Raw genomic sequence first — 72,089 nt, 5'->3', positions numbered from 1 at the left:
GAAATGTCTGTTTGTAATAAAAAAGCGTCTCTTAGAAAAAAAAGGCTGCCTCTGCAAAGACTCAAAGACTCGGGCGGGAGGGAGAGACAAGAAAACAAAACACGTCAAACCCCGATGCCAAGAATGCTGCCTCTCATAACATCCCATTCTAACCAGATTCCAACAGACACTGTCAATCTCAATCTGTCACTCAGAAAAGCCTGCATTTATGTGCCTTTTACTGGCTGTTATTTACCATTATTTTGGCGAGGGAGCATGGGAAAACACAGCATATGAGGTGATGCCATGGTGGGCTTATATCCCCATGAGTATTTCTGTAGCCTATATAAATAAACGCTGGTGAAATACAGCGTGAGAAGACAACAGGCTGATTTAAACAGCCAATTTGGTAGACAATGTTGTGCTGCTTTAAAAATAGACTTACATGTAAAACCATTTAAATGGCTTGGCTTGTTCTGAGCTTGTTCATTTAGCCTGTTCGGCTTTTCACAGCATAATGGAACGAAAATTGCCTCTGCCTGCTCAGGGACAAGGATTTTTGGAAGGCAGGAGCAGAGTGGGACGGTGTTGACATAAACAAACAAACAAGATGCTATTTTTGGCCGGATTTTGCAATATCAATATTGTGCTGATTTGAGAGAATACTATATATAACTGTGGTGTCTGAAAAATGTGAGCACACACATGAAAAGCTTGAGCCTGAGTATCTTTTCTGCAAGCATGGCACAAAAACGGCAGAGTGTGATGTAACAACTGTTTATAATATGCAGATTCAGGACTCTGAAATTGTGGCTCAGATGGTGTTGTTTCTTATGTTTTCATGCATACATTTGAGTCCATTGTTCATCTGTCCACTCTGGTCAGGAGTGAGATACTGTATCATCACAACTCCTGACAAGATTAGCATGAGATTTTGTGTGTCCATGAATTTGGTGACTCCATGACTTTTTGTCCAAAGTTACACCAGTGACAATAGCTGTGCACATTTTGCAGTATCACATTACAAAAGGGAGGTTTAAAGCACCTCTTGTGAGACACTTTGAACAAGTCTGTCCGATAAATGTGTGCTATGGGATGTCATGTAAACAATCTCATGGACATTTACTGCACATATTCATGCTTCCTGAAGGATGCACCTTTCCATTTTAGATATTCTGTGAGCCTTTTCTTTAAAGTCTACTGGAAACCCATATACAGCCAATATCAAAAGCAGCAATGCTGTTTCCAATGAATGTTTGCTTTAAATGTCATCTACACGTTTAGCAGATGAGATTAAGCTTGGTTGCTCAGAGTTGCATGCTGGGCAATTTGACTAATTAGCACAATGAGGTACTAATTGCCAAAAAACTGGAAATGGCTCTAATTTAGTTTGTAGTCAACTTACAAAGATGATCTAATGTTTGTGACATCCAGCGATTATAGGTCTGCAAAACATTGTTTAGTTTATTTCAAGGTTGACTCAAAAATCAAAAATCAAATGAAGCTAGCTGCCTTGAAATGATAACTTTTCTAAACTTTTCTACAGTGTAATAGTAACAACATACTACTAAAAATGGTCTCAAATGAGGCTTTTTTCATCTACTTGCCATTAAATGGTGTCATTATTTATTAATATGCTACTAAGGGCATGACAGTGGGGCTAGAAATGTTCTCTTATATTTTATAAGCACCATGCAGTTCATTAAATTAAAGTTACTCTGGGAAGTCTGTGGTGATTTTTTTATTTTCTTGTGTATTTTTCCTTGTAATGAGCTAATTATGCTAATTACGCCAATTGCCCAGCATGCAACTTTTAGCAACCAAGTTTAATTTCATCAATCTCAATCATAGAAGTTCACAGGAAACAACGTTACTGAGCCCAAGAAATTTCCAGTGGACTGTTAGTGTAACTTACAGGAGAAATATTACCTTTTTGTCCTTAGCACACTGGGAAAGCTCTGCTATCAAACTGGTCAATATGCTATTTGTAAAAAAATAACAGATGTGTCTTACAGTTTTGTCAAAAACACTCAGCCCTCAGGGGCAGCAATGGAGATTTGGACTCTTACTCTTGTTTGTATGCGTACCCTGCTCCCCTCATACACCAAATTAGTCTGAGTGAGTCACTCTCTATATGTGTTGTCAGACATAATGTTGGAGCACTCAACATCATTTTAGTGATTATGTACGACATACCTGGAGCAGGGTGGTGCTGGAATACTTATAACCTCTGACGGTTATCAAACAAGACAAAAACAACAACACAGATGAATAAATCTCCCCCATGACAGGACTAATGGTTTGGCAGCTGAATTAATCAATCCTCATCTGTGGGAAATGGCAGATTTATAATATTCACAAAGGGCTGTGCTTTGTGTCTGTCTGTCTACTGAACCGAAGATAATGTGTAAAAAAAATTGCAATTGATTTGGTTTTGTACACAGCATGCAGACTTCCTAATTATTTTTCTATTTAATAATGATGTAGATCTACCAACAGACAATGTGAAAAAGAACAAAACTAAGTAAGTAAGTAAGCATGCTGTATGTAAGTTACCATCTGTCTGTCTGCAAATATAGTCTTATAAGCCATTTGTCTAAGAGTTGGTTGCATCAACAAACATTAATTTAAGCTGAAATTAGTTCTAATCAGAGTTAAGCAAAACAAGGTTTAAAATGTGTAAATCCAGATTTGAAATTAGGGATCACTAACTTTTGGCTGCTCTGTATTCCAAAACTGAAAACAAAATAAAAAAAGTTGTTTTCTAGCTAGCTAAAAAAGTTGACAAAGACTACATTGTTTGCTAGCTAGTTAAAAGATGGGCAAAATGTTACATAATTTTCTCACAAGCTAAAAATTTAACAAAATGTTACATTGTTTGTAAGTGAGCTAAAAAGTAAAAAAAAAAAAAAAAAGGTACTTTGTTTGCTACCTAGTCAAAAGTTAGGTAGCCTAGTTAGCCTACTCATGATGGCTCTGCAGAGAATCTCTAATTTCTCCTCCTTGCTTATAGTCTAATCAGTAATTTGCACTCTTAGTAAATACATACAAATCATGCTTTTCTTTCAATATGTTTCAGCAAAGAAATATTCTCTTTAGTAACAGTCCAGCATATTGTGAGAACCCAAACCAAACTTTCAACAACTTCCTGGCTGCTATTTCTTCTCTTTGAGGACCTTGTTACAAGCTGCTTCATAGAAAAAGTCATTTACTTACAGGGCAACCACTTGAATCTCCAACCTTCCCACCCGTCCGTTCTACTCCTCTGTCGCAGAAAATATATAATACACTCCGGCGTTATGCATGGGCCAACACAAAGTCTGACATTTTAATTGAATTTACAGAGAAAGGGGGCCTGACAGCCAAATTCTCTGAGAATGGTATAGTAACTCCAAGTTTTATTTCCAATATCCAGCTCCAGGCTGAGTCATTCGGTCATAATCGCAGTGGCTGGAGGATGTCATCACTTTCAGAGGAAATTTATTGCTCCATACATTTCCCCCTTTAGTCATCAATATCTTTTACAAAGAGATCAGGCAATATGAGACATACTAAATAAGGTTTTAATTGAACAAACTTATTCACTCCTATCAACCTCATGTTTGATTTCATTCAGTTGTAAAAATATGTGCTGTTATAGGTGTGGTCACTCTGTGGACCACACAATCACTTTGCAGTGAAGAGATTAAAATGTGCCACTACATCAACATGCAGGCCCCTGTATTTAAATAAAAATCACGGTGATAACTCTGCAATACTTAACAAATTGGTTTTCACCAGAGCAATTAATTATTAACCAGTCATTTTATATTAAGGAAAACACAGCAGAAAAGAGGGACCATTAAGAACTGTAATATGTTCTGATCTGCTTTTTCACAGCACATCATCATCATAATCACACAGTATATTGTCACATACATTAATAATGGCAGGCATGCATTTAAAAGCCCAGTGTGACAGATTTATGGGACCTTATTGGTAGAATATATTGTAAATATATGTAGGATTATTTGTTCCAAAATTATAATTGTAAAGACTTTTTACAGATGAAGATTTGTAGACATAGCTAAATGAATTCATAGCTTATAGACAAAACTCTGTGCAAGTACAGCTCACATAAATTTAATATTAACGTAAAAATGAGTTCAGTGCTTGGACTAGCTTATGCAGGAGACCAGTGAAGCATGGTCCTGATTCTGTATCTTGTTTTGTAGTAATTTTGGTCTCTGTAGGTGTGTGTGTGTGTGTGTGTGTGTGTGTGTGTGTGTGTGTGTGTGTGTGTGTGTGTGTGTGTCTGTGAGAGAGAGCATGTGTGTGTTTCTGAACTCAGTCTTGGCTGGTGATTAGATTCCCTTGCCTCCTTCAGCACTCAGCTGTGAATATTCCTCCTGCAGTCCCTCATTGTGCATTCTGACTCATCTAGAGATTTCCTCAGATGTCTGCCCACAATGAAGGTGACTCCGACAAGAACCTTTCAGCACAAATAAGGCTGGTTTACACTGCCTGTTAGAGAGCTCTCACTTTTCTTCTGATGATGCCAAAAAATCTGCAGGTATGTCTTAAGTGGTCAAGACTCATGGCCTTTACTGAAGGTCCTCAAACTGTACTCAAATTTCACATGGATTTTATGTCTTCTTGTTTTTGTTTCTTCTTCTTAAGAGGAGAGTTTACAGTATTGTTTTGGTAATTAAATGCTGGCAGGAGAACAATGAAGAATGCAAGTGAGTCTATGATAATTCATTTCCTTTAGGTAAGTAAATTAATCAAAAGACAGAGTGTTAAAATCTGTAAACTTAAAAGGTGACCTTTAAAGTCAAAGAAAGAAGAGCAGCACAATATCCCAGGGAAGATCCATCAGGTTATACAGCTCTGATAGCAACATACAGTTGGGTGTCATCTGCATGAGACCAGAAATTTATGCAAAACATGTAAATGTAATTATCAATAATTTAGATGAACACTGAGCAATACTATATTAAAAAATATAGAGAGATAGCTGATATTTTTAATCGGTAACTATTACCCCAACTGAAACCATGACAGATCTAGATTGCTGACACTTAATTTCAAGCTGATGAAATAAACGAACATGATTAATGATATGGTATACTGCTTTAATCAAAGATAACTAAAACTGAGGTTTCCTCTCATGTGGATTTCTATGTCTCTGTGACAGCCCAAAACTGCTTATGTAAAAGAAAGTGCAGAGAAAAAGGGGGAAAGAATTGCAAATGAGCGATGCAGCAGAGTTTCTCCTCTTAAATAAATAAATTAAAAGATCAGTAGTAACCTGGTTAACCTACAGGGTGTTTGCACTGCAAAATGTAAAATACGGAAAATCAAAATGTGGGTTTGAAAGCCCAAGAAAGAAGAGCAGCAGAAAATCGAAGCAAAGAAGTACAACCCCTGTGAGGGAAAGCCAGCAGGTCACACAGCTCTGACGGTAACATACAGTACAGCTGAGTATCATCTGCATACGAGCATGAATTTATGCCAGATCACAACAGAGCTAGGTGCCACCCTTAAGTTCAAGTTGATTGAATATGATTGATGCTATGAAAAACTGTCCTTGGACCATGAAGAACTAAAACTGAGTTTTCAGAGAAGTGGTGAGAAATAGATTGTCAGCCACTGGTGATATTTCAGGCAGTTACAGAGAGTCTCGGAGCCTAATCTGACTGAAAATGCTCAAAAAGGTTAATAGAAGCAAAGTAATCTAGTAGTTGATTGGCTACAAGTCATTCAAGGATTTTCTTAGAGTTAATGGTAGATGAGCATTTGGTCTGATGATACTCATAACGTCTAGGTCTGGAGTTGAATCTTTAAAAGAAGGGCTTGTATCAATGCTTAATGTAATAACATCACATTATGTAATAACTTGACAAAATCTAATAATTTTCACTTAGTTTACTTCAGTTAATAACATCCACGTTTTGGAATAAATTATTATGATTACTAATGATGATGATGATTACAAAATGCAAAATTGTTCCTTATGTAATAACCATCCAAAATGGATGTCAAAATGCACCGTGTCATAGCATTTTCATCACAAAAAAGTGCAACTCATTCGTTTTTAATATCGGCCGCAATATGGAATAATTTATGACAAAATGTGAGGAAATGTATCACATTATGCGCCAAATATCTTTTCTTACAAAATTCAGGAGATTATCACAAAATGTGGGTGTTATTGCATAATGTGGTGAAAGTTCTTGCATTTGTTGAGTTCTTACATAGAGGGTTAGTACATTTTGTTACAGGGTTTGATAACAATTTTAGAGGCACATTGCACCTCAAATTGAAGAATATTTACTAAACTCAGGAAGAAGACTGGATGTTACCATTGTTTTGGCAAAAACCACAGTAACACCTGTGTCATCTTCCAAAATCTAGGTGTGATTCTTCAGATTCTCTCCTGCCAGGACAGCATTGCAGCAACTGTCAGGATTTATTTCTCTATGGCAACCTGGATCACCCTGGTCAGACAAGTCAGACTGCTGTCTCTCATGACTCCCACTGTAGGAATGATGCTCCAAATTCTGCCAGAGCTGCAGTCTCTGTATTTTTTTTTCCAGTGCAAGCTGAAAACATGTCTGTATGTCACTTCTGATCAAAGAAAAGAAAAGAAAAGAAAAGTCAGCAAGACTGTGTGCAAGTGCGTGATAAATATTGGGAGGACATCGATAAATACAGCTCTGCTATCACGGCATATGTTCCAGCCACTTCCACAGAGCAGATGACATCGCCCCAGAGAAATCATATCTAAAAGTTTGAACTGATGATTAGAATTTTCCACGGGGAGCTGCATGAAATATCAATTGTGCCCTTTGACTGGCATTTGGACACGTTGCTCTACTGATTACCCAGGGTAGCCAGGACTGTATTCTCTGCTAATAGGGCAAAACTGACATGCTGTTCATTAGTGAGTGCTAGTAATCAAAGGTACACAGGCTCTCATTAAACAGTTGCCAATCACATATTCAGGATCAAGTCAGAGTCAGCCACAGGAGGCTTGGCTGAGCACTAAGGGATGTTGAAATTAGGCCTGGTATTCTGACAGGCCATCTTCTTTCATACCATACCAGCTAAACGATGCAAATGTACAGCATGTGAGTCTGAGTTAGATTTTTACTGAGATTCTTACAGGGAACATCCACCACTTTTTATGAGGACTCACAATCAGTGTTAATGGGAAATGTTGTCAATTGAGTCAATAAATTCCCCAGGGCGCACTGTATTGACAAAGAAAGCTGCATTCTCCTGTTGGTGAAGCCATACCAGCAGTGCTTACATGTACCAGGATGCACTGTGCATGAGCTTTTGATGGCATGTTGCCATGTATCATCACCCTAACCTGTAGTTATTGCTTTGCTGGCCAAAACATAGCATTAGGTGACAAAAATACTTATTTAGCACACCCCCAGAGGCAGGAACTAGAAATCAAGCTGAAATAGCGTGTAGTCCATAAAAAGTAACTTTGGTATTTTTCAACCTGGCCCTGTCTACGCAACTAATGGAGCCAACAATTTTTGAAATCGGTCCAGTATTGAGCGAGAGTGCTGCAACTGGCAGAAGTGAAACTAAGCTACAAGATAATCTTAACGGGCAACCGTTCACTGTCAAAGTGCATCACAGCTGTTTTATTGCTTTTGCCAAACTAACCAAAATCCATTTGTAAATGTGTGATTTTAACATAATCACTGTCATCTTCAGTCAAACAGACAGAAACAAAATAAATATGCCCAAAACCATTTGGCTCATTATTTCACTGTTTCAAGAGCCAGACGACGTTAGATGTGAAAATGTTGGGAGCAGAGCAAGAGAGAGGTCAGACATTGACAAAACAGCTGCAGCACTCTCTTTCAATACTGGACCAAAAATACTGGGCCGAAAATTGTCGGCCCATTGGTGACTTAGGCACAAAAGCATGGGAAAATAAGGTCCAGGTTAAAAAATACCAAAGTCACCCTTTAACACCAATTACATCCCTGTGACATCACTGGCTGCAGGAAGAACAACAGATTTGCAGCAGGAGAATTTGTCTTTCTTGGTCAATATAGCACAGACTGAGGATTTTATTGCTACAGCTGCTTACATTTACTACCAATACTGATTGAACATCAACATAAAATTTTCCCTTTAATCCCTAAAAAAGCAGGTTTTGTTTCCACTGAAAAAAGTTGCAGTTAATATCACTTATCTCTTCTGGATGACAGAGACTGCACCAAATTAAAAAATGGCAGACATTTAAAAATGATAACAACAAAGGCACAATCTACCCAGCTGCAAAACTGTTCCTGCAATATATTTCCATTAAGATAATTAAATTTACAGTTTAATTAACTGCAGCTATTATAATGCACACAGGAGCATTTGATGGTGAGGTTCTTTTTCAAACGGCGATGGCTCAGTTTGTTGTCCAGCATTCGCTGGTGGGCAGGTTGTGTGCTTGTTAAACACACTTCGGGGGTTATCCTTGGTCACACAAGCAGCGTGACTGGTCGGTGGCTGAAACAGTCGTGGTCAGCCACACCACAACAAGCGCAGGCAGGTGGTGGAATCAAAGAAGCAGAGAGAGATGCTTAATAGGACACCCAAAGGCTGGCAGTGGTGCGGCAGAGATGGAGAGGGTCCTGATCAAAGAGGAGGATGAGCTGAGAGCACTCATCAGTGGGATATAGTCACAAAGGGCAGCCATAGTATGTGTCACTGTGTCTGGTACATGGTTTTATATTCATGTAAAAAGCAGTCGTGACAAGTTAAAAGTATAGTAAATTCATGGTCTATCATAATGTTAAAAACTGTGGTTAAAATATAAATATATTCATAAGCATTATTCATTCAGAGTTGATTAAAGGAGCAATATGTGAGTCTAACAATAAGTACTGCCATACAAATAGCAAGTTAAAGCAATAGACGATATATTAAATAAGTTGAAATCCTACATAATATACAGTCAACATATGGTTGAAATGAGATGTTTGCCCCGCCCCCCTCCTCCACAGACTTCGAGGAAGCTCAGGCAGGCTGCAGGAACACTGCAGGAGCACAACACAAGTTCAACATTGTAATTCGACCATAAAAAGTGCGAACAGGTTCTTCGCTGTAAGTAGATCAGCTGTTTATGAATGTCAGTTGTCTGTCAATGTAAAGCTAAGCCTTAAAAAATAAAGTCCCTCTGACATGAAAAAACACAGTTGGAGTTCGGTGGATGCCTGCCTTACCACCTGCCACCTGTTCACAAACATTCAGCATTAATTTCAACTCTAATTAACATGACAAACAATAACACAAGTTATGCACCAGCATAGAATTTATTTAAATTTTATAATGTGTATGCCTTCTTGTTTATTTAAGCTGTAATAAAGTTAACCTGTTAACCGCTCACCTGCTTTTTGCTTGACGATAATGTGACAGAAAGTGTTACCTCAGATAAATGCTGTGAATGTTGTGGTAACTTGAATACGGTCTGTACTCTACTTTCCCGCAGATGTCCTCATTTTGTGAAAACTGTTAGAGTAAAGTTCTTGCTTAAGAGACACCATTTTTTTGTCACTCTCGTGATTATTTCTCCCCTTGATTCAGGGTTGTAATACAGGCAAAATACCATTCAGACTGATAGGTACTGAACAGTACTCAGGTAGAGAATACAGGCTCAGACTCACATAAGGGAAAACCTTGAACTCTGCTGAGAGCTTCATAAGTTCACCTTCAGGCCAACCCTGCCCTATTTTTCCTCTCTTTCTATCGTTAAAGGGATCTCCCTCATGCCAACACTTCATTGTGTGTTCATCTTCCTGAGCAGCGGCTATAATGGCTGTAATTTCAAGTGACTGGTTACTTTACCCTTATCAGTCATAACACTATGAACCTGTCAAGTGAGTTACACACTAGAAATTTTTATTCCATTTGTGACTGAACAAATAAAAAACCCTTAATTCTCTTATCTTGAAAACTATTCATTAAAACAACTGACAGTGAAAAATTACTATGCACAGATGAGCCGACCGAACCATGTTCACTTTGCTCTGACAAGTGACTTTGTGTTAAAGCATTAATCTCAGTCTGTGTAGATCTATATGCCTGAATTAACTCTACCAAATTTTCCTGCTTTTTATGTCTATACTTCCACTTTTATGCACCAGAATTCATTCATCTGTACAGTTATGAAAAAGACATCACTTACTTGAGGAGATAATTCCTCCATATGGGACAAATTTAGAAATAAAAAATTAAATGCAATATGAATAGTAAAATGGCTTAAGCAATTAACAATTACTTTTAAATACACTAGTGAGTATTTACCCTAAGCTGTGATGTTACTCAGACTGATAGACAAAACAAATGGATGTCTGATGGAAAATTAAATATTGCTGCATGATTTTTTGAGGCAATAAGTGGGCAAAATGTCAATCACAACAAGGGGCAGAGAAACTATTGAAATGAGAGACTCGACAGCTTCCCAGTGAAGCTTATTAGGAAAAGGCCAGTTGCTATAAACAGAAGGGTGCTTACAAGTGTAAAAGCAATTAATGTTTGACATTGGGGAGGTCAAGAAAGGAAGCATTGATATGGACTCCTCTCTAAATCAAACAGTGACCGTGAATGTTCTGCTGGTCTCATCAGATGATGGTCTAACCAGATTGTTAAAGATTCAATTCAATAAATAACGTAACGAATTGAAATAAGCATAATTGTAGTATTTTTGTCAAATAAAAATGTGAAGAGTGTCTGTCTGTTTGTATGTTTGTCCCTCAGGTTTTTGAACAACCATTCACCTGATCGACCAACACACTCAGTGGGTCTATTGCTAAAGACTCAGGGAAATGCAGTGTCAAGTGCTAGCTCTTGAGATCTTAAAGACATGTTTATTAGTAGTGTGTTACTACCACCAGAAGTACTCATTGTTTAGTGTGTTGAAAGGGGACCCTTATTAACTGCTTACACTGCTGAATAGCATGCTGGGTAGAGCTCGCTGTCTGTTGATGATCTGCTCTCTGAGATGTTAGATTGTGGCACAGTCTTGTAAATTTGCTATTTTGTTGCTGGCTTTGCTTTGGTTTTATGGCCACACCTGGAGGAGATACAACAGCATTGCATTTGGAGATCTCTCATCCTGGTGATCCTCCACACACTCTAATAAAGCGTCAACCTTCAAGGTAGAAAAATGAGACTGGCTTCAAAAGCAGGTCAATCCCCAAACACCCCCATATTAAAATGCCCAACTTTACAGCAGAAATGACATGTATACTGTAGCATAGCTAGTGGATATCATGGCAGTTGTGTCGCTCAGGACCCAAGAAAACTCAATGTGAAGCTCAGTGTCAAGTGCAAACTTGTTTGATTGAGCAGTTCTTGAAGTAGCTGCAAGCATCAATACCAGAGGACAAGCAATCAGATGGTCCAAACAGGCACAGGCCTTGTACAGGCCTTGCACTAGTTAGCATACAAAAAATATCATAAATATAATTAAATGTGATATAGTTAAAAATACAGTGCTCTTGTAGATATGATTCACCAAATAAACAAATGAAAGACATGTTGCAACGTACATAGCCAGCCTGTTCTCATCAGAAAAGCAAACATGTAGGTTGTCTGTGCAAGCAGCTTATTCCAGCCCATATTTACGTTTATTGTTGGGCTGCAACCTCTGGTACATGTATAATTAGGACAGGAGAAGTATAAAGAATGAAAAAGTCTAAAAATGGAGGACGTGGGGTGGCTGGTGGGCTCAAACACAGGTTTGTTTGTGTTTCACCCAGGAGACTGGGGTTGGAGTCTGGTTTGGCATGAAAAGTCAACATGTAGCTATTAAAATGACTTACAGTAACACCACCCATGATGTTTTCCTAAATCTACTCAGGTAGCTTTTATGCTCAAACCTTACCAAACTGTGACCTTTTTACAACTTTAACCGTATGTTAAATGTCAAGTGACTTATGTGATGTCACTTGCGAGTAAGCCCTGTCGCTGCTCTCCACAGGTCATATTGGGAGTCACTGGAAATTGACCCATTCTGTTGTCCAGGTATGAGGATGTTGTACAAAGTGTGAGGATGTAAAAGCTCTGCCAGTAGGGGGCTCTAAAACAATGAAAGGTCTACACAGTCCCGAACAAATGCACATTAAAGACGTAGCTGGAGTGGAGAGATATGTCTAGACACAGCTTGTTTTGACAGTCTCCAAGCTTTCCCCAATAATCTGCTATGACTGCTCTCTTCATATTCAAACGAGAACAAAATTCATGAAAGACCTTCAAAGTCCTTTTAGAGCAGTGTGTGTGTTCAGCACCACAAATGGGTCTACGCCTGGCTTGATTATTTTCAGACCTTTTTTTTGTTCTCCATTTCGTTTGGTGGGGAGAACACAAAGCTTTGTTTGAAAAGACACTGTGATCTGCTCTCATTCTGATTGTAAAATCCCACGAATGTGTAAACAAAGTTACCGCAACCTCTAAAAATGAATGGGATTTTGTTTAAACCACTGACGCCACAGCCTCGCATTTAGGCAGACTTAAAGTCGAAAGATGAAACAACAATTAAAATAATAAAGATTTTCTTTGTGTGCTGAGTTCAGAGGGACGACAATGGTGTGTCGATAGCATGCAGGCACCAGTTCTGTCTCACTTCAGTGCCTGAAAGTCCCTCTGAAGCTGCAGCACTGGTGTGTAGGCTCTACATGCTATAGCCGAATGCATGTGACTGATGTTTTTCCCTACTGATCTTACCTTCAGGAGTGGCCTTAAAGGGATATGAAGCTCACAAAAACATATTTTTTGTTTACCTTGAGGTGGTTATGTTTAGTATGCCGCATACAAACCTTCAGCTCTTCTGCGATAGCCACATTAAACACATGAAACAAAGGTTAGACTCTACCCACCTTGCAGCTATTGCCATGAGACAACACTTTAGCCTGAGGGGTATGAATATATTCTAGACTCAGTGTAAGTTTTTCCATAGATTATTATTTTCCTTATCACACATTGGTTGATATTATAGTTGTTTTTATGTGTTAAAAAGAGAGAGGATGTTTACTCAAGTGGTCTGAAGAAGAGCCTTGTGTTCAAATAATCACCCAGGAGTAAATAAATGTTTTTTTTAAATGGGAGCTTCTCTCTTTTTCAGCTGTGCCAGGTTGTTGTGATCCAGCATTCATCCCACTGGGTACTGGGATGTGCATATCTTTGCTATTACCTTTTAAGAGAAAGTTAAACATTTTGGTAAATATGATTATTCACTTTCTTGTTGAGAGTTGAAGATAGATACCACCCACTCTCACATCTGTCTGATAAATACGTAGCTGCAGCCAGCTGTGCAGCCATACAACGGTTAGCTTAGCATGAAGACTGGAAACAATAACGGGGCCAGCCAACCTGAAGGTAAAAAAAAATCCTCCCACTAATACTTCTAAAGCTAATAAATACATTATATCTTTTTTATTAAAATGGCACTTACAACAGTTTATAGGGGTTTATGTGCTGGACTATCTCTTGGCTGGAAAAAATTGCCAGACAGCCAGCAGAGACAGGAAGTTTGCAACCAAGAAAAGGTCTGGCATGTACTTCCATTTTAAAACTGGCAAATTAAAGCAATAAGCTACAAGGGGATTTTACTTGGCTTTGAGTTGTGTCTAACACCTCTTAGCTGTTCTAAAATCTCCGTAAATCACAACTTCGCGTGGCTTATTGCTTTTAGAAAATCATTGCTGCATATACCTGGCAAGGTGTCATAAAATAAACCCACAGCAACAAAATGGCAATAATTTATTGATAAGTAGAGGAGAACATTCAGTAAAGTTCAGTTTTCTACCAGCTTGAAGAGAATATTTGGATGTAACCCCTTTGTAATCACCTGTCCTTATTTTTCCCTGGTACATGACATTTATTTTAATTAATATGAAAATTAATAATAAAGATTAATGTAATTACATATGATTAGTGTTTAATCCATTCCCCACATATGTGCTCTTTTGTTTCATTTTTTGAGAGACTATAAAAAAAAAAAAAAGCCACCGTCCAGAGTCATAAAACACATGAAAACATGTAGAGAAATGCAAAGCTTGACAGTTATGGTTACTGTTGCTAACCTATGACGCACAGTTGCTGTTTGGAGGCAGGGCTTAGTGAGGTGCTAATTGATAACCACGTATCCCCCACCCCATAGGCTGTCTTTGTTTATTTCACTGGGATCTTTGTGGTTTTTAGTGCGTTTGTTGAATGACAGCATTTTTTTCTTATGACCTTTTCTTGTCCTGGCAGATGATAAATTATTCAGGCTTCAGTTGGTGGTTGTCCTCTTAAGCTCTGCGTCCCATATGCAGCTGCACATCAAAACAGAGTTTGTTGACAAGACCCTCAGGTGTATTTGTACTCAGTGCCTGAGAGTGCCTGATTTTCTGGAAGTCTGCGATTGGTTCCTTCTTTCCTTTCTTGTTAATCTTCCTCCTCTATCCTTTCCATCTCTTTATCCCACTTATTCACACTTATCCCACTCGGTCAATCAAAATTGGTTGGCAAGACATTACCGTTACCGCAACCCACACAGATTGGAGCAGGATTCATGCTAAGTAAAGCTAGTGATCAGCTGGTTGCTCCAGCTTTATATTTACCATACAGATGTGAGAATGGTATCTTCTCATCTAACTCTCATCAAGAAAGTGTAAAGCTGCATTTCCCAAAATGTCAATTTTTTCCTAAAATGTATTCCAATTGATGTTATTAAATGTACAGTGTATGTGTACTTACAGTACAGGGCAATAGCCATATGCCATGTAACAGTCTAATACGAGCTAAAAAGGATAATCGTTATTTAGGGTCGAGAACAGATGGCGGGCTTCATCAGTATTGCCAGCAGCACATTTCTCCTGTTGTCACAAACAGGGGAAATTAACTGAATTATGACATCTATGATTCACAGTAATAACCTTTATGTAATGAGTGTCAACACAAATATATGCTTCACGATGAAGAAATGAGAAAAATGAAAACAACACACCACACACAGAGATTAATAAATACAATATAAACACTGTATGATATATGATAATGTACACCAATGATTCAGCATCTGTAAACATCACCATCATCTGGCTCAGCTGTATAGAAGTTAGAGCTTTTCAAAACTTTATTTTCACATTATCACTCATTTGTATTCCCTTCTGTTCCTCCCTTTGAGTGTCTGCTGCGAGGTAAGAGTGACTGTAGATGTTGTAACTCTGAGCACGACACTGTCGATGAGCCCTCTACCTTCTAAACTCATTTGGGAGAAGGTCTCTAAAGGTGACAGATGAAACCATGAGGGAAAAGCAAGAAAAAAGGGGTGGGAGGAGAAGAACAAGGGTTTATAAAGACAAGGTACCTCGAGTCTTAAAGAATTCTCTCCATGCATCTGCCATTATCCCAGTGTGCCTGTCTCCTGTCTCGAGACAGACCTGTGAGCCGCTGAGCCCAGGGATATTAATTTGCAGCCCTAATGTTCTGTGGCAAAGGAATTGGAGTCATCTCAACACAAACAAATTGGATCTCGCAGCTCATCTGTAATGCAAGGCATACCCACAAGGTATGGTGGCAGTGAGCTGAATGACCCCCTACAACAAGAGTTAGAGGATGTGGTGAAATTTTCAGGCATGTGGTTTAGTGGTCAAGCTGGGCTCAAAATGTAAGGAGCAAAGCAATAGCAGACCTAGGCTGTCTGAGGAACAGGGGCAGAAAAAAAGGGCACCATCTGTATGCAGTGGGGCACCAGAACACCGAAAATGATGATGCATTTTATGAGGTTTCATGTTGATTTCATGTTGTCTTGGACACTGGATCACCCTAAAGGGCACTTTTTCATGTTTTGTCTACTGGAAGGGTTCTACAGGGCACTTTATCATGTTTTGTGCACTGGAAGGTCACCTTAGAGGGCACTTCATCATGTTTAGTCCTCTGGAAAGGTAATCTACTGGGCTTTTTATCATTTTTTGTTCACTGGAACAGCGCTCTAGAGGGAACTTTATCATGTTTTGTCCACTGAAAGGCACTTTGGAGGGCATTTTATCATGTTGCTTTGGACATGTTGTTTACCCCAGGGGCATCCAACAGGGCAATTTTGAGGTGTTTTTTCAAACATGGGGGCACTGGGAGGGCACTGACCCTCTGAGTTCACCACCGGAGCGAAGACAAGAAGAAAAGCTGTGTGATATCTGTGATTGATAGGTTTCTGATGAGCTCCTGAGTGCAGCTGGTCAGTGGATCGGAATCTATTTGTCAAAGACGATTGCAGTGATATTGAGTTAGGAGACAGTAGATGACAATATGGAAAAAAAAAAAACAGAAAGTGAAAAAGAGAAATAACAAGCAAGGCTGCAGGGTAAGAACAGAGGGGGGTTTGGGAAAAATGTTGAAATGGAGGTGTGATCAGTGTTTCAGAACACTCAGGCTATTACACAGCCTGTCAGAGACACCTCCCTTCGCACTTGTCCTCTTTTCTCTCCCCCGTCATCCCTCCGCCGGTCATCCTGAGCAATGATCAGTGCAGCTACAAGACTATTTTTGATCCTCTCACTTTCTGGCTATTTGTTGACCTTTTTCCCCCGTGTCGCTCTGTAGTGCACATGTTCAAATGCCAATGCACAATATATTGTACATGAAAGGAAGGAGGTGTCAACACTGCAGATCCTTCACCACGAACATAGGAGCTTTTTCGCGAAAGATCAAACTGACAAGATTGTGGTCAGGACTCCACTTACGTGGTGCTAAAGAAGATTTAGATCCCAGATAATGATATGGGATTTCAGACCTGGTGCCTGGCTTCCTTTGAAGTTCATTCACTTAAATGAGCTACTTGAACTATGCATTAACCCTGTGGAGGCTGTCGTGAACTTTAAATAATGGGCTTCATTTAACAGTGGGAGCATAAACCACACCTATTTAACAGTTATAGCCTATAAATCAGAATGTATTTACATTTCTACATGCATTAACATTCAACATCAACCAAATATTAAGATGTATGTTTTTATCTATCCTGCAGTGATGTCTGGCCCAGCTTTTTAAAACCACATGACAATTCTAATCATAAAAACACCAGTAAAATTGCACTAGTGTAATAATGACACTATTTTATGGAGCAGAGTCCTTCAACACAACAGTGAGAAACTGCTGCACTCTTCAGTTTTCATTTCCACACAGCGTTAATAGAATTCCCTATCAGTCCAAATCCTTTTGGAGATATCTGTGGAATTTTATTCTCTTCAATCGCACTCTTGTACAATACTGTCTCACCTTATTTGAACTCCTGAACCTGGTTAAAAAACCATCTCATGTGCACAAAAAAACTAAATATGTGCACACAGAACATGGATTTGTCAGATTAATAAATGGTTCTTTTATTCACTTCCTTTGGTGCGTGTGTGTGTGTGTGTGTGTGTGTGTGTGTGTGTGTGTGTGTGTGTGTGTGTATTTGTCTTTGTAAAATAAAAACTTAGTGAATCACATCAAACGTACAGTATGGTTTTCCAAATTCACAAAGTTTTTATTTTACTGTACCAACAGCAAGGAGACATTCAAGGCAAGAAGACAACTGGCCATGCAGTATATAGAACATACTGATCTGCGAGTGCATGTATGCATTAAATTTACAGCAACAACCTTATTAATATCTGTTAACAGGGGCAAGAGGAGATTCATGGTTAATGCTCAGGCATCAGTAGCCTAGGGACCAGAAAAATCTGCAAGCTCATTTTTATCTGCAGATTTCAAGCCCTGTGTCGGGCCGATCTCAATCTTTATGTGTCTTGTGCTACAGTGACTCTACAGGAGTGCTGTTGAGGCATTTTTGTAACTAAGATTGTCAGTATTAAACAAACTGAGCCCCATTTCCCAGAGCCTCCTTAACATTACATGCATTGTAAGTTGTACCTTAAGGTCTCTCTTAAGCTTACAGACTGTTTCCCAGAGTCTTCTTAGCTAAGGTATACCTTCTGAAAGGTATACTTTTAGAAGAGCGGTCTGAACCACTCATAAGCTGTCCCTTAGTGATGCTCTCTATTCATCCTGTCACAGTTTTAGATTTGTTAGACCAACACTATGCTTTACAAATGGACAGTGCACATCTGTGCACAGTGCATAGTGCACAGAGCCTAATGAAATATAGGATCTCTCCATACTACCAATCCAATGTGTGAAAAATTGTGGATTTTTTTAATGTAATGGAGCTGACTGAGGATATGCCTTTTCTGACTGTACCCCAAACAGACCCTGAGTGCTGAACACTGCCAGCAGAGGAGCATAGTGCTGACATAGAACACACACACACACACACACACGCACACACACTGCAATTAAACATAGATATGCTGCTACAGGTGCCTCAAGTGTGTCAACAACAAATTTGTATTATACCTTTGTTTGTATGAGAACAAAATCATTCACCTATCCTTTCAAGAAGTCTCCAACTGTAGCTTATATGTTCTGATTCATATTCTGTTTTATAATTTATAGGCTATATGTTGCGTATTTATTGGAACTAAAGTCTCGCCTTGACTCTTTAATAGATTAGTGGATGATCTTTAGTAGACATAGCTTTCTTTGTTGTACTATTAGATGAAGTAAAATGATTATGGCAACACTTGTTATGTTAAAATGTCATTTACAAGCCTTTAGAAGTGATAAATCGATGTGTGCGCTGCAGTGAATGACAGCTTACAGCTTATGATGTACCTTAGCAGCTCTTCCTTAAGTGCACACACTAAAGGATAGTCTGGGAGACACTGGGAAAAGAAGTTCTCTTTGCTAAGGTGTACCTTAGAAACCTTAGTAAAATGCTAAGGTACATCGAGACTGGGAGAAGCGGCCCTGGACAATATATTTCCTCTGACAGAAGAACAAACAACTGCACTTAAAGCTTTTGTTAATAAGAATGATGTCATACCTCCTTACAGGAGTTGGTTAAAAAATTCATTAAATCACATTTCACTGGTTGTTTGGTTGTAATTGCATCCAGAGGCATTTTGATCTTCAACTGTTGATACAGGAAATGGACTGCAATGTCAGGCTATATACATGATGAATAAATGATTCCCAAGTCTCCAGAAACCTTTCTGTGTGACGTTGATTGATAGTCATAAAATTTCCCAATAGAAAATGATCAAATATTGTCCACAGCAACACAGATATGTTTTTAGTGCATCTGTTCAATTAAGTAATATGATTTATTCAATATAGTTTGTGATGTTAGAATTGGTTTAATGGCATGTCTGGAAGTTTTAATCTAACTGAAGTCCCCAACAAGTAATAGTGCAAGGTCAAAGGGATATATTAATAATGACGAATAGAAGGATTTGAGTTGTTAATTGTGATACAAGGGATCAGTTCCACAAGGAACGTATATAATTACCAGGTAGACGGAATGGCGCAGTGTACGTTTTCATCAGCTTTTTACAGTGCTGCTACAAGAGGAGCAACAAGTGGTACTTTCGCAGGTGATGATACTTTTGATTAAATATATTCTTGTATTTGTATTCAGCGGAAGAGAGAGAGAAAAAAGTTAGCAGCTAACTGCTGAACGTGTATTGCTTTGAATGACATGTTCAAGCTGGGCAGTAGATCACCACATTCAGTCGAGATCTTGAGTTGTGTCAGTTAGTATCGATACTGGTAGCAGATATTTAATGACGATGATGATAACTTATACTGTTAGTTAATATTTATTCTGAATTTGGGGTGCCACTATACCTCAGTTGGTAGAGCATGTGCACCATGTGTTGAGGCTGCCGGTTCGATTCCCGCCTGCAGCCCATTTGCTGCATGTCATCCCCTCTCTCACTGTCCTCTTTCCTGTCATATCTGCAGCTGTCCAATCATAATAAAGGCAAAAAGTCCAAAAAAATAATCTTAAAATAAAAAACAAAAAAAAAAGATTCTGAATTTAAAAGTCAAAACTCAATTGCATCATGAGGACTATGCTGGTGGTTTGATCCACTTTGACTGATAGTGGAATGGTAATGCAAGCAAAGAACATCACATTTTGATTAACATCTTGATCAAATCTGATTGGTGCACAGTGACGTTACCTTTATCAGACAAAGCCCCACCCTCTTCACACCAGCTGGAGCAGGAAGAAGGAAAAAATACAAATACAGAATCTGTCATGCAGGTTCTAACTTTGGCAGAATGTTTTGCTCATACTAAAAAGCTGGTTGAGAAAATAGCCTTTTGGGGAATTTAAAACTAACCTTTCATTAGTTTTGCCTCTCTGGGTCTATTTTAAAACTGAGGAAAGTTAAAGTGACTAATTTGAGTGCCACTAAAATGTCAGCCAGTGCTTTCTCTGACATTATTGTCGTCCACTTGAACTAATCAAATCAGCTGGCTCACAACAGACATCACTGGTCCACTCAGAGTAATTGTAGTGGCTGTTAAAGAAAGATACTTTTGTTTCTGCTATCTGCAGCTAAAGGAAACTCATGAGAGATGACCGTCCACCCCCAAATCATAATCCCGTACACTCTGACAGCTTGTATTTGTTTATACTTTACTATCACTTGTATAACCACTTGTATAACAGTTTTATAGCTTACAGACCATCTGCTTCCGAATGTAGCCTCCACTGTAAGGTTTCAATAATTTATTTAAATAAGGAGGCCTCTGACATTATTCTGCCCAATTCTCCAACAAAGTGTACTGCTCTACTGGGTGGACTGGGGACGGTTACAACAAGGGACAGTTGCAACAAGCCTTATTCCTCAGACACATTCAGACACATGCTGGGGTGATGATACTCATACTGCATATGCTTAGTTGACCCTGTCCCCACCAGGAAGACATATGACACATTTAACACCTGCTGCTGCATTTAATTTAAAAAAATGTTTTGGCGGTATGTAAATATTTTTTTCTTATCTGCATTTTTGTCACACTATCCTGACATTGTGATATGAATTAATTAAAACTTTTTTAGTTTGAATAATTTGTTGACTGTATGTGTCCAGGTCATTGTGTCAAGCTAGCACATGATGTTCTCTCATGGCTGATAGAGTGGGGACAGTCACAACACATTGTTACACAGCATATCAAAACAGACCTCTGGGGATGCTAATGATGAATCATTAATCACTGTTAAGAACTTAACCGATTAAAAATGTATCAATGAAAATAATCAATAATTAATCAATGGTATAGAAATGGCAGTAATTGCACCTCATTTAACATTATTTTGTCTGGTGAAGCCATTTGATGAATAAGGAAGCTTAAATTTAAACTTTGTTTTGTACCTTATAAATTATTCATGATTGCTCTATTAATAAATTGCAAACATTTTTAACTACTGGTTAATGAAAATACACTGTATTTGCATCCCTACAGACCACACAACAGTATTTTTTCAAACGAGTCATTGCAGAGTATGTAAAGAGATTGTTCTCCTAAATACAAATTGCTTTTTTCAACATAGGGAAGTCACTGTGAGGTAAATAAAGTTGTATATGAATTGATGAGATAAATGCAAAAAGTGTTGCAACGGTCCCCAGTCTCCCCTATCAAGAAAAAACAGAAGACAACTACTGCAAGAGAAAATGAACCTCGTTAACACACAGGAGTAGTCCGTGAAAGTAAACGCATTCAAGGAGGGTGGACTCTGTATTCTCCCTCTGCGCGCATTGCGAAGCATATCGGACTGCTCTCCTCCTCCTCCTCTTCCTCTCCATCCGCGCCTCCCTCCTCTCTCTCCATCTCTCTCTTTCTAACACTCTCACAGAAGGTGTTTTAACTTTCCGAAGGCGAGACAACATTTCAGTCGACTCTCAAGGTAAACGGTTTATTGGGAAGGGAGCGGAGACCTTCGCGTTTTATAGAGGAGAGAGCTTACGAGAGTGTGACGGCGGCAGTGTTTTTTTCTTTCTTTCTTTTTTTTTTTTTCTTTTTGTCGAACGGAGACCTGTTCGCCATAAATGATTGGTTGTTTCTTCAAATGAGAAAGTCTTAAGAAATGTCTTTTTCCCCGGGCGACACCTTCAGCATCCCGGCCATCATGTACAGGCGGAGACAAGCGAGTGTTTACGTCCTCCAAACAATATTTGGATTGTCAAGAACTCAAAGGTAAGGGAGTATCCATCAATTAAATCTAAAACTGCGTCTTTTTTCTTGTTTTGTTTGTTTTCCAGTTTGCTTTTAATAGCGCTCGTTGTGGTCTGTTTTGAAACTGTAAAACATATCATAAAATTGGGTAATGATGTCTTTTGCGTAAAAATGAAAATATGATTGTACATTTACGCACGGTAATATCTCATTGTTTGGACTGAAAGAAGTGGAGTGTCGCAATGCAATGTGTCTGTAGTCACGGAGGATGTTGTTGATAAAGAAGTCCGCACACAGTTTCCACCTGCGACTGCTGGAGCATAAATCACCGTGTCTTTGTGTGTGTTGTGACTAAGATACGCTTTTGGCATGAAGTCATCAAGTCACTCTGTGGGCTCCGTGGCTGTAGTGGTGCGTTTTTTTCCGTATGGAGAATGGTCAGAAGACTTCACCAGAGAGTGCATTCAAGAACATTATTGTTCCTGTAAACAAAGAAAGAAAAGAAAAGATACGTAAAAGCATTGAAAAGGGTGGGTCAGTGTTTACATTCAGGATATTTTATTATAATTATCTTAATTTTTTTATTTTATGAATCCAATAAGTCATTGTCGACGGTGATAACAGGGATGATTGTTTCAGCCAAGGCTTGGGCAAAATAAGAAGACATGCACCGAGAACTTTATGCCCTCTCTTTAACACACACACACACACACACACACACACACACACACACACACACACACTTACACACACACACAGACAGTTGTGTTTCCATCACTTCAGGGAACGTGACTTTGACTTACATTCATCTCCTGAATACTTACCTTGACCCTGTCCATTACAACTACTTGCCTAACTCTAAACCTTACCCTAACCTTAACTTAACCTTACCTTAACCATAAAGTCTTCACCCTGAAATTTATCATGCACATTATGGGCACTTGTGTTTGGTCCCCAAAAGGAAGGTGAGTCCCCATAAGTGATTTATGCACACACAACATAAATAATACCTGTCCACACACACACACACACTTGTGGAAAAACATTTCTTATGGGCCAAAGCTAAAAACCACACTTCACCCTCAGAATGACTACCACATTTATTTGAAAGGGTTTCCCCTCTTTTTGGTCCCCATAATGTCAGAGATCCCCGCAACGTGAGCATGTAAACAGATCGATGTCCCCGTAATGCGATGAACACCAGGAACACACACACATACATGGAGAGAGAGAGAGAGAGAGAGAGAGCTATAATTCCCCACCTTCTCCCTCTGATCTACCCCTGGTGCCTGCAACAATTGGGACGACACAAGTGATGTCAGGTCTGAGCGCTGCTTGAACTGCAGTCCTAACAGATTGAAAAACCTTCCCTAGAAAGTGGCTGGTTTTCAGCTCACAGCTTCAGCAGTATTTTTGGAAAATCAGATGTTTCTCAGGTTTATTTCAGACGCACTCCTCTTTTACTTCACTGCAGTGTTGTCTGATTTGAAGTGTTTTGTTTGTCGCTGTGGAACTATCTATCTATCTATCTATCTATCTATCTATCTATCTATCTATCTATCTATCTATCTATTCATTGCTCTTTTTTCATACAGACTAGACCAGGGGTCCGTGCCCCTCCTCAATTAAAAATACTTAGTAGTGCCACTTAGTCGACCACAACTCTGTGACCTCTCAAGCTCTGTGATAATTATTCATTATAATTCTTTTGGTAAGGGTGAGTGTGTAATAGCCTACTTTGTTGGGTTGTTAAAAGAAAATATGTTAAGCTTAAACTAGAAAAGAGACATTTAACAAAGGTAAATATTGTAGGAATGGAAACGATTTAGTTGGTGTTCATTTTGGATGATAAAGATTTGGAATGAATCAATTATTCTTTTAGTGTAGGCTTTGTTGGGGGGGGGGGGGGGGTGCTCCAAGCAAAAAGGTTGGAAACCACTGGACTATACTACACTACCAAGCAATGTTTTCTTGACATGCCAGATTTGTGAATGGAGTTTGAAGAGACGATCAGGGTGATAACAACGTTCATGTAATATAATAAAGAAGCCAAGTTAAAGCCTGCATTATACTCCTAACTAATGTGTGCTAACTATGCTAACGATGTATCAGAAAAGTGCAACGAACAAAAGCCAGAGACAATATTGTATTAAATTGCTGTTAGCTGTAAATTCAACATCTCAATCTGACCAGACAAGGCCTCTCTTGCTCTGAGCAGCTGCCTCGGACTCACTCACTACTTTGCATCTGTGGTGTCCGCAGCCCACAAAGGTGTCCATTTGGGAGTATATCTATCTATCTTAATTCTGCTGTCTTTCCATCTGCTACCGGAGACCTTGATCAATAGGTAATGACTTAGCCACAGCCTGCCTCTCACCAACAACAGACCGCCGTAGCAACAGTGTTCATGGCTGCTACTGACAGCAGCAACCCATTGAATTATTCAAACACACATGTCTGAGATTTTCAATGGGGGATTTAATCAAGGAACTCTTTAAATCATCTGACAAAGGTGTGAAAGACACTAAGCTGAGTGATAAGAGCGTAGTTGTACAGGAGAGGAGACGAGGGTCCAGAGAAGAGAGAGACAGAGTTCTCTGCGGAAGGTTCCTTGCTGAGGGTTTAATGTTTTATCAGCTCCGCAGATAGACATGTAGACGGAGGGGACAGACTATCAGCAGTGGCTGCTGACACAGGAGTAGGATTCAGATTAATTTCAAGTGGATTATGACATTCTACACAGTCTCCTTTGATGATAATAGTTCATAAAAGGATCAGTCAACACAGTTTTAAGCCCATTACTCACTTCATCCTTTTCTGTTTGCTTAATCTGTCAGTGGACTTTCATGTGCTGAGGCCAGATGGTAAGGTTCACATGACGACTGTGGTATGGCTACTGTATCATCTGATGGTCTGCATCGGCATCTGTATATGTTTTGTCCAATATGAGGACTTACAAATCATAAAACAGATTTTTTTAATTTGTAGCTTTCAGTGCAGTGTTTAATGTATTTTGATTCCCTTTCTTAAATCAAGTTTAATATAATATTTTATAAGTTAAGGCACATATTGTTTACACCCACGTCGGATAGCCAATGTGACTATCTACAACCTAGCACCTAGTGTCCATAGCCAACAATGCTATTTGTACCCAAGGTGTAAATAGCCAATGTGACTATGTACAATGGCATGGCAGTGACAAACCATGATCTTCTCCTAAACTAAGCAGTTTTGCTGCCTAAACCTAACCAAACTGCGACTGAAGACTGAAAATAATAATTTAAACTGTAACTAACAGGTACATCTTACATGCAATTTTAAACTTTTGACAAACTGTAATTGTCCAGAGCGAAACTCAAGCCACACTGACCTGATGGAGACCTCCGCGCTTAATGCATTCATCCACTGCAGCCTCTTATGAACAATGAATTTGTCACTCTTTATTGTTAAAGGGCCGGGTGTGGAGAGCAGAATCGCAACTGTGTGCCTATTTGTACTCAGGTAGAAATATACATTGTAATTAGAATTATTAAAAATAGCAGTGAAAGTGTAATGATTCAGGCCCTGATAACATTTTGTACATTATTATTTTTTTAACTCCTGCCTTCATTGCATATTTCTGTTTGACAACAAAATTAGAGGGATCATTGCAAAAATGTGTGTTCATATTCTTTATTCTGAATATGATATTCAGTAATAAATTTGTTGGCAGATATATTGAAATTGGATTTCTTTTGCTCCCTAATGTCCACATCAGCCCAAAAACCCAGTATAATTTGGGTTCTATAGTTTGCATTCTCTGCAATGAGCTCTCATGCATTATCCTGACCTGCGATCATCAATAACTACCTGGCGTTACCTTATTATGCATATTATACGCCAGCCTCTGCTTGCAAAATGAAATTACAGAAAGATGAAGTTGTTGTTGTCGAGCACTGTGAGCAGATCAGGAAAGGCTGCGAGAGACACAGGCTGGATGAAATGGGTGGATAAACATGGCCGACAGATAAGACACATTGGTATTCTGCTGCATCTCGCCGCGCTGGCCTCCAGGCCTGGCTGATAATACCGGCTCTCGGCTTCAGGGTCAGAGGTCCGGGGTTGATTGGCAACGTGCTGACACAGGGAAATAGAGTGTGCTGACTGGAGTCTAATGGGGTTGAGGCTCACAGACGTATCAGCGTGGCTGGCATGTTAGCAATGCCACGGTCTCACTCTTCTTACCCCCGTGCACCTGGATGCTTACAGGTTGTTCACTAATCTATTAGCCCCTTGTCAGACACCTCTGGGTTCTCCCGCACAGCAATACTGCAGGCCTGTGCTTGTGCCATCTCTGTCATGCTGAATTGTCTTCCTTGCAGCAGCGTTCGCTCTGCCTCATTCGCTTTCAGCTGTACCTCCCAGCTCTTCATACCTCCTGGCCGCCGCTGTCTACCAACATGCTCAAATGCACTCAACCAGAGAATCGCATATAAGTGTGATCTCTGTCTTTCTTTCTCCCTGTCTCTTTGTTGCTCTCTCTCCAACACATCCACCCACTCACACACACGTATATTTACTCACAGCCGCACAAGCATAGAACACAAACACCCACCAACACATGCGCACACACACACACACAAACACACAGGACTGCAGTTATTTCTATGACATTCATCTCCACTGATTCTGAGGTGTCCTACATTGCTCAGCTCGCACTGAAATGGCTTATTCACACTTAAATTCCCATTAACAGAAAAAAAAGTCCTCTCTCTGCACCAGCAACACAGCAGCAGCATATTTGGAAGCATGACAACACCAAAAAGATTTCTCAGAGCATCCCTAAGTAATGACAGGAAAAGTAATCCGCTGTCAGCTTGTAGCATTTGTGCAGAGTAGGAGTGTTACAGTGGCAGAAACAGGGAAGTACTTGGAAGAATACTTATTATTGCTAAATGCATGACAGCCGCTGTATTTGCTTTCTTAAATCATGTCAGCCAGATTGAGTTCATTGATCTGATCTTTTTGCACTGGTCTACCATATTGAGGAAGAAACAAAAATGGGCATTTCTGTTTAAGACACCACCATCTGCTGTGAAAAACACTTTTGGAAGAGCAACATCCCGGTTGTGTTGTTAGGGCAACATCTCTCTGAGCTCCGCCATCAAATCTAAAACTGTGGTGCAGAAACCGGCAGAAGTAGCCTGTCCTCTTGCCAACTGTCTCACGTGATTATGCTAATCACAGCAGCATTCCAGTATTAATGCAGTGGTGATTTATTGATGATAAAATGCTATTTGGAGCCCCTTTAACTTAAGTGGCTATCCTTTGATTTGAAAAAAATGCTTTCTGACATTTTAAAAACTTGGGGACACAAGAGGGTGTGTTATGTAAAAGTTGTCTTTGACACGCAGTTGGAGCCAATAAATATGTAGATGCATTTCATGTCCACCAAATCACTTTTGATTATTCATCAGCTCCACCCAGGAGGTCGCAACTAATTTTCAGCAACAAATCATCACCCCTGGAGTTGGCAGGGGTGCAGCATTTTAAAGGGATAGTTCGGATTACTTAATGTGGGGTTGTATGAAGTACTTATTGATAGTCAACTACCAATTGGCATGTCCTCTGTTTGGAAAAGCAGAAAGGGCGACCAGCATGCAAGCTAAGCAATGCATTACTGTGGACAGGGTCTGCATCAAAAGGAACTTAAAACAGGCCAACCTCAAAAAAAAAAAATCAACAGAAGTTTAAGTGTATACTATATTTAGAATATTTTCACCATTTACCTTGGCTTCAGACAGCCTTTTCTGATGGGAAACCGCCGTCATATAAGCCAAATATGTGGCTCTCCAAACCAACCAAACTCTATGGGTGAAAACAGGAATTTTACCTTGCAGAACACAGGAATTACAGGTCTGCTACTGCCTCCATCTCTTGGTTTCTTTTTGTTATTATGTGACTTCTGGTAATCTGGTTGTCCAAAGTACTTCATACAAGCCCCACATTAAATAATCCAGACCATCTCTTTAAGGACACTTTAGCAAGTCAGATGCCAGAGACCATCCGCCCCCAGAAAAAAAGCAGTGTAATGCAGCAACAGCATCCTAAGCAGACAGCAACCTCAGCACCTGCTCATCTTTAGATTTTCATGAGAATTTGTAAGTACTCACACTTGTAGTCAGCTGATTCAAGAACTGCATGAGTGTGCGACCCCTGGAGCTATACGTGGACCAAAGGGCACAGTGGTGTGGAACAACAATGTCAGCACATTCAGGAGCAGGAGGTCCAACAGGGAGGAACCACGAAAACGTTGCTGGCTGTCCGGTGCTTACTGAGCTTCAGGAAGCCTGGGAGCGCGAGGCTTCTATTTTATTCATGTGGCAGAAAACATGAAACGTATAGCAAACAAAAACCCTGTGCTGGGGGAACCAAGGAAAAGAAAGAGGAATTTAGAGAGAATGAAAGAACTTCAGCATAAAAAGAGTAACAGAATATAGAGAGATGCCTACACTGTAAAAGAAGGACAGTTAGTACACAAGATGAAGAACACTGCAGGTTAATTTATTGCACAGTAGTAACTGTTAGCCATGTTAGCTAGCTAGCACTGTAATCCTCATTCAAACCTGACAGGAACAAAATAAACCTAACCAAAAACTCATTGGCACATCCTGAGGAAGAGGTGGATTGACCAACTTTGTACTTGTGCAATGTAGTATGATGCATTCCATTTTTTTCCATTTGCTGGCTAGGTGCACATTGTTACTAGTATTTGCTGTTCATTTATATTTATACTGACCCCCATATTGTGGGATAATCATTAACTAGCTAGCTTGCACATCTTCTTCACTCAAAATTGAGAGAAACAAAGTAAAACCAAAAACTACAAACAAAAACGTCTTCATTTGTCTTTTTGGTGAGTTTTACTTCGTTTCTGTCAAGTTTGAAGGTGACAATGCTAGCTAGCTAGCTAGCTAATATTGCTAATGGTTATAAAACACTGAGGTGTTTATCAAAATGCTGTAAAAAAAAAAAAAAACAGTAAATGCTATTTACAATATATCCCAAGTTAACAAAGATATCTGAATGAAAAATGAAAAATCACTAAATTTGTGGGTAAGGATAAAGGTATTGTTAAGTTGGCAGGAAGTAAACAGATGTGCAATTCTTAAAATGTAGTTAGACTTTTCTGTCTTGTCTGATGGAAGACTATTCTTGAGTACAGTTTCATGACATCCTATAGTATGGAGCTTAAGAAGTTGTAATGTTGGAAATAAGAAGGAGGAGATTTTAATATTTTCATCACTCTTCTGAACCACTTCTGGTAAATGAATGTATGACACAGAAAGTAAAGGTTAAGCAAAAATAATGTTCCAAATTGTATTTTCTGAATATGAATCAGCAGAGGTTTCTGACCATGATTAACCAAAAGATCAAGAAACGACGATTCATCTATGAGCCGCTGAGTGCACAAGTAATTAACCTGTGCACCAACAAGCTATTATCCCTATTCCTTCACCACAATTCTATTTTGTATTATATGTAATCTTCTTCCCTTCAATTGGAAATACCTTTAAGCATTTGGAAGTGGTGCAGTAAGCCAGCCATACACGATTAGGGTCAGGACCCCAAGAAATAATCTGCTTTTGGCTTTTCTATTTTAAATGCAGATTAATCAGACAAAGGTTAAGGGTGACAACTGAGAAGCAGAGAACTTGTTGGGTTGTTTTTTCCAGCTTGCAAACAGCTGGGAGGAAAAGAAGTTCATAATTTAGTTTTGAGACTTTTGATGGTTAAACGTAGAGTAAATTTTACAGCTGATGGAGGCCTCGCCACATGGTGCTCTCTGTGTGAGCAACACCCAGAGCAAACATTAGCATCCCACTGTACGGTTAGCATCAGTATTATAAGGACTGATTAATGGTGGTTTACATATGCAACTTCTAAAGGCAGGAACCATATTTGTTATGATTGTGCATTTCTGCTTTATATTATGGTGAAATGTCAGAACATTTGCAGCCTCCAGGAAAGCAGACCTTATTTTTGAACTATTTTTGATCATTTTATTTTAGAAAAGGGAAATGGACGCAAGCAAATACTGGCCATAGAGATGGAAATCATTTAAGTATCTGGATACCTACCCAGGAAAGTGGAACATTTAGTCATACTCAGATAATATATATAGATGATTAAAGTAAGAAAAGAAAAGAATAAAATACATTATATACATTATGGTGTGCATTTTTTTGAATTTGCATCAGGTTGACTGAAAATAGCAGCAGCAAGATGGTGATGATAATAAGGTCGACATCTTCACATAAAAAGTTGGACATCTGGGAAACAACTTTTACTCCATTTGAGTCTGCCACCTGTCTTCCTGCCGGGCTCTTGTATGTTGCATCCTGTCGACTCGGAACAATCCAAACCCCACACTTCCTTTTCTGCTGCCTACAAGTTCATTTCTGTCATAGGTGATACACGTTTCAGCAATAAAACTGAAAAATAACAGATTAAGAAATGTATCAAAAAAATTTTAAAAAATGTAATGAAATGAGAAGTTTTTAGGGTTCACAAATTCAGATAAAACTCATGTCCAGTATGAAAAACTATATTCAAATTCATTAAGTTCAATTCAGATATAAACGAAATCCAGCCTGAATGGAATTGATGCAGTAGTAATTAAATTTCTCAATTGTGTTTTCAGTTGCTGAAAAGATCCCAGCCTGTCATAAAAATGTGGCAGACTTCGCCATCTTATGTAATTCTTCATCATTAATCATTACAATGCAGTTACAAGTTAGTATGAAATAATATTCTTTAAGCTCTGCCAACTGTGTTTTTGATGCTCGTCTTCAACCTTTATCATATATTCACACAGTAAAAACAATTTGCAACCAATGTCAAACTAATTTCAGCTTAAATGTCAGCCATAAATTTGCACAGAGGTGGAAGATTACAGCTGTCTGAGCTTTATGGGTGTACGAGAGCTCAACTGATTCATATCAGGAAGTGAGGCTGATGACACCTTGATGACACTTGATAAGACCCCAACAACGGAGCAATAACAATTAAATTATATTATAGTAGATGGCAATGCTTTGATGTATTGCTGTCACTACTCTGGTGTGTGTATGTGTGTGTGTGCGTGTGTGTGAGTCTGCTACTTTATGTGTCAAAAGCGAGGAAGCAAATGAAACTTAATTGAATCCTTGCAGGGTGCAGCTCTTGACAAGCAGGATGCTGTAAAAGTTGTTGCTGCTGAGGGAACGACAGCTAAACTTTGATCTGACGTGAGCGAGTGTTTAGTAAACTTTTACCTGCTGGTGGATGTCTAATAAAGTTTTTCCTTGAAATTCTATATAAATGCTACAAACTCCCCCTTTCTCTGTTGCTGTTTGTTTCCTCTCTAGATCTCAGAGTGCCGAGTGCTGAATGCCATTAACACCTTTCCTGACATCCACGTACGCCACTGAGGAGCACATCCCATCTTATTGTCACGTTCCCATCGTCTTGCAAGAGCAAACGTCACTGAGAAGCTCCACACACTCACGTTTGTTTGACCCCTGTTGCTATGGAGAATCTCAGTGAGCTCCAAAACCCTTTGTTGGACAAAAACAGTAAGCACATGGTCAACGGTTATGGGGGTGACTTCCCTAATAACCAGTACCAGGAAAACATTATTAATTACTTTGCTGGAGGAGGTGGTGGAGGTGGAGGTGAGGGTGGTGGAGGAAAGGTGAGTAATGGCACCGTAGTTAGCGGAGGTAGCTACAATTCCAACGGGAAGATGAAATCCCAGCAGCTTTTGGACGCCACCTCTCTGCATCTGGCGGTGGAGGCGTTCTACAGGCCCAACTTCATCCTGTACAAGGAGGACAGCGGCAGCATCAAAGCTAAGGAATACAAAAGTGAGTGCTGCGAGACCACTTTCACGGAGAAGAAGGCGAAGGAGGCGTCCAACACGGCAGGGGCGGACACCCCCGGCACAGAGGATCCCCAGGCGAAGCTGCTGGAGGACAGTGAACACATCAAGATCCAAACTGTTTCCTATGAGGTGGAGGAGGAGGAGTATGTGGAGTATGAGGTAAGATGGAAAATGCATGAGTAGAGTAAAGGATGAAACATCAAAGTTTGTGTTGTATCAGAAAGGGTTTTTGAGAGGTGTGGAAATTTCTGGTTTCTACACTAAGATGTGTTGTGATGCAAACGTGGAAGATTCTGCATCAATACAGTGACATAGCATAAGACTACACCAAATTATAACCTGCTAACTGACTGTCAAATAAAGTTTTAAAGCTTCACTCTCTTGCATTGAATTGTAAGCCAACATTAAGCTATTTTTACCAATTAACCTTCCTTTTTTTTTAATCTGTACACTTTTACCTTAAAACAACAACGTACCATAATGGTAGGAAATGAAAGAGTGAATAAAATTTATTACAATAGTAATGGAAAATATTTGATTGCCCCCCCCCTCCCCAGTTTAAAATTTATGCTATTTGAAATTGAAAAAGATTAAAAATGAACTCTTTTCAAAAATTCATTTTTCTAAATGTTACCCACAGGCCACATTGTACCATTGTGGAAAAGCCGATAGGAATTAATGTGTCAAAGCGGAGGCATATTTCAGCAAACTTTGCATCATTTATGAAACCAAATGCTCATAACCCTCTTCAAAACAAGACAGTGAGTCACATTTCAGTGTTTGATCGTTTGTTTTACATTTAAAAGTTTATTTTCGGTTTCAGTGTGTGTTTTTTTCCTGACATACAGTATGTTACAACCAGTTGCCGTGTTGTTGCTCGCTGCATGTGAGTTCAGTACATAAAAAAATTAAAAATTAAACTTTACTTTGACAAATTAAAACACTCTCCTTTAAATTATCATACCATAATTGAGGTTGTGCTGTGTGAGTGCAAAGGGCCGGAAATAGGTGTGTTACCTAGAGGCAACATACCATAAAGGGTTAATACAAAGGTTGGGCAATGTCTGTCCGTTTCCACAGTGAAACATCACAACAGACGGTGATTATGTTCCTGGATCTAAGAGAGTCTTCGTCTCTTGGCACAACATGCCTGTAACTTTGTTGTGTTTAGTAAGAAATTAACAAACACGACATGAAGATGTGATGCAATGAACTGCTTATTTTCCAGATGTTAATAACAGAAATTAGGCAGCAATTCTATGGCAACTCTGACTGGACGCAGTGCCTCAAATACAGAAGGCTTTTAAATCACAATGTTACGATGGTAGAGGTCTGAACAGGCAGTGACAGTGACATGTCAGCCATCATGATGGACATCGGTGCAACGCAAATTAATACAATGAATTTAAGGAAACAGTTTTCACCCTGAGCTAATGTCTGCAACCATAAAGAATTCACCAAGCCCAGCTAATCAGCCAAGTCTCAGTCCAACTCTGAGAGAGGGAAGAGAAACGCTCAGTCTGTGGCAGCTTTCATAGCTAATGAGTTGAGGCGAATCACACACACATGAGTAAAGCTTTTTATTATAGACCGTTGTAGTCTGATTTTTAAAAGCACTTTCTAATTAAAAAGGGAGATCAGATTCATCTGACAGCTTGTTGATGAAAAACACAGTAAATAAGAAAGTTGAGGAGGAGAGACATTGATTCACAGAATAACAGATCTTTTAGGTCTAAAAAAATTAAGCTAATGTGCAATCTTTCTAATGGCCAACAGGGAGTGACTTTGATGATTGCATTAAAGATAATATGGATGGAGTCTTATGAGAAAATGACCCTGCTTCCCATGACCATGACCGTGATGATCTTTTTTTTTTAAATTATGGTCCTATTTAGAATAAAATAGATGCTCCATTTACAAAACACTAAGATGGCATCCCCCATAATAGTGCCAAACTCAAGGCTTCAAAACAGTAATTCACAACGAATGGGTGATGTCATGGCGGCTCTGTGCACTTATTCTACTATATGTTTACATCCCTATGAGGGGTTGATCATATTTGCTTGTGCCATCATTCAAAAGAGTGTGAAGACCGTGAAGGATGCTAAAACTCTCCAAAGATATAGATACAGATGAATATGTTTTAGTTTAGTGAAAGATTTTAAGGCTGATGAGGTACATTTCTTTGGGGGTCACGGAGAGACTTGTGGAGTCTTCAGTGTTTTCAGTGAAAGGCTCATATCATTCTTTCCTACCTGTGGTAAGTTTGTGTGGAATGAGAGAAAGAGTGAGCGTGCTTGTACCCCTGTGGTGTTTGTACACTTGTATTATCACATGCTGGGCTCGACGCCTGGATCAGACTGACATTTTACTAACCACAAATCCCATTTGATCCACTGACCTTGGCCTCAATTCCCAACTCTAAAATTCATCGTTAGATAATAATAAATCACCCATGCCTCCCTCACCCTGGGATATTAGGTGCTACAGTATTACAGCATTAGCCACAGTATTTTCACTCTCCACTGGCACGGCCAATAGCACAAAGCACTCCAAAGGATTTAGGGGATTGGACGGGCGGAATAGGGTGTTGAGTTCGACCAGTGTCCTGCAAGACCTAATGGACTGACTGCCACACGCCCCTGAGTCCACTAGAATTAACCTGGATTGCTGTGATAAACATGTAGCCGCTGAAATGCAACGTGACATGGGTACATATAGCTTGGGGGCTCACTCTGCAGAGCAGAGACAGTGCATTTCACATTATGAATAAAGAAACAGGCAAAAGAACACGGTTCTTCACTAACTTCAATCAGAGAAAGAGATGAGAAAAAAAATGGATGTGCAGATGCCAAAGAGCGAATAATCTGCAAATCTTCTTTATTTCCATTGTGCTTCTTTCCAAGTAAAGTTGGGCGGATGCTCACAAAAAGAGAACAGATGATTTAGACACAATGTTATACACCAACTGGAGGCTTCTCTCAGTTGTTCAAAGGTTAAATGAACACATTACCATATTGTTCATATTTTTCCACGCTTCCTGTTCGCAAATGAACAAGCACATAAAAAAAGCATCATCAGGCCCCACAGCCAGTATCGAGATATGGAGAGGAGAATACACAGTGGGACTTATTATGTAGCCTCCCAGCAGTCGACCGTCAACACCACAAAGTGCAGGGTATCTTCATCGCCCTGTCCACAGTCTGACACAATGTAAAGACTTCACACAAGAAAGCCCTTCCTCTGACACGCTCTAGAGTTGTTCCAAGTGTTCAGCGCTTAACAAGGCACCACAGTACGAGATGTGTTTATTATGTAACTTGAGCATGTTAATCTCCCAACCATTTTTATTAGTCATTATTTATTTACTCTTGTTTCTCTCCTAAGGGGTTGTATCTAACATGTTGAGGGCAAAATGTAGTTTTGTGGGTTTGTCTGGAAATAATGTTAATTAGCTTAAAGGTGCCCTGTGGAGTTTTCTTGTAAACAAACGGATTGCGTCTATCCTTGAGCTCTAACAATCCTGTTGGATGTATTTCCTTTCTTATTAAAACAATTAAAAAGCATATTTTCTGAAAATTGTAAGTGTGTGATTACTAGGTACATGTTTGTTAGCTTGCAGTCTTGTCCTTCACTGCTTTTGTCGGGGCATTGCTGCATTTCTTTGCACACCATTGCCACCTATGGTTTATTAGCAGAGTAGCGTGAAAGTCATGGCAGGAATGTATTGTGTTACTGATGATAGGAGTGCACAATATCACAAAATTTGGTTTGGATCTGATCCCAGGTCAAGGATACAGATATCAATACTTTTTATTGCTTTAAGCAGCTACTATCTACTATCTATCTACTATAATTAAACGTCTTTATTAAGAAGAAGTGAAATGTGTCACAAGTCACTAGAAATCGTCTATCAATTCATGTTTTCCTAAAACACAATATATAGACTATATATATATATGTATAAATTCTCTTAATCTGCCCCCTGCCTGTATTTCCTTATTTTTCTCATTATTTTTGCTGTGTTCGGGTAAATTATGGTAAATAAAGGAATGTCATGTAAATGAGCACCGTGTACATGCACAGAACTGCAGCAGAGATGCAAATATTGCAGCACTAAGAAAGATGAGCCCTCGACATCATTTAATGTGATGGATACATTTTTTGGTGTCAGTTCTATTGACGCTGGTAACGATCCTCAAATCCTTGACAGTTTGGGGATTGATCTGTCCACCGCTAGTGAATGACACAGAAAAACAGGGACACATTTGAAGTAACATTGCTTTATATTCCCGCTAGTTGTCAAAAACTCCACAGGGTACCTTCAAAGGCACATTCTGAAAGTGCAATTTGACGGCAGCTGTTGAAAAAATAGTCACTCCTGTGTTTGCTCCATTCTGAATTTTAGTCTCTGAGCTTTTTATGTTTGGACATTAGGTGACAGCTAAATGTGAGATTTACATTCATTTTGATGCTGGTTTTTAGCTGATAATGGCCCAGCTGCTTAGATTAAAGAGGACTATAACTTCAGTTATGATAGAGTTGTGAAGAGGGAGGACTTATTTTAGGAGCCTCTGGATTGGCAAGTAAAAGTCACATTAATTTTTTTTTTCATAGGCAATGACTCTTAGTGAAAGCACCTCTACAGCTCATATGGTTAAAACATCAGCACAAAAGTTTGAAAACAGTGCCATAAAATTACAGGTTCTTTGATAAAAATGTAGAAGGCACAAGCCTTTGTACATAGTGGTCATGGGTATTGTAGTATTTAGAGCTGTGAGCCATGACCAGAATTCTGTGAATAATTACAGCTGTTCAAGTTTTGTTTTTAAATTTAATTTGATTTAATATAATTTAATTTAATATAATTTAATTTACATCAGTTCATTCATGTAAATGCCAAGTGTAAAGTGGGAATTCATCAGAATGAGTGTATATTTACATGTTAATGTTTAATTACCATATTAGCTCATGTGTAATGTTTTAGATAAATGAAAAAAGCTAAATAACTGAAACTCTATTTCAGTTCAGTTATACTACTATCTTTTTTTCTTTTTATGAGGGAAGTACAAAGAAGAAGAAAGGTAGTGGAGGCTTCCTCTGAAGAGATTGGGATTGGGGGTGCGACAAAAGGATGGGACATGATAGCTTTATATCCAGGCAATTTTCTGCTGCAGTCTAAACTGTTCAGTTCTTCATAGTTACACAGCAGTTGTGTGTGTGTGTGTGTGTGTGTGTGTGTGTGTGTGTGTGTGTGTGTGTGTGTGTGTGTGTATAGGTTGATGGAGGAATTTTAGAAAGCTCTCTCTTTGAAGAAAATGACTTCTCATGTTTTTATTTTGATGATGGGTACCAAATGATAGTGGTGTGACTTGGTGTCACATTATGGCACTTTCAGCTTGAGAGCAATGATACATGAGAGGGCAACATTTGCTACTATTATTGGTGTGATGTATCAGAAAATGGGATGGGCAATTAGGAATTAGCCAATTCAGTAAACAACCAGTTCACCTCTCGGGCCAGAGCTGCCCCTAACTTTAAGCTTCACATGTGGACAACTGAAAACTATATATACAGCATTTTTTTAAAAAACAAAATCAATTCATGAAATTCCAGTGATTAGTAGGTTTGCATGTGTTGGTGATGTATATCTACATCCATTTTTTGCTGGAGGGTCAAAAACAACAGCAACAACCACAAAAACGACAATAACAATAACTTAGTGTTTATTTTAAACAAGTTACAGAGCATACAATTACATACATTTTTTAAAAGGAAATATGAACTGTTAATAAGATAAGGTGAAAGAATAAATCAATAAAAGAAACTGTAAAATCATGAAAAAGCTAGTCTAAAATATTGAGTTTTTAAAAGTGACTCGAAAGAAGACAAAGTGTTTGCTTCCCTGATCTCCTCCGACAGGTCATTCCACCACTGAGTGGCTCAGTCAGCAAAGGCTTCGTCACCTTAAGTGTGAAGGTTTAACCAAGAAATGGCCAGGAACGACCTACCAGAGGATCTCATGTTGCACTCAGGCTCTTGGGGTGTCAGGAGGTCAGCAATATATCTGGAGCCAACCCTCCATGAGCCTTAAAAATTATCTTTAAAATTTTAAAATCTACTCTGAGACAGACTTAGAGTCAATGAAGTTATTTTAAAATCGGTGTTTGTCCTGGTTATGAGTCAGGCTATGGCATATTTAATCAGCTGAATTTTATTGAGGTTTTGTTTTGTGAGGGAAGAAAAGAGTGTATTGCAGTAATCTAACTTGAATGACATGAATGCATGAATCTGTTTTTAGTACATAAAAATTACCTAATTTTTGAGATTCTTCTGAGCTGGGAGATCCGTGATTGAAGGGCAGACTTGATATGCTTGTGAAACTGAGGCGATTATAAAGATAATACACAGATTTCTGCAGAAGCTAGTAATGTGTGATGAGAGGGATCCAGAATGGGAAAACAAAAATAGTAAGGGCCCATGAACCGAACCTTGCGGAACTCCATATTTTAGCAGTAAATAGAGAAAGATAGCAAGATTGAATGGTATCTGTTTTTTCATGCTTTCATACCTTCCTGACATTTCACTGGGGTTTATGGTGTATGACAGTATTTGTGTAAAATGGCTCACTCGTGACTCACTTTTGGTAGGCTACCTCTACTTTGTTTTCCACTGTAGATAACACTCCCTCAACATAGATGGCGCTGGTCATCATAGCGATGCTGTTCCCACAGTTGGGATGTAACGCACACGCAGGAACTTTGGTCTTGAGAAGCTGCACCCTTTATTCACTGATGAACTCAAACTTGGACCGTATATTTACTCCCACACTTAACAGCTTTACTGTTCACCTGTTCTTCTGCTCAGCGCACGTTTGCTGTCAGTCTCGGCCACTCGCTCTCTCACACTCACTCTGACCGATCCATGGTCTGCAGTGTTTGATGGCTAACCCTTATCATCGGGACTAAACCTACAATACTCCGACCTCTGGTGATGCGTGCAGTGCACTACAAGACATCATCCTAATACAGTATCTCTGTGTCACTTTAATAGAAAAAGGAATGTCTGTTTTTGACAGACCCTGGAATAATGTAGCACCTCAGCACTGGCCCAGCCTAGGCGGTAATGTAGCTTATTAGTTGTGCCACTCTTCAATAGGAGTCTACAAATATGTATGACCTTTTGAATAAACTGTGTGAACTTATTGTCCCAAGAGAGACTGAGCTAATTGCTTGCTAACTGACAGTTAGCCATCACACTTTTTTTGTGTGGCCTATAGGGACGTCTTTCTGTGATTGAGCTTCTGCTCCTTTATTTACACTTCACAACTCAACCATGTCTTTAAATGTTTTCAACCCCTTTCTATCGTGTCTGTTTCTCTTTATATGCAGCTGAGCTGTATTGATTTAATTAAGGAATCAGCAAGGTGTTGTGGCTTTTGTCTGATTCAGCATACAAAAGTGTTCGGCAAGAAAAGACTTTGTGTCCCTAAAAATTATGCTTTTCACCAATCATAATGCTTGAGTCTTGTACTGATGTCTAATCCATAGTCATCGTAATCCTGATTTGTGGAATGACACAGCCGTTACAAATGCATATTATACATGTTATCTGCAAAGTTTTCATCAGCATTTTTTAAGAAGACGAGACAAAAATAATGATGATGCCAGACAGAAGATTATGGACTGCAGCTTTCTTTGAGATTAGCAAACTTTTCTTAATATAAACAAAGCACGTCCCTCACAAGTTGATACAGCAGCAAATATATTAATACATGGTACAATATGTAATCTGCTATACTAGAATGATTACAGTGATCAAAGTTATTATTGTCAGCTTCACTAGACTTGGCTTGAGGAAATGACAGAAGGATTTTTAGAGGTACAGACTGTTATGGCAGACAGCCACTGCTCATGGTGTTGCATACAATATGGGAAACTGTAAAATAATAAGCTTTAAATCCTCCCCAATTCATAAAAGGTCTTTAACTCCAGGCGGTACAAGATGTGCTCGTTTTGCCATCCCCGTAACTTGCAAATATTAAAACCCTAGTGTTTTCAGAACTCATTGCAAAAAAAAAATTAAAACAGAGGAACTACTGCAGAGGAATACAGAGTTCTGTGTTTTATTTTTAAATGGATTTACAAAATACAGCACTAATTCTCCAGCTGTCAAACAGCATAAGTACATTATAGATAGCCTCTGGGAGGAGCAGTAAAGCAGAGGAGACATTTTATCAAGGAGATTTAAATTACATTTCTTTTTGTTTAAATTTCCTTACCTGTCAAAATTGAAATGCATTATAAGAAACTCCTGGCTGTTAATGATATTACTTAGCAAAATTAACAATCCTCTTGTGATCTGAACCTCTCATTCATTTTAGAGTTCAGCAATGGCTGCTGATGATTATTCAAGCATCAAAAACATCTAATTATCATTTCTTGGTAAGATTCACTGAAAGTGTATTCTCTTTGTTAAAAGGCTTTTTATATCTTACATCTCAACATAACAGTTCCTTTTATTAGCTTTTTAGCTGTATTACTATTAAATCATAGGAGATTTATCTGTTTTTTCTATCCTATCAAGTAACACCACTTTTAGTCCTTCTCTTCCTCCCTTTTCATTAACTTTTATGTATTCTTTTTGAGCAGAATATTGGAAAACAACGGTACAGTTTGGAAGCAGAACTTATAGTAAACAGTGTGCCCATGATAATAAGCACTAGCCCTGCTGAAGTGCCTCAAAAGCTAGGCATACACTGTGTGATTTTGAGCTGTCCCAGACGAAAGATGATCAATGTGAAAGAAATGTGACGATATCTTTTGGCTTGGATTCAAAACAGTGGTCCTACATTGCACTGTGAGAAAAGTCAAAATTCAGGCAGTATCAGACATTTAAGACCAACCAACTAACAGTGTGACTGCTGCTATGACCTACATCTGCCAACCAACCAATTGAAATTTAGTGAAAAAAGACAGATCATATCAGTAGACTGTAGACTTTTTTGACTGTAGACTGTCATTTCAACTACATACAGCAGGTACATAGTGAAACAAAACAGTGCTCCTCAGGGACAAAGGTGCTGCATAGAACTACAAGAGATTATACAGAACCAACAAAGATTATACAAAACCTAACCAGACTACAAAACAAACATACACAGAACACACAGGACTAGACTGAACAAGGCTACATGAAGTGCATTTATGTGCAACCATGTCAGATGTTTGGTTGGTCCCAGTATGTACCCATGGTCAGGAACACACACTTGGCCTTAAGGTGTACAGACAAGGCAAGACTGTGAAAAAACATTACTGGACAGTGCCAAAAAACTGTGCATAGTACAGATAGTAGATGATAGTAGGTAAGTAGACGCTATAATGCATGAACAAATATTTATATATGCCAATTTAGCATACATAGAATACTACAAAAATACTTAACTTTCAAGCTCTCTTTGCCAAATTGGCATCCCAAGTTAGCATCCTTTCCCTCACCACACCACACAGTTTACATACATCAAACTTGATGTCGTATCAAAGTTTATTAGATCCCTGTTTCACAGTGTGGCTTGCAATAAAGTTATAAGGTTGCAAAGTCTGTAAGCTCTGGGTGACTCTCTCTCAGCTGAAAGTTTGTGGCTGTGCACTCTGTCTTCCCTGTAGCAGATTAAAGCAAAGAGAGTTTTTGCCTTCAGAGTCCGACAAGCCTAACACAGAGCTAAAGTCTTTCGATGTTAGAGGCCTCTGTGCTGGACAACCAAGAAAATCTCATCTGTCTCCCCTTATCAGCTCCAGCCTTAACAAGAGTACAGTAAGAACTGGAGGTCTGCCAAGTGGACCCCCCTCTATCTCTGCCTCCCTGCTAGTCTGGCTGCTCACTGGCAGGTGAGATCATGTCCACACTTAGCAAGCTACATTTAAAAAGGATTCTCTGCTTTAGATTTCAGCGCAAATACTATAGGGTCTGCCTGCTCACATCCCTGCTGTAAACACTAATTGTGATTTCCAATATAGCAGATCACCCAAGAGAAGCAAACCTGTGTGTATATTTATGCCATCTGGAGATTTCTCAAGCACGAAACAGTGATGTGATCAATGTTGTCAGTGCTGCAGTCCCAAATTACTGATGGTTAACAGGTAGCATTTATGAGCCATAGACAAATTACTGTTTTACTCTGTATTCATTCAGTTGTCTGACAACAGAATCAGAAAAATGTCAACAACAACAAGTAAAATTGTGTGCATTGCTTTACAATGAAAGTAATTGTGGGTAGTAGGAGGTAATACCACTGAGGTTTTCTTTGTCAAAACAAGGAAGAAGTATAAATTCAGACATTTTTTTGTTTTGACAGAAAACTCGATGACCTGAATATGCTGGTGTTACAGTGTTTTTTTTCTGTTATCTGGCTTAGATGGACAGATGTAGCAACACAATCTGGCTGAGTGGAGACAGCATACTGCTGCTCCTTGTTAAACCATAATAAGCTGGGAGGCTCGTCACCGGACCTGTGGGTCAGGACTTGTGTCAGGTAGTTCTTCCATATTCTCTATGTGGACACACCTGGCAACGGTAGTACATCAACAACAAGTATAGTTCCAGGAAGAAATTAATGGTTGAACAAGACAGGCCAAGGTCTAGGCTACTAGCAGCCTGCAGGCTGCAGGCAGATACCGCCTATATTTCTATGACACACAAAAGGCTACCCACAAATCTGGTTGGCATGTGTGTTTATGATAAATAATACTAAAGTTCATATCTCTGAGCAACTTTGAGACATCTAATCCATAGACCATATGATCTCAACCAATCTGGTGTCAGTTATATCTTTTAAAACACCTATTTGCCACGATCGGTCAGGATTATACCCCCTGCCGTTCGCTCAGTCAAGCCTCATGTTAGGGTTGGGTGATGTCTACCAAAGTAGCATGTGATGATATTCACAGTGAAACATTGTGATGGATGATGAAGTTGTTGGGTCTAAAAGGGTGTTTGTCTCTGCACCACATGTCCAACTTAAATGTTAAAAGAATTTTATGTACACAACATGGAGACGCGGTGCAATGAACAGCAGCAAAACCTTTTTTATTATTTTCTATCCCACATGTCAAACACAGAACTTAGGCAACAACTCTATGGCAACAGAGAGGGGACACACTTACTTAACTACAGAGGGATTTTAGCTCATGGTAGGCCACAGAAGAAAAAGCTTCACATTTTCTCTTTAAAAGCTAAAAATATATAAAGTTTATTTTAAAATCACCAAATGGTGTGTTTGTTGTGCAACAGATTCATTGCTGTGATAAAGAATACAGCATGAAGAAGCACTACAGTTCAATCATGGCTTGTTTTCTTTAGGGCTTGTAGGAACAGAGAAGAAAAGTTTAATGAAACCATTAAAGTGAAAGAAAAGGGATGCCCACTACTAGTTTAGTCCATATAGTAATATACTGTATCTATTAACATTATACAATTATATGATTGACAATGTATTTTGTGTGGGTAACAAACTCCCAGTGACTTTTGTATGAGGCCCACTTGCTACTGAAGTTGAATAGTTCTGGTCTAGGCATTAGTTTAAACCACTCATCCCTGTGAATAGTGGCAGTATCCTCAGTTTGAGGAGTTAAATGGGGTTAATGACCCAGCAGGAATTGATTTACCTTGATCTAAACCAGATCCCATTAATGCACTACCTCACTAGTGTCTGGGTTTGCAGACCACAGATTTTTCAACATCAAGACATTTTGGTAGTATCACTCCTTAAATACATCTGCAATCAATGATGGGAATGCTAGGAGCATTTTAATAACAGTCCTAGAGTTTCACTTAAAATTACACATTAATCTATCACGAGGGGTGGGAAATGATCCTTGAGCTGCCACTCAGTCAAAATTCAACAGAAGAAGATGAACAACTCATGCAACTTTATTTATAGTGTATCTATTCTTGTCACAGTTTCCTGCCAGACAGCAGTGGGTTGGGACTAAGTTGTTACCCCCAAGTGAAGGAATTCAAAAAAATGGAGCTTGAGTTTGACAGGTGGGTTGGTTCAGCATCAGCAGTAATAACATCTACTCTACTCCTCAACCCCTACCTGTGGTCACATGTTTTGGGTAGTGACCAAAACAATGATTTACAGGGTAAGTAACTCAGACATCAGGAGTGAGCTTGGAGTGGGGCCACTGCTTGTTTGTATTGAAACCAGTGGAGGTGGTTTTGGCATCTGAACTGGCAGGGGACCCTGCCAGACCCAGAATACTTAGGCGAGATAATTTATCTCTTCTGTCTTGGGAATGCTCCGGGATCCCCCTTGGGAAGCTGGAAAATGTTGCTGGGGACTGGGGCATCTGGACTACCTTGCTTAGCTGGCTGCCATTGCAACTCGGTCCCAAATTAGCAGCAGAAAATGGATAAATGGGATTGCTGCAGCTATACTAATATATGCTGTCTTTTTTTGCACTTAACCTTACTTAAATATGCAGTCGTATAGTAGTAGACCCATTAGGAAACTCTAGAAAGGAAAGAAAATAGCTTAATCTCAATTAGCTAACTGCTGTACCATAACTACAAATGCACACATACACAGTAACCACATCTGTAAACATGAGTGCCATTGCATTTAGACTGCACCAGTTAAACACCTCCCCTCCACTAAATTATGGAGATATAAGTCCTTAATTAGTCTTGGTGACTGTAGTACTTTGTAGTACACTGTCTAACCTTTCTCTCCATTGTTCTACAGTTGGTGGCTTTACATTTGTCCATAACACAGTCATCAATCATTTTTTGCGATCAGCAGCAACACCCCTAGTGAATATATCTGGTTTTTTTAAATCTATATATAAGGGAAGTCTCCAGATGATAAACAACACTGGCTACAGATGGCATTTGGCACGTCCCCAGTTTGGAGAAGTGATAGCAGGAGTACTGATGGAGGAGGCAACGCAATGTATTGCTGTGGACAGGGCCGGGAGCAAAATGTATTTTAGCCACCTGTACTATATTTAGAATATTTTTATGGCTTTACCTTGCAGTCAGGCAGCCCTTTCCAATGGGAAACCTCAGCTGATGCTTGCTCCTTAGCTGACATGACCCTAGATATCTTTGATCTTGCCTTCCTTAAAATTTGCATGTATTTTCATCTGCATAAAAACTAGCACTTGAACTAGAGATAAGACCCACCATTTCTATTTGTCTGCCATCTGTTACGCCATCTCCAGTGCATGAAATTTGCATTTATCGGTGCATTTCATATTCACATAATGATTTGAACATGTGGTAGTCCTGCTCCTGTGTAGCATTTCAATAAAAATGTCCTCTTCTCTCTTCTTCTGATTGAACCCTTTTTTTCATCACAGGAACTGCAGTGCTGAGACTATGGCTGTGGGTGTGAAATCAATAGAGATCAGTTTTAAAATAAGATATTTATAACCACCCTCTCCAGCATTTTAGACCAGAACAGGTTTGATCAGAGGGGTTATCTATTCTCACTAAATCTGAGGGGACATGAGCATTCGTGTCTTCATTAAATCTAAAATGTAGTCATGCTGCAGTTCAGTGCACACGTACTGTTCCTTTCCTGAAGGGTCCAGCACCCAATATGAGCCAGTGTCATATATTCTAGTGAAATCTTTCAGTGATATCCCATTTCTCATTTAGCAGTAAATGACAAACCGATCTCTTGGATCATTTCAGTTCAGCAGTAAGCGGGCCTGTCCAATGGATTTTAAAGCTTGCTCCTCTCTGTTAAGTGGGGATATTTATCCCATGGTTTGGTGCATCTCTTTGAGCCATGGAAATGGCAAGCTGCACTTTAGCAAGCTGCACACTTTTCTTACTCAGGAACATAATGGAAATTGTGACGTCAAATAATAACTTTACTCCTGGATGATTTATGTAAATGTGCCAGATCATTTCCAGAGCTCATAAATCACAGGTTGCAAACGGAGTGATTAAAATTAAACAAATCATATAACATTGTATAAATATGAAGATAGTGGTGCACATGTAACAATTTGTACACAAATAAATAAATAAATAAATAAGTAAAATAAGAGATCCAGCTTTAAAACTGGAGATACAGGATTGGAACCTGGTATTACTCTCACTGTGACTGGCTGGTTTTAATACAGGCAATAATCTTTAATAATGGCTCTTAAGTTATCAAACTGTTCTGGTGCTGCTTAAGTTTTATTTGAATCAGGAGTGTTTGTAAGCACAATAGTAAAACTGATCAACCCACTTTTTATACCATTGTTTATACTGTAAGTTTTTTTTGGGTCACTAGGGCTATATTGTAGTTTTGTTTTGTTTTGTTAAGGTTATTTTTTGGGCTTTTTGCCTTTATTGGGATAGGACAGCTGAAGATATGACAGGAAAGGGGGTAGAGAGAGAGAGAGGGGATGACACACAGCAAATGGGCTGTAGGCAGGAATCGAACCAGCAGCCGCTGCAGAGGACTAACAGCCTCAACACATGGTGCGCACGCTCTTCCAACCGAGCTATAGGGCCGCCCCTATGTTGTAGTTTTAAAGGTGCAAATGGTTGCACTGTATTGACGCATTACAAACCTTCATGATCCAGGAAGTACGGTTCTTTTCTGTACAAGCAACCATGGCATCTCAGTTTCTCGCTGGTCACACTTTGACAGATAAAATCCCCTGAATTGGGACACAGCTTATACAGTATGTTACGTTACGTGAAGAAGTGCTGCCCCACATTCAGTGGAATTCTTGAATAGGAAAAGGATGTGAAAGAGTTCTAAAAATCTGTACTGAAATAAAAGTACATTATTAGTCCACAATTACAATTGCAATTACAATTTTTCTGAAAACTATTCAGAGTATTAGTTGCTTTTTAACCCTTGATGTTTAATGCATCATCCATAGCTGCATTAAATCAGTGGGCTTACTGTTTCTCCAAAACTTCAGTCTAAATTACTCTGAACAAATTACTCTGCTGTGTTCTGCTCTGCTCACCTCTACAAACCCAGCCCGGTCTCATTCCCAACTCATCACATACTGACAATTCATCACTGCCCCTTGGCAATTCATGCAGACGTGGACGGTATCCGGTACCATGTCGTTTTTTTGCACCTAAGCCTAACCAAACTGTGACAGTCTCACAACATTAATCACAGGTTAAAAGGCTTTTTGGTATAAAAATGCAGATTTAAAGTTTGGGTATTAATTCAAATTGTACTCATTGTACTTAATTAGAATTTTAAAACTTAGTAGATTGGATAGTGTAATGAATACTTGAGTAAGAGTAAAAGTAAAGACTTGAAAACATGCTCATAAAAGTAAAAATAACCCCAGAAAAACTACTTAATTACAATAATTTGAGTATTTGTAATTAGTTACTTCCACCCCTGGTGCCTACAGTAACCACCTGTCATAATTTTGTATATAAAACCCCTTAAAATCTACATGACTTACTTATAAATTAGGACAGAGGAAATCTTTTTCTTTCTAAAATCAATAAGTTCTAGAATTAAAATTAAATGGTTTTCATCACACCATTTGACAAAGCTGTCTGCCTCCTGTTGGTTAGATAGGTGGTTGTGTTTAAGGATACAACCAGTCAGAGCCAAATCCTCTGAACAAATGCCAGACGTCACCTGCAGTCTGAGGTATGCAAAGTAAATAAATCAGGGACAACTCTTTGCTTTTAGAAGCTCTTTTGTTGATAATAATGGGACTGGACACCTCGCCACCAAGACTCACATACTGGGGTCTAGATGTGAGGTAATCCATAACTAATGGAAAATTGTGTTGTTTATGTTATAATTTATAAGTTTATTGACCAGAATATGAGGCTGAATCGTATTAAAAGCGTTAGAGAAGTCAGAAAAGCAACAGCAACACACAAGGGATTTTATAGAGATAGAAATGCTTTACATTTAAATATTTTACATTTGATCAGTTTATCAGTATGTGAGCATTTTAACGCTTTAAATTTGAAATGTAAAACTGAATGCCAAAATGTCTGGTCTGAATAACAGGTCTAACAGTTAATGATAACAGAAAATGGTTTGTTAGACGTGTTTCTATCAGTCAATTAGAAAATAAGAAATAAAAGACTCTCCTAATTCTTGGTTTTGGATAAAGTTCCTGAAAAAGAAATAAAGTAGCACACTATTGTCTCTCCGCCAGACTTCAGCGGAGCTTCCTTAATCCTTGCCTGAATGGCAGCTCGGAGTATTAAAAAGTGAATAATGAGAAAGATGCTTCTGTAATGCAATGAGTTTTGAGTAATATCAGCCCCTTGGGGATGATTACACGCTACAAATCTGAGCAGTTTTTTTGGGGACAGATGTGTAATGATTGTCCAGCAGTCTGCTGGATTTAGATAGATTTAGGTTTTTTTATTCAAAGACAGACTGGAGGGAGATAAGGCTCTTTTTGCTATGTATGTATAATCAGTGGGCAGTTAGCTTGGGGCTTGTCAGCCTTATATCCACTCTGTCGCTCTCCATTTATCTGTCAGGTCACCTTCTCAGTGGGTGTGAATATGTAATACAGCCTTGTCATATCCCACATTAAACGGCTATAGGCAAAGGCTAATCGATTACCCGCTAAATTATAGATGCTTCTCTTCAATGCAGCTGCCATCTCAGTCAGAGGCACTTATCTCAGCATGTAGGAAGGTATTGGTTTTGGTTGTACTGCTGCTGAAATATTTGTGGTTTGGATCTCTGGATGTGTTTTTGTTGTGTGGAAGGACTGCAGGAGTATGTGCATACAGTCCTAAAGCAAATATTTAGATTGCTCAGATCCAGTCCCATTTGCAGCTTTTGGGTCAAGTGATAGGGTGAGTTTCTTTCATTTTTTAATGCAGGCACATATTGTCTCCTCCTTGTTGAGATAGTGTTGCTGTATATATATATTTAAATGTATTTGCTTTGTGCAGTCGGTATCAGCCCCTTCTTATTCCCAACTTGTCTGAAAACCAATGTTTTATCATCCCCTTCAGCAACTCATACAGACATGCACGGTATCGTTGTATTTGCCAACCTTGAGACCTCAAAAATGAGGAGGATTTTGAATACCAGACGAGGGTTTTTCCGGGGAAGAAAAAGAAAGATTTGAGTTTTCATACATTTTATTTTTTTCAAACAGATGCAACAAAGAAAATCTATATTTTATATATGTTTTTGTAAAGGTAGTTATGGCTAGATTCCACCAGGTGCGGCTGCGTCACATGATGCAATGTTGTTTCATAGGACAAGAATATGTTGTTATTCTTGTCTGATTTAATCGTTGATATCTTAGCAGCACAACACAGTATTGTTTGTGCGTTTCAGCCTGTTTACTGTGCATGATGTGAATACTAAGCATGATGTGTAGTGTTGGAGCCTCATTACACCATCCTAAATTGCACACCTGTCAACAAGAGACCACTAGGGCAATGATAAGAAAAAAACTGTAATATTTTGCTCATTAATTCCCGGCAGGTAGTACATCCCCCCAATGACTGTAATGCATGTTTGAGAGGGCTGCATCATGACGAGGCTCTTATTGTGATCACACACTCTGTGACTGAGTGTCCCTCGGAGCCTCCTGAGTGCGGTGGACCTCACAGGGCTGCTCACCTCAGGCACTTTGTAAATCACCAAGTCTTATTAACTGCACGGGAAAGCTTGTATTTCTTTTCCAGCCCTTTGGTAGCACTGTGTCACGTTGCCTGATGAATTACAAACCCTTAAGACAACACCCTAGTCACATCTGGGGCCATGGGCTCCTGCCCTGGAATAACTTAATATGACCATCTGGAGCATGGATAAAGACCGAGTTCCTGCTGTATCAGGATGCAGATGGTGTGACTCAGAGATGGGCACAAATACATCAAGTCAATCATCTATGTTGCTTATCATGTAAATAAAATACAAAATTCTGAAAATGTAAATGTATTTTATTGAAATGCAAGTGATTTATAATTTGAAAATACAAAAATAAATTCCAGATAAACTTCTATTATCACATTTTATTTAGCCTCAATATAGGTCTGACCTTTACCCTCCTACATTGAAAAGATAAAAATATATCAGAAGTGGCCAATCTGGATATCTTGGAGGATATCTTTGGTCTATAAACTTAGCCAAGTAGATTTGGTGCCTAAACTTAACCAATTAATTTTGATGCCTAAACTTAACCAACTTCTTTTGGTGCCCAAATTTAACTAATTAGCTTTGGTACCTAAACAACCAAGTAGTTTTGGTGCCTAAACAACTTCATCTCCTTTTTCCATTGGTGGCAGTTTGCCTCACCTTCTATACTTTAGCCACGTTTGTCATGAATCAGCAGAGAGTTGTTTTTCCATTGGTGTGACTTAATCCCACTCCTTATAAAAAGGTCAAAAGTCAAAAGTAAATGCAAATTTGCACTTTTGTTTCTACCGTTTAAACGTGAGAATAAAAATGTACATATTCAGAAATGTATTTTAAGTATTTCAAATAAACAAATTCAAGCTCTTAAAGTGTTTTGTTAAAAAATATATCTTATTTTTTCGGCCCAGTAAACTACAAGGGACAAAACACTCAGAAATAATAAAATATGTATTTTAAAGACATTTAATTGAAATACTGCCCATCTCTGGTGTGACTGAATGTAGACTCAGCATAAAACTGCTTCATGAAAAGTGAGAGCCCAGATGACCGCAGATGACTCTTATGCAAAGGGAATTCACTGTCATTTGGAGAAATATAATTAAATGAGAGGTAACTATGAAGAGGGCACAGATCCTAATGAATTCTGCCTGCTCGCTTTCCAAATGACATGTTTTCTCATGGACGGGACACTGTCGCATCATATCTAGTTTTTCTGATTTCCCATGAATACCTGTGAGGCAGTATACCTATGTATCAGCATTGGAAATGTGCTGAAAATGTAAATTTGTGCTGTATTGCATCTTTAATGGAATTTGCTCATTAACTTTGCTTATGCACTCAGCCAAGTAATTGAATTCCCTTTGGTGGTGAAGTAGTTTCTTTCTGCATCCAGATCTCTCTCTATACTTCACCTTTGTGTAGCTGCACACAGTAAAGCTATTAATTTATGTAATTGCAACCACTGGCTTTTTTCGTTATAAAATGGATGAAAAGACAACATTAATTTCTGTGGGTGTTTTAATTTGATTCAATGTGGTCACTGCCTTTTAATGTGGAATGTGTTTGTAGCATGTTTTCTTATATATATATATATATTCAGGCGAGCAGCTGTTTTGCTCAGATCCAAAAGTCGTCCTTTTTACACCATACACGCTTTGATTGTAGTTCTTTATTGACCCAGGCTGGTAACGCTGGCCGTATTGTATAGCATTCCAATGGGAAACAATATATTCACTTTCTCCCTGTAGAGGCGTGTGACATCTAAATGAAGAAGTCAGCTCTCATAACACAAATCTGTATTCATAAGCATATCAAAGAAACATGTACAAAGTCAACCACGACTGTTTGATTCATACATATCCTCAAGGACAATGAGCTTCAGACACATTCTTTGTTATTGTTTTATCTGAAATTTATAATGACAGAGGCTGAGAATGGGCAGGATTCTTTAATAAAATATCCAAAATACACAGGTAAGCACACAATTCCAAATGTGTTATATGGGAAAGCACAAATATTGCAGTGGAAACTGATATTTCTTTTATAAACCTTTGCATACTATCATTATTATTCCAAAATATAACACAGTCAGTACAGAGTACTAGTTTTGCTGCATGTTGTCTGCCCACTGTCTCCCACTTTGCTGTCATATCTTAAGTTGTTCTATCAATAAACGCATAAAAGCTCAAGAAAGATTTAAAAATAAATAAATAAACACCCCTGTAACTTTACTGTTTCAGTGCCCTGGTATAATTTTGGGCAATCATTGGAACTATTAACCACTTTTGAGGAGTCATTGCAAAACAAATATGTTTCTGTATATGTTCTATATTCTGTATATTATATTCTTTTCAAAGAATATTGGCCCATAAATAGATGCTGGAATTTTTTACTCGTTTAATCCAGTATCAGTTGGGCCCTAATACAAATAATGTTGTCTCTGTGCACCTCAAATATACAGTGAAAATGTAACATATGTTCTATAACAGTGATGTTATACTGCTCCTGCTAGATTCAGTGTCTTTGTGTAGTCACAGCATGTAGACTTTGTGTTCAGTGCCCCAAGCCTGTTTTTATTTATTTATCTTGGTGTCATGAGCAAATCATGAACAGGGATCATCTCCTTAGTTTTGAATTTGCAGACATGTTACTGCATCACAAATAAAAAGTACATCAAATAATGTGACAACCTGCGAGACACTCTGTACACAGTTGCGTTTTTCCAATTCAAATATGCATTAAAATTCATTTTTACACTCACGTCACCTTCATATGATTACCTGCCTTCCAAGTACACACAGGAGTCACGGTACGGTTTTCACTTGACATGAAATCAGGGCAAAGACATATCTCTGGGAGGGTAAAGGAGGGAAAGGGTTAAAAAAAAACAAGGGGCACATTTCATGTATTTTGTGGAGGCAGTTTGGCAACAAATAAATGACACAACCCCCCTTCTTGGTTATGCTGTGATGGCAGAGTGGTGAAACCATCCATTAGCTCTTCATTACCTGTCAGCCTGTTGCCTCATGTTGACAGCACCGGCATGCATAGTCATTAGGAATATCTAGCGTAGGGGATGTTGTGAATGAATGACAACATATGCAAACGCTCGCTCATTAAAAGTCAGGTAAAAATTGGTAAACAAACTTCTGTTCACTTTTAGTCAAATTCTCAGTAAATCCAAAGCCGGTTCTCGAGAGCGTGATTTGAATTCATGGATGACATGAGGAAAAGGAAAAGATAACAGTGTGATCACACTCTAATAATTGCTCCATGAGACAGCTCTGCAGAGGGATTGGCAGTCTGTTTTCATCTGGTTGGATCCCCTGCAACCATTTGAAATGTTTATGATTAATGACCTCCCTGTACATCCTGACAGGTCTGCGTGTAGCTTCCTGTACGTGCGGACCGCTCTGCTCTGCACCGACTCCGGCCGACCTCATTGGAGGCTCGCTTGACTGGCTTCCTCTGCTTCTTTAACTTCTCTTTCCCCTCTTCCCTGGTAACCTAAGCCAACCAAACAGCCAGGATCCCTGGATGATGTGTGTTTTCATCCTCTAAACAGCCAGAAGGCTGTGCAGATATTGTCAGTGAGCTTGAAGGCACAGAGCAGAGCCGGGCTGGCTCTGCAGAGATTGCACCATAGCGCACGCTTCAGGCCATGAAGGCAGAATGACATGCAGACTGTAGGCTGCATTATGCTCATGTGTTCTGACCTTTTTTCCCTTCAGCATTGCATTATGAAGAGAATGAAAATGTATCGATCATCTCGGCTGGGGCCTGCGCTCACACCTTTTAACATATTCATAATTAGAGTTTGACAGCACAGAGTGGTGTTTCATTGTGAGTTTAATATACTTGTTTTGTCTTCCGGAGGTCTATTTTTGGATTAAATTAATCCAGTGTTGCCCCTACCATCAGTGGGCAGGGCCCCCCACACATTTCAACCACCCACTTACTAATCCCCACCATCAATCAGGCAACATGACTGTAAGGGCTGCATGTCATTAAAACTAATTGAAAACTGTTTCACCCCTCAAAGCAAATGCATTCCCAACACCCACTCCCCCACCCCCCAAGTTGTTTAACCTTTAATACAAAGCGAACACTGCTGTACTACACTATTTCTCATTGATTTTTTTTAAAAAGATGACTGTAGACAACAAAGTCATGTTTTTTTAAATAGTAATCTGTTGTTCCCAAATTATTAAAGGTAGAAATTGCAACATTGTTGGTAAACACACCATTGACAGCTGGCCCTTCCTCCCCAGCTCAATGAAGAAGGGAGCCCTGGTAGCAACAAAGCAATAAATTGGAAAAACAATTATTTTAAATTAAATTATTTTCCATTTTACAGCAGTTACATTCTTAAGCACAAATAAAGAAGCCATATGTCCACACACGATTTTGTTTGAATACTGCTGAAGTGAAACATAACCTGTGTGTGTAAAGCTTTTTCTACTGCTCTCACAGAGGGAGAGCAGAGAAAAGAGACGGAGACAAACAGGCTGAAGCCCAGAAATGTCTGAAGCACAGCAAAATATGAGAAAGCAAGAAAATACAGGCAGAGGGCAGTGTCCTGTAGGGTCTTTGCAGATATATCCACCACTACACACTTGTAGTGGGTCATAAGTGATGATTTAGAGGGATTATATTAATGAGTCAATACCTTGTTTTTGTTTTTTAGGATAATATTGCATATTATGCCTTTAAATGTATGATATGTAACATTTCCACATTAAAATGTCTAAAAAGGCTAGACATAATAAATCTTGTTAAGTTGTGCTCTTAGATTAACCCAAATGTTTCTATTGATGTTCAGAAACCCAGAAAAATCCATTCCAATTTATTTAAAGTAAAAGTATGTTTTCTTGTTTGTGGAGGAAGGAGATTGTAAACATGAGTAAACATAAACTGAAAAAAACATAATTCGTTACCTCATCCGTGAACATGATTTCTGCCTGAGTCTTGTCAAATAGATTTTTATCTACAATGTTGTTTGTTTAAGTTTGTTTGACACGGAAAAAAACAACTTTCATGAGACGACTCTACTTCAGATACCTTCAAACTTGGCTTTCGTTTTTGTTTTGAGGTGAGACTGCTAGCAGCAGAATTTGCATATTTTACCTTAAGTCACAAACATTTAAATTTACGTTTTTATAAGCTGACCCGCATTTTATTTTTATATTAAACAAGATAAAAAAGTTTCACTCAAAATCCAACAAGGTCAGGTTGCCAAACGTGAGCCTGGAGTCCCCAATTCATTCCAGCTGTGGACCTTTGTTGCATGTCGCTTTACGTCTCATTCTCTTTACTCTCCCCTCTGTAATAAAGGAATTAAAAGGCCCAAAAAGTACAAATTAAAACAGTAAAAGCAATTCCCATGTTCTGTGTTCTTTCGTGCTCTGTTTTGACTTTGCAGCACACGGTTACACACACAAGTCTGGCAAAAATGTTTTTAGAGCAACAACACCCGCCTAAGAAAAACCAACACCTCTATCCAACATTGACACAGACAACCCCAGTCCAGGCCTGAGGCCAACATCATCAACAGCGGGGTAGACTGCAGCTTTCCTGGAAGACTCAAAATACTGTAAAGAGTATCTCTGTATCAACCTCTGTAAGATACTGCGGTTGAGGAGGAAACACTGCAATCTTGAAAAGTTGTGTTTGACACGTCAGTCCAAATCTATTCCGTACACCACAATCACAAAAACAAATGCAGGGATTAGGAGTTATAAACCCACCGAAAATACATACAAAAACAAGGATTACATAGTGGTAATGTCCGACTGCACAATGAAAATGAAGGAAAAGCATTTTCTTTGTCAGATTACCATCTTAAATGTGACAGTTTGACTTTTGGGGACAGCTCACGACTCCACATATTATGCCTTCCCTGATTTCCACGCATCTTTGATTGAAACGTTCAGCTTAATATTAAACCGAATTTCTTTGACACCACAGTATATTGTTAGTCTTGATTTTTTTCATTTATTTTTCATGTTCCACCCTCATGCTGGATCATCCCTCAAACAGGATGATGTGTGAAGGATGCAGCTTAATGGCTCATATAGAAACCGTGGCCTCAATCTGCTATTCTTTTCATTACAGGCACTGTGGAAAATAAATCTCTGTTCTTAGTCCTCCCTTTGTTGTTGGGAAAAATACACAAATGTACGGTGTATGTGTGTTTAAGGTTGTTCGGCCAAATGTGGTCATAACAGACAAAATTGCATTACACACTGATATTTTCTGCCATGGATCAGGACTGAAAATCTGTTATCTCCTAAACAGTATGCAGATGTATGAACGTCTATTCTCTTTAGCTGAAAGATATTTCAGTTCCATGTGAGGAATGTTGCGTAGAGCGTGAAATAGTTTCATAAAGCTTGAGGGAAGAGGTGTGTTTGATTCATAACTTTCTCACATCTGAAATGAAGTGTACTTTCAACCGTAGCTTTTTTTTTAATGCCATCTGTTGTTTAGATGCCAAAATGTAGGGATCTGCATATCTCAAAACTAATGAGAAACTAATGGGCCATCGCAAAAAGTCCATGAATACGAGCTGTGACATTACGTGGAAGGAAATGATCCCACATGCAGTGACTCGTCTGTGTTTTGTTTCCCATTACACAAATGCGTTTCTCTTTTTTCAATGAATACAGATTCTTTCTCCACCAAGTCGACTTCAAAATCTCCTCTACCTGAACACAGTTTGTTGTACTGCGCACAGGAAAACTTTTTCTTTCATCTATCATAGTGAAATCTGCCTCAATCCACCTGTCTGTATTTTACCAGTGATCAAACCTTTCAAAATATCCCTTGAAAAGGCCGAACAGAGCGGTTGAAAGAGGACGCTGTATATTTGTTTAGGTATCAGACATCACCATGTACAGAGCGCAGATCGTGGGTGTTTTGACCTGAATTGTTGTTCCCTGTGCAGACGGACTGCTCCAGCGACAGCGAGAGTGAGGACAACTTCATTGTCGTCCCTCCACGAGACCACCTGGGCTTGGCCATCTTCTCCATGCTCTGCTGTTTCTGGCCTCTGGGGATTGCAGCTTTTTACTTCTCACAGGGGGTGAGGACACACACACACACACACACACACACACACACACACACACACACACACACACACACACACACAAACACACACATTAGAATTTTGGAATGACAGATTTATTGGAAAATACAGAGAAAAAGCACGAGGGACTTAGTTGCATCTTGATAAGTGCTTCTACACCTTGATTTGTGAGGACCTCTCCGTGGTCCTTACAAGTCGGTGAGGTCCTCACAGACTAGGAGACTAGGAGTGTTCAGGAGAAACAAACACTAGCCTCCAAAGTTGTTGTGGTCTGTCACATATGCTGCTGAGCGCGTGTTTGTCGATGTCTAACATAAAACAGGTGCATCTTACCGCCCGCACACACATTTTCAGGTATTGTACACATATAAGCACAAAAACACACGCCCATACACAGCTGTATATGTGACTCACCACCTAAATGTTAAGGGCTATCACACATAAAAAAAAAGTACTGACGGCTGACTCTCTTACTGCCAGCGCAAGGCCACTTTTTACTGAGCTACCCATCAATAACTCAAGGCCAATCTGTAATGGCTGCTTGATGCTCTGTAAACAGGTTGAAAGCCGCCTTTAGGAAGAGTACATAAATCACTTTCAAGGCGTTATCAGTAAACTCCGAGAAAGGAGGTGTTCAAAACACTTAGATGTGAGACAGCCTTTGAACTAGTGGCGGTTTCAAGAGGATTGAAGATGAACCCAATTACAGGTGGACCGACAAATTAAAGGTGATGAGCTCTCAGACACATTAAACAGCCTTGTATGGGCTGCAATTTGGAAAGCAGAATGTGTGGGAATGGATGCATGAAAACATAGAGAAACCTTCACAAAATTTCATTTTTCTGTCTTTTTTTTTTAAATTTCACTTAAACTATCTAGCTGTCTTCCTGGGTTTATTTATCTTTCTGGCTTCCTGTACAAATACTTTGCTTTTGGATGTTGAAGAATTAAACCAAAGGAGTTTTTTTTTTTTACCGTAAAATATCAGATGTTCCATCCAGAGCTTTGGTGCTAAATCCTTTAATGGTGCAAAAATTGGCATTTCAACATGCATTCACAAAGGCAAGGAAATAATATTGCCTTGCCAAAGATATTTAGTTTGATGTAAAATAAAGCCACATTATAATGAACTGTAGAGACAGGAGTTACTTCCAAAGCCTATGGGATTTTAGACTGCGATCTGTCAAGGTAGGACAAGGCAACACTATTTATTTTGAAGCTTTTGCCAATATGTCCTCAGCTGAAGTCATCAGCAAAATGCACATAATGGTTGTCTAATTGATTCCAACTGCACTTCCTCCCTCTTTTCAATTCTCCGATGATGGTGTGTCAGTCAAACAAAGAGCAGAAGGATCACTCCTTGTCTTGCTGCTAATCAATTCTGTCACTCTTGCGTGCGCCATCAATGGAAAAACAGGAAGGGAAATGTTAAAAGGCCATCAGTACACACACACACAAACATGCAGCGTATGTTTAAAAGCACATGTAAACAAACACATGCTAGAGACAGACAAGCCCCTTCAGTAGATTGTTCTGCCTTTGACTGTAAATTCTTATCAAAAGCTTTGAGCATTTAGCTGTCTTATCTGTGGGCGCGAGAAGTCCGAGACAGATTAAGGCAGTCACTGAATTATCTTGTCAGGAGCTAATTTGATTCTTCCTGGGTAATTATGGGGAAGTGATGGCTGTGTTTAGGGATGGATGGCTTTTCTGCCAATCTCCCTCCTTTAGAAGGTGCCGTCCAGAAGAGCTGTCAGGAGAAGATATGGTGGGAGTCTGGGATCGCTTCATTTTATAGCTCAATAACCCACTTCACTGGTCTTCATTTTATTCAATCACTCAGGGAGCGCCCTCACTAAATGAATTAATTCTGTAGGAGTTAGCATGAGGATACTGTAAGTTTTAAGCAGTGCACGATCTGCAGTTTGATTATCTGTGTGAAACTCGTGCCTGTCTGTTCTGAGAGGAGAGTGTAGGGATTTGTAGGCGCACTGGCCTACAAAGCCAAAATACATTGGTCCTACCTATTTGGTCAATACGTAGATACAAAACTGACTGTTATTTGTTTTACAGTAGAAAAATATTGTACAATAGGAATGTGTAAATTCTGAAAATCTGTGTGTAAAATTTGCAGCTTGTTAAGCTAAAGTTAGCATGTGAGGTAGCCACAGCTAGCCGTAACTTAGGCTAAAATTAACTACATGTGCTTCATAAGTAAACAACACCTATATTTTTGATATGTTCGCAATTTATTTTTTTATTTGGAGGAGAAAAGAGAAAGAAAAATGTAAAATAGTCCTGCTACAGGTAACTAGCCTAGCTTAGCTGACTAGCAGTTGCTGCCAGTAGCCTCTTCCTGCATTTATGCAATGCTGACAGAAGGATCAGGAAATGATTATTCTGACTTGGAAACAAATTAACCCAGAAAGGTTACCACAACTGCTATCCTGGTGGTCACCCCAGATTATTAAAATTCGATTGTTTTCTTGTGTTACGTATATCAGATACAAAAGAAAGATACAAACAAATGTATGGCACCTTATGGATTATATGAATTTAAATACTAGCATAATTCTGGATACTACTATAGATCAAGGGTTCTCAAAGTTTTGATAACTGACCAATTTAGGGAGCCAGCATTTGAATGAGGGCCACAAAGAAAACCCCCCTTTAATGATGATGGCATTTAATATTCAATTCCTTGAACGCAGCATGTTTGCAGACGAGCCAGATCATTTTATCTGCTGCCAAGGTCTGACCAAGTTAGAGCTGATTCATTTTTCCTGAAACTTGTTTCCACAGCATTTTATCCCGCTGTGCCTTTTCCCTTCATTCTTACACGTTAAAACCATTGAAGGCAGAACATAATCCCTGTGACACAAAGTGCTACTAGTTGCTATGCAACCATAGCTTTTTATAAGTTGCCATTCTTAACCATCTGACAGATGCTTGTTGGGGGGTGCAGTTTAATGCAGTAGCCGCATAATAAGTGAAAGTATTAAACTGGAATGTTTAAAAAATAATGCATGCATTTCATGTCACTTTGAGAGGCCACAAAAAATGTTTGTAGGAGGCTGCCATTGGCCCACTGGCTGCACTTTGAGAACCCCTGATTTAGATGTAACTGATAGCAATGGCTCAGAGCTATAACTCAGAGCCTGACATGAACAGTTCATCTGCTTGTCATGATGGTATAGAGTTTATATGATAATTACACTGTATAGTTTCAAACAGTAATCAGTATCTAGATTCTAGAGTCTGCAACAATGAATTTTTGGGTAAAAAATTGCCTAAAAAGACACACAATTAAGTTACTAATACTTACTTTTGCACTTTGGCTAACTAGGTTCAAAATTAGAGCACAACTGATATATCGGTCGACCAAAACTAGCAGTGTGATATTGGCCTATCACAGCTATAATGGTCAATATCTGCATCAGCATATACATTGTCTGATATGTGCCTATATGAAAACTTTTTATAGAAAACAATGCAGATTGTCTTCGTTAGATTCATAGGCAGCATTTTAAGTATTTTTGATCCTTTTTTCTTATGTATACATGTATTTTAGTGCCCTTATATAATTTTAGATAATGATGTTTATTGTTAAACTGTATATTATCCTTCCTCCATTACATATCTTTGTTAGTGTTGACCACTTTTGAGGAATCATTGCAAAAAATGTGTTTTTGTGTGTTCTATATCTTTATATTATATTCTGTAGAAAGAATTTTATCACTCCCTAATATCGGTATCAGCCCCAAAAATCACGTATTAGTCAGGCCCTTCTCAAAACTTAAAACCCTTTTTTTCACAACTTCAGTATTTTTATCGATACTGCTGTAGGGCAGCATGACCAGATGCATTATGGGATTAGACAAGGGCAGCAGAGTGAGCTGAGAAGAAAAGTTTAGAAATGATAGCACATCAGCTTCGTCACTTACTCTGAGGACATTTACAAACAAACAGGTTAGCGACTGTAATAGAGTCTGCGGACAGCAAATCAATAGTGTTTTTGTCCCACTGGAAGGTCAAGCCTAGTCAAACAGAGAGAGTCCCTGCACGGCTTCCCAAAGAGAGGGCACCAACGGCTGCACACACACACACACACACACACGCACACACACAGAAACAAACATGCATTCTTCTGCTGCTTTGAATTGCTCATATCCTATTTGCCACAGACTATGTTGTTAATTCTGTGTAACGTCTTTATGGTAAATAGTGCTTTACAGTTTTAGGATTCAGCGTTAACCGCCCACACACCCGCAACCGATAATGACTAAAATACCATGAATATCTGGGGGGAAATTAGCTTGGAGCATTTGATTGGGAAGCGGAATTGAGTTTCAATTATTGCCACTAATAGGGTGAGTGTTTTGTTTGGAGATGCTGATAAATGTTTCTCTCAGCTCTGAGACATCTGTGCTGGGAAGTGCAGGGTTGAGGAGACGCAGTGATTCCTTTCACGATTATGCAAATAAGACTCCCCTGAAGTTATCTTACGGCATACAAGTCATCATAATGGATGAAAATGAATGAGCTAATTATTGTGCAACAGTTTATGTATTTGCATATGTGTCTGCATGGGGGAGGTCGGGAGACAGACGCAAAAAGAAGGAGGGAGAAAGGAGAGAGAGATATGAGGCTTTGTGTTTTGTTTATTTGGAAAAAAAAAACTGTTAAGGGCGCTGAATTGACTCCGGCGAGCACATTGCAATATGAGTCTCCATGCAGCTTCGTCTAAGATGTTATCTGTCTTCCTATGACACCACATTTCAATCATTTTGTCAAGGTTGTGGAGATAAAGCCTTAATGCTTCTAACCATTTTCCTCTCAAGGGGATTCAAGGAAAAAGCTTCACATTGATATACAGCATATACAGTGAGGTATTTATACACAGGGAGCGCACTTTCACCCTGCTGAACTCATCTCATTTGTCCACATTAAAGCTTTATTATATTTAGTCTTTCAGAGTCATGTTCCTCGGGGAAAACCACAACATGCTTTGATTTAATTATTTGTCGTGAAGTGGAGAAAAAGACTGATAAATCAATTAAACCGTTTATCAAATGCTTTCATTGGAAGAATGAAATAACAGGCATGTGACCTTCAACTCCGTTTCCTCCTCGTGATGAAGAGAATTAAACCGCTGTCCATTGTCACATTATGACTCTCTTCAGGATTTCTCTCTTCCTGAGGACCTTGCAGGGAGGGCGTAATACATCCTCAGAAGAAGAATGTGCTCTGTCTCATTTTTGAAAGCAAACTCAAATTTAATTTCCCATAAGGCCTCCATAACAGTGCTTTTGTTTCAGTAATTACTGTATTGACATGGAAGCTGCCATGAATACATGTCCTTTGTCTAGATTTGCTTCCTGACCTTTCAATGCATTTGTTTAAAGACTTTCTCTCTCTGGCTCTCTTTGTTGTGGACTGTTAGACATTGTTTTCTAAGACCTTCTAGGCACTAATGAATCACATGGTGCACAGTGGAAAGACCCTATGTGCAGTTTTTTTCAGCACTAACAACCATCATTGACAAATGGCAAATTAAGTCTTCTCTATTTATTATTTATTTATTCTTCCGTGGATAAACGTGCTGTGAGATGGAGAAACAATTCAGCTACAGAAATCTTTGTTCCTATAAGACAGTGCGAGATACAGTTATAAGTCTGTGCCAGGCCTGCTTCTGGAAAGTCAATTATTTGAAGAACCAGTCAGTTTCTCAATTTTCTCTCAGTGGGTTGTTGTCTACGCATGTGGGAGAAGTTAACAGTCTGTTTTAACCCAAGCTATGATCTTTTATAAGTAATTTTGTTGCTTACACTGTTAAAATAAAAAGTTGCCTTGGGCTGCCTTAAAATTTGAAGCTGATACTGATCCAAAACACAGCTAAAGACATTGACTTGAAGTAATATCTCATCAGTCACACTGACAAAAATTACAAACAAATCAGCTAATAATATCAAGTCAAAAGACTTTATGTGTTCAGAAGTGTTTTGAAAATATTATAAATACTATTAAAGTTTAATTAAAGAGGATAATTAAATAATAATGATAATAATAATGATAATAATAATAATAATAATAATAATAGTATAGAAACTTGTATATTTATGTTAAGTTCATGTGACAAGATTAGTTGATTACACTTTTTGTTTGTTTGTTTTTTACAGTGTATCTGCAATAGAAAACAAATATATTTCTGATAAATGAAAACATGAAGTCAACTAACCCTTAAGTATGTGTCATGCACTGAAAAATGGAGGATTACATTTTATAAACCTGATCTTGTTTCAATAGATGTCACAAAAACTCTACCCTAAATCCAACCCTGACATGGTGACATGCAACATTGTAATGAAACAAGCCAGTTGAAATGAATAAATAGCATTATGCTGTTATTCTACCCAAAGAAATGCAGGAAGGTATCTGTCCTTTCTGCGTTTGCTTTGCAGGATTTTTGCAGTAATATATAAGACATCTCTGTCTTATTACTCTAATATCAGCCAGGCTTACCGCATCGCACTTTGTGTCAAATGTAATTTATGTATCACACTGTATTAACTTGCTAAGAAAGTGCAGACAGAAAGATCCAGATTGTCGAGCCCAGCAGGGATGAGTCTAGCTGAGAGTTCAGTGTCTTGGGCGGCTGCTCTGGCTCAGTTTGCATGACTGTAGTGCAAATGGGAAGAGACATGAATAATACAACATTTTTCATAATTCTAGGTGCAAAGTATGGATGAAAAGGCGTCAGTAAATAAATATTCATAATATTGTATGGATGATGAAATACTGGCACCTGAATTTAAAAAAAAGGTTGACATGTATCCTGTGTGAAAGCTGCTTGTGGGTGCAGATTTAGTCATTTTTGGGCTTAGTGGACAGGCATGGGTCTCTCTACATCTCTTGTTTTTCCCCCTTTTTCAATCCTTGAATAAATAATAAATCATAAAAACAGACTAATTAATGGAGGAGTGCTGATGATGAATTAAGCAGTCTTCAGTTTGGTGTTACAGCAGTGGATACTTCTGTATCTCTTGCCAGATGGTTACATTATGTTTGCTGGTTATCTGCCCGTCTGTATGTCTGTTGCTCCGTCCCATTCAAATTTGGTACAAATGTCCTATTGGACTCAAGGATGAACTGATTAGAGGTCAAAGGTCAAAGTTACATTGGCCACACACACGTTCCATTTTTGTGAATACGATGCTTCAGGAACACTTGAAGAAAATTTGTTCAGATTTGGTACCAGTGCCGACTTTGACCAAAGCATGAACTGCTTGGGTGAAAGGTCGAGGTTACCGTGACATCACAAAACATATTTTTGATCATAACTCAAGATTTCATATGCTAATTATGACAAAAATTTCACACCCCTATCTAATAGGATAAAATGATGAGGTGATGACCATAAATATCCAAAAGGTCATCATAATGTTCACTATCTCTATCTCTACTAATGCTCTCTATCAGTCATGTTTCTCACTGAAATCAAGCATGTCAGTATACTGAAAAAAAAAATACACTCAATAGATTTTATTAGATCCCTCACTGAACTTACCTGCAACTTGACTGGTTAGTGGAGGCATAAAACCTGCAATGCTTTAATTCTAGTTAGCTGCTTATCTGGGTCAGGATCACAGTGTCAAAGAGTAACATCCTTCGCCATCTCTGGGGGAATGTTTATGTGCTCCAGAAAGGACTTTTAGACTCTCCAGTGTGTGTTGTATTTACCTCAGGCTCTCCCCACAGTGCAGTAAGCTATGCAGAAGCGCACTTAAAAAGAAAGGAGCCACAGGGCTAGGTACCTGAACCAGCTGGCTCCTCTCAATGAGGAAAAGCAGTGGCTCCATTCCAAAGTCCTCCCAGATTTCTGAGCTTCTCATTCTGCTGTGAAGAGTAAGGTTAGGCATCCTGAAAAGAAGCCTCATTTGAGCCACTTTTATCCGCAGCCCGAGAGCCGGTGTGCAAAGTCAAAGGTCAAAACAAGGATTTATGTAGAGGCTCGCATCGGTGTTTAGTTTTCTATTCACTGTCACTGTCAGATACAAAATCCGCATCGCTGCAGACGCTGCATCTACTGTAACTAGCCACAATCCCTCTCAACCTCCATCGTGAATAAGAAACGTAACCTCGTTCACTTGGAGCTATGGCGCTGTTCCGTAATGAAAGCATTTTCATAAGAGATGACCGTGGCCTCCGCATTTGAGGTAGAGACCCTGATTACAACTTCATCACGTCAGCTCCATTATCATTAGAATGAATTCAACAGAATAATGAAGGTCATTTCACACACTCACATGCTACATTTTTAACTGTGCTGGCCTGCAGTCAGCACATTAGTGTACCTGATGTATTTGGTTATAGGTACAATACATTATGGTTGTGATTCAGCATTTGGAATAAGATGGAACAGAAATTAGTTTAGAGGGAGACAGTGGAGATAGAAAATAATAATAATAAAAAAAATCACAAAGTCCTAGACATTGTCCCCATAACACTTTGTTCTGTTGTCTGTGTGTGTATTTTCTGCTTCAGTGCTGCCCTCTACTCAGCTATATAAATGAAAACAACAAATCAAAATAGGCGCCTCTTCCCGCAGTTCCCTCATGGCAAACTAGTTCATTCAAAAAACAAGATAGCTGGTGGATACCCAGCATGAGCAGCGCTGTAAACACATCAACAATGTGGCAGGATATACAAAAGAAACTGTTATTCAACCACTGTTCTTTGTTGTATTTTCAATAAAAGCATCCATATCATCTTATCCAGACTAATATGAAACGATACAAGAAGCAAAAACCAGCTTATGTAACCCATCTGATTAATTAATAAATGTCAGTCTGGTAGGAGAGAGTTTACCTTGTCTCACTCATTAATAAGAACCCCAAGTGATGCTGCGTGTAGTCTTAATAATATTAAATACTGAGAGTAGATTCTTGAATATGGAGCAAACTTTTAAAAAAGAAATTCAAATAATTTGTTAATAGCAATATGAATATCAGATCCAACTTAATCATTGGTATTATTATATTTATCAGTATTTAAACACATACACAATGTATGTTTGTGATTAATACTGAGTGGAAACATAACGTTTGTTTTAACATAAAGATCCAGCATGTAATATTTAGGGCAATCTATTAAGAGAATATGGAAGGAAAGGAATATAGTATGTTTTCATTAGTGTATTATAGACTGAAAATAACAGGTCCTCCTCTAAAGACGCCTGTTTCTACAGTAGCCCTGAATGGTCAAACCAAACACTGGGATAAGACCATTTCCAATTTCCCAGTTTGCAAAGCCACATTAGTTTCTCCTACCAGCGGTAATCCCTCTTTATCAATTATTGACAATAACTTAGGAAGTAGCTAATAAAATCTAAGATGAGTGTTTGTAAAATGATGCACAATAGCATCAGCAAACTCTTCATGAACCTATAGAGCTTTAAAGTGTTTCAGTTGATTGTTTTGATGTTATGGTCCACATTATTAGTTTTTTGGTTCACTCTCACCACTCTTATCATATTTTTTAGCCACAGCACACTTCTTTATGAGTGGAAAAGCACTAAAAATCCACTGCACACTATAATTGTAGGTAGAGGTATTTCCCTCAGGAGCTGATGGTGACAAAAACTGAGCTAAAATGAAAGTGAGGATTACACTTAAACTTGTCAGGTGGCCAAAAACACGACTGCACACGGATGCTAATTTTGCTGGAGTCGTTTTCTATCATGTGAGCCATATCAACTTCACTGATCTATAATATGTTAAGTTATTAACATATTATATATTCTTTCTAAATCACGCTATAGATTCAAATGAAAGATAGAATACTAATTTAGTTATCATCAATAACAATTCCTTCATTAATTATAAATGAAGTATGACATGATATAGTTAAGTACTGTGTGTCACTGAGTGTTACCTCCTCGTGTCGTTGCGATTGTTATTCAGCGCACTGATGGATTCTTCTGTTGTGAGTGTGTGCAGGTGCAGCTCTGTGCCTTTTTGAAGCGCAGAAAGAGAGTCATCAGAGAAGGAAGACAGCATGGCAAAGGGCCACTAACATAATGAGCTGAGGAAGAAAATATAGTGCCACTGGTCTTGTTGACGAGCCTGATTCTATTGTTGTTTCAATGAGGTTTTAGCTCAGACAGCTCACAAGATCAAAAACAGCAGCGAGTTTTGTTATTGAGGGTTCTTGTGGAGCCAAAAACCGCTGTAACATCAAGTCTGTCCTATTTGCTGTCTTCACTTGGCTTATACTGCATTAGTATTCAAAGGCAACTGTTATTTAAGCTGACTGGTTAACACAACACCCCGCAGAGGACCTATATGTGCCTATGGTGGATCGTAAAAATGCACTATAACTTTAAATGCATGGCAACTGGGTCATGCTGATGGGGGTTGTTGTCTGAGAAAAAAAAAAAACAAGTATAAAAAGCCTCATTAACAAAGCAGTGTGGACACATCAAGAACCAGCTTTTTAGTGACCTATATAGGTATTCACATTTTTAGCTTTCGCCATATAAGAATTCCTTTCACAATGTTACTTTCCAAACAATGGCTGTCAAAATGTTTGTATGTTTGGTTTCCCTCAGTCTTTAAAGATGTTGTTTTATACCTTTTGCTTTATTACCTTTAATTTTTTTATCTTCATACCTCTGCTGCACTTTAAATCTGATGCTGCTGTGGCGACAGCTGTGACCGTATCAGCATTATGTTTTGGGGCTGCCTCTCTGTCCGTCCCATTCTAGTTAATGTGATATCTGAAGAAAGCTTTGATGGAATTTCTTCAAACTTGGTACACATGTTCATTTCAAGGGTGAACTGATAAGATTTGGCAGAGCTAAAGTCTTAAGTTCAAGATCACTATGACCTCACGTCCACTGCATTCTCGTGTGCATGATATCTCAGGAACACCTTTAGGGAATTCCACTACATCTCCCTTAAGGAGACCTTAAAATACAACTTATGATGCACGTAGCGCTACGAAGGCTCTGGGAAACAGGCCCTGATTTGTGGGGTCAAAGGTCAGTATCACTGTGATTTCACAAAACATGTTTTTGCCATAACTCAAGGATTCCTACGTTACTTTTGAGAAAATTTCTGCACAAATGTCTAATATGATATGAAATGATGACATTTTATATCCAGAAGGTCAAAGGTCAACTTCACATCATAATGTTCTGCAAAAAACTGAGGCTCTCTATCAGTCCTCTGTCAATGTAGGGATAAAAAATATAATTTAATACCTTTAAATACCTTTAAAGTCTTCACTACATATATTATACAGACGCAGGTAAACTGGAACTTGACTGGTTGGCGGAGGCATATAACCACGAGGCGGTAATTCTATTTTTCCTATTAATGAGAAATTATGAAAAATCTGTCTCTCTTATATGTCATTTATCATTCAGTACTAGCAGCTGAAACGATCGTAACCCCTGGTCCTTGACATTTTCGCACTAATTACCATTTTTCAGTCCTGCCATGCATGATGAGATCTCCTGGGTTGCACACGGTCAATGGGCCGATCCCCCAGTTGCATTCCCTTTATTTTTTTTCACACGGCCACAGAAATACTTGACAGCTTCTGTAATTATGGTTCTTTTGAAAAATGGGTCAGTCTTTCTCTTGAGGTCCCCTCAAACTGTATCTAACTTATTTCTTCTCTTGCATGTTCTCCTTTGCAGACCACCAAAGCAGTGAACAAAGGTGACTTCCCACTGGCCAACATCGCCTCCCGACGGGCTTTGTTCCTTGCTGCCCTCTCCATCACTATAGGCACCGGTGTGTATGTGGGGGTGGTGGTAGCTCTCATTGCCTACCTTTCTAAACCAGGACACATATAGCAGCCGCACCTTCCCTAGACACACCTCCAGGGAGCCCAGGAGGAGAACAACCGCCTCTTGGGAACGCCATTGCTGCTGCAGACTTGGAGGAAAGTTTTCCGGGGATGTACAGTTTTTTCCCTTCCGCCTTCCTTTCTTTCCAGCTTTCTCTCCCTACAGGCCCTCTGTCAGCCAAGATTAGCCACAGTGACTGGAGAGAGGTCAAGCTGGAGGGTGACAAGAAAGGGGATAGACAAAGGTTTTTTTTTTTTTTGTGACAGAGAGTAATGGAAGTATGCCATGTTGGAGTTCAGTTTTGCATCCCACTGACTTAAACCCCTGTTGGCTTCATCCTCTTTTGGCTGGATTTTTAACTACCAAGACCCCAGTGGAAACATTGAGAAGAGAAGACTGAGATGATAACTCCTTGAACTTAAGCAATTACTAAAGAGCGGAGGTTGAGAGGGGTTAGAAATCAACACTAAATCACTCTTAAACCAACTCTATGTTGTTGTTATCTGAGCTGCATTTAAAATTGTAGCCTCTTTGTGGAGTCCTGTCTCCTGTCATTGCAGTTAGCCACCCAGGACTGTCTTTAATAGACCCTCATCAACTCAAAATACTCAAAAGACTACAATGGTCTCTAGGCGGACTGGCCACACTCCCAGTTTCTTCATGACAAAGGACGGCTTTCATTTTCGGAGAAACTCTAGAAAAAAATACAGAACTACTGACAATAATTTCAGTCAATGAAGAATAAAGCCCTGACAGGAAAAAAATGATAAAATACAATCAGAGAACATTTTTTCTCATTGTTCAAACTGGCATGAATTGCAAGAATCAGAATGGAGCCTCAGGCCTGTATTTTACCCTGGAGAACCTGTCCATCCATCAAAGACCTGCCCTGAAATCTAACAAAATCTGTTCATGCCAGATATGGTTTGCCTACGTCCATGCCAATGTGCTTTGCTTGTATGTTTGTCTTTTTTGTGTTCCCTGCTGTCTAAAGGCACCTTGATTACTCTCGCTTTAAGGAATGTTCATTTATAGCCTTTTGAAGTAAAGCACAGAAGCAAGGTGGCCAGATGGTCCGAAATTCAGGGGAAAACGGTGTACAGTGCCCCACCCCCCGAAAAACACTGCATCTGGTAACACAATGTGAAATGAAACATCAGCTGTTCACAATGGGCGAGGAAGTTATAAATCAGGTAGATAATGTCATTAAAAAGCAGGCCTCACATATCCTCCAGGGCTGCACATATAAACAAAGTATGGCACTCTGACAGCTCTGAATTTAGCTGTGATCAATTATTCTTTGCATGACTCTAGCTATGCCAGCAGTGTACTGCTCCGCATGATTGATTGGATTTAGAACTTGTTTTTGTCAGATCATAAAAAAGCTTAAATTAAAATTGATCAGGCTGTGAAGGGGTTCATATTTTGTGCAATACTTTAACCCACATTCCCCAATTCAGCTATTAAAACAAAGGGAATTTTAGAGTAATAAAGCACTGAGAACTTCAGTCTTTTCCTTTACACAGTCTTAGAAATAGGGGTTCTAAAAGGGTTCTTCCAAAAGTGCTGAGGTAGAACCTTGCAAGAACCATTTCTGAAAAAGAAAGGGTTCCTCAAGTGCTCTTAGGAACCCTTTTCATCCAAGTAACATTTTTTTGGAAGAAAGGATTGTTGAAATCCTTGAAGAACTCTTTTGCCAAGGGTTATTTGTAGCATAAAATAAAAGGGTTCTTGGCAGAACCCTCAGGGCTGGGTTTTGATAAAACCCTTGAATTATAAAAGGGTTTGTGATAGAACCCCCTGTGTGGGTTCTTATTAGCACCCTTAGAAGGTGTTTCTGGATAGAACCCCCAGAGAGGGCTCTGGGTGGAACCATTACACTGTAGAAGGGTTTCCTTTTAAAACCTCTCATAGGGGGTTCTGGTAAAACCTTTCACAGAAGGTTGTAGGGTTAAACCTTCATATTTGGCTCTAGGTAGAGCTCTCTGAAAGGGTTCCAAGTGAAACCATTATGAAAGGTTCTATCCAGAACCATTTGTTTCCGAAGAACCCTTTTCTTAAGGGAAGAGTCTGCCAAGGATTGTTGAAATCATTGAATTCCTTCCTCGGTGGGTTATTATTAGCACCTTTAGAAAATGAAGATTGTGGATAGAAAGGGGTTCTAAGTGGAACCACTGCACCAGAAAAGTATTCACCTTTAGAACTTCCTATAGGGAGTCCAAGTGGAACTTTTATAAAAGTTGCTACATGGAACAAAAAGGGTTCTCCTCTGCAGCCAAGCTGAAGAACCCTTCTTATTAGCACTTTTATTTCTAAGAGTACAGTTTTAAGAATTCTGACTGAAGTTGAATAAAAAAGACAGATTCACAGATTCTCTGTGTATGAAGGGCTTGTTAATCAGTGACATTTTATTTGGTTTTCTACTGTAGACAGGTAGACGCTGGTTCAAGCAGTTAAGCCTCAAGAGGTGACATTATACACTTAGTTTGCCTGCACAGGTCCACATTAGTCATACCTGACATTTATGGTGCACAATTAGCTCCCCGTAATGGCTTTTTCTGAAGGAATGTGTACTCTCTGGAGCATAGCCCTAAAATAGCACAACCACATTAATTTCACTAATAAGCCACTTTTGCTGTCGTTGGTTGCTGTCAAACCCTGCAAGTAAACAATCCATTTACACATCCTCGGCTCTGTGAACATTTTAAAATAAACATGTAAGTCAGTTCTGTTGTGCTAATGAAGAGTGAACATTGCCCATATTCTCCAGTGTGCTTATGCTTAAATAAAGCCGCAGCGAAGACTCCAAGCTTTCCTTTGAGTTTTATTTTTGGCTGCCTTTATGAGTAAACATCCAGCTGTATTTTTGATTAAAGGCGAGCTGAATGCTGATTGATTTCTCTGTTTTTGTTTGAAGATTGACCTCTTTGAGTCTCTGGTCATCCGAATAACTGTATATGTTTGGCCTTATAACCTCTGACCCCTTCTTAACACACATCCCAGTGATAACTCATGAGCTACGTCAGTGTATGCACACATCATGACCATCACTGTAACTATACTGAAAGACTCTGTACGTTTGCTCTCATCTCTCGGAGGAAGTTTTATTGCTGATAATGATGAACATGCTTTGTGTTATGTAGCGTGTCATTCAAATGCTGTGTTTTTATCCGGCTACTTTGGCAACCTGGTATTGTGCAATGTGTTACAACAGTATGTGGGTTTCAATGCTGTTGTTATTTTCATCTCATTGTGATGAGCTGATGTACACAACCAAGCAACAAAGACGTTTGCCGTATGCATTTCTCAATGCCAGGGTGATATAGTACTCTTTTTGTGTCGTGCTCTTAAGCCGAATTGAAGAAGATGACTTTTTTTTTAAAATACATTTATGTTTGGGGATTTTTTTTTCCCCATATCGTGTGAAGGCAACATGTACATAGTGCAAATAAAAAAAAAATGTTCAAATGTAATGACAAATAAATCAGAAAGGAAGGATGGCCTTTCTCAAAAGCAAAAATTGTTTTTCTCTGTGGTTTATATAACATGAAGCTCCATGGTCGGATTCATATCCGAAATACCCTCCATAACC

General features: G+C 39.0%; 1 protein-coding gene across 1 annotated transcript; it reads left to right on the top strand.

Annotated features, from left to right (window-relative positions):
• Positions 1-21,658: 21,658 nt before the first annotated feature.
• syndig1l (synapse differentiation inducing 1-like) lies at positions 21,659-70,116 on the top strand. The gene is made up of 4 exons (XM_084738088.1): positions 21,659-22,056; positions 31,425-32,098; positions 56,497-56,634; positions 68,345-70,116. Exons 2-4 carry the CDS (start codon positions 31,586-31,588, stop codon positions 68,501-68,503), a joined length of 810 nt encoding a protein of 269 aa, XP_084594214.1. The 5' UTR covers positions 21,659-22,056; positions 31,425-31,585; the 3' UTR covers positions 68,504-70,116.
• Positions 70,117-72,089: the final 1,973 nt, after the last annotated feature.

The sequence above is a fragment of the Lutjanus erythropterus genome, chromosome 15 (assembly GCF_056507025.1).
Source record: "Lutjanus erythropterus isolate fLutEry1 chromosome 15, fLutEry1.hap2, whole genome shotgun sequence".
NCBI classification, from domain to species: Eukaryota; Metazoa; Chordata; class Actinopteri; order Lutjaniformes; family Lutjanidae; genus Lutjanus; species Lutjanus erythropterus.
The sequence above is the reverse complement of the archived record's forward strand: the minus strand, read 5'-3'. Positions and strand labels throughout refer to the sequence as shown.

Bases quoted from the DNA above. Each gene is read 5' to 3' on its own strand.
- syndig1l (XM_084738088.1), top strand. From the start codon at position 31,586: ATGGAGAATCTCAGTGAGCTCCAAAACCCTTTGTTGGACAAAAACAGT. The intron at 32,099-56,496 runs GTAAGATGGAAA...TTCCCTGTGCAG, and splicing joins AGGAGTATGTGGAGTATGAG to ACGGACTGCTCCAGCGACAG. The intron at 56,635-68,344 runs GTGAGGACACAC...TCTCCTTTGCAG, and splicing joins CTTTTTACTTCTCACAGGGG to ACCACCAAAGCAGTGAACAA.